This window comes from Bubalus bubalis, chromosome 9, assembly GCF_019923935.1.
Source record: "Bubalus bubalis isolate 160015118507 breed Murrah chromosome 9, NDDB_SH_1, whole genome shotgun sequence".
NCBI classification, from domain to species: Eukaryota; Metazoa; Chordata; class Mammalia; order Artiodactyla; family Bovidae; genus Bubalus; species Bubalus bubalis.
In genome coordinates, this window is record NC_059165.1 from 69,591,608 (window position 1) to 69,663,696 (window position 72,089).

Sequence of the window (72,089 nt, forward strand, 5' to 3'; positions counted from 1 at the left end):
GTCTCTCTTTCAATTCTGGTTTCCTCGGTGTGTATGCCCAGCAGTGGGAGTGCTGTGTCATAATTTATTCATTTTAATTGGAGGCTAATTACTTTATAATATTGTGGTGATTTTTGCCATACATCAACATGATTAAGCCATGGGTGTACATGTGCCCCCCCATCCTGAACACTCCTCCCACTTCCTTCCTCACCCCATCACTCTGGGTTGTCCCAGAGCACCAGCTTTGAGTGCCTTGCTTCATTCATTGAGCGTGCGTGGGTTATCTATTTTACATATGGTAATATACATGTTTCAATGCTATTCTCTCAAATCATCCCACCCTTCCCTTCTCCCACTGAGTCCAAAAATCTCTTCTTTACATATGTGTCTCTTTTGCTGCCTTGTACATGCAGTCATCATTACCATCTAAGTTCCATATATATGCAGTAATATACTGTATTGATGTTTCTCTGTCTGACTTCACTCTGTAAATAGGCTCCAGTTTCATCCACCTCAGTAGAATATAATTTTCTGTCTAGATGATCTGCTCATTGTTGAAAGTTGGGTGTTAAAGTGCCCCAATATTATTATGTTACTGTTGATTTCTCTCTTTATGGTTGTTAGTATTTGCCTTTTATATTGAGGTGATCCTATGTTTGGTCCATATAAATTTATAATTTTTATATACTCTAGTTGGATTGATTCCTTGATCACTATGTTGTGTATGTCTGTCTATTTTAACAGTTTTTACTTTAAAGTCTATTTTGTTTCATGTGAGTATTGCTACTCCAGCTTTCTTGTGATTTGGAATGGAATCTTGTGATTTGGAACTTGCATGGAATACCTTCTTTCATTGGATCACTTTCAATCTGTATGCATTCCTAGGTCTCAGCTGAGTTCCTTGTAGACAGCATATATATAGGTCTTGTATTTGTGTCCACTCAATCAGTGTATATCTTTTGTTTGGTGCATTCAATCCAGTTTCATTAAAGAAATTATATCAATATGTATGCTTCTATTGCCATTTTCTTAATTGCTTTGTTTGTTTTTATAGGTTTTTTCCTTTCATCTTTACTAACATTTTATCTTCAAGGATCTAACATGACATGTAAAATCAGAATTATTGAACCTATACAAACACATGTTTTTTCATTTAAAAAAATATATATATTCCCTGAAGATCTAAAAGGTAATATCTATATTAATTTATGTGATAATAATACCAAATATTAATCATTTTAATTAGTATTTTACTTAAGATGATATAAGATAGCTAAATGAAATATGGTAGTCAATTCAGATGATATTAAAATTCATATTTGATAATTTTTTCAGAAGAATATTTTAATTTGATTTTTTTCATTTCTAAACTGGCATTAATTTTCAAATCAAATTGTGTGCCATACATGTCTTTCTTTCATTCCTTTTTTCCTTCCCACTCATCCCTCTTCCCTCTCCCTTTATTTCTTCCTTCCTCTTTTGTAAATAAAATATCTTAAACTCATCAAGAGATCATGAGATAAAACTCATCCAATAATATTAACTCCATTCAGTTAATCCCAAAACGTAAAACCTCAGGCCTAAGACTTTCCTTGTGATCAAAGACAATATTTTCTTTATAGCATTTCATATTAATTAGATACTCCTATTAGCAAGTGAAAAAAATACTTCATCCTTTTTTAAAAATATTACTTTGTATAAATATATTATCTATACTTATTTGATATTTATCACATATTAATCATTTTAATTAGTGTTGCTTTTTTTAGACAAAGTTGTTGAATTTTTCCTTTCATGATTACTACCTATTTTAACCTACATATTTATAGTCATATCTGCTTATCTTTTACCAAATAATTTTTTCTAAATCACATATAATCACAATTAATTACAAGGTAAGTTCAGAAAAAATAATATGACAAGGTATGGAAAAAATGACAAATGTAATTTTTATTATCTAACATGTAGTAGTTTACCTAATATATTTTTAAAAAGCAGTGCAAGCTGGCAAAGGAGTGCCAAGTATATTGATGCACAAAAAATTTTGTAACCTGAATCTAATTTGAGTGATGCAATATTAGCAAATTATGTTCACTATGTAGATGACTTAAAATGTTTCTCCAGCCACTTTCTACAAGCCTCCTTGACTTCTATATTCCTTACACTGTATATAAGGGGGTTCAACATAGGTGTTAAAATTGTGTAAAAGGCAGAGACCACCTTGTCATGGCCCACTGAATGGTAAGATTTGGGCCGCATGTAGATAAACATGCTAGTGCCATAGAAGAGCCCCACGACAGCCAAGTGGGAAGAACAGGTTGCAAAGGCCTTCTTCCTGGCTTCAGTGGACTTCATATGAAACACAGCAGCCAGGATGAGACTATAGGAAGCCAAAATGAGAGACAGTGGGATTAAGAGCATCAGAATGCAGCATACATACATGAAGAATTCAAAAATCATGGTGTTTGCACAGGTAAGGCGAACAAGTGATGGCGCTTCACAAAAGAAGTGGTTGATTTCTCGAGAGTGGCAGTAAGGGAAGCTCAGGGTGGCACCAGCCTGCATCAGCCCATCCACTCCTCCCAAAAGCCAGGAGCCTGCTGTCATATGCAAGCAGAGCTTCTGCTTCATGAGGATCGGGTATCTCAAAGGGTGACATATGGCCACGTAGCGGTCATAGGCCATGGCGGCTAAGAGGAAGCACTCGCCCCCTCCCAGAGTAAGAAGCAGGACAATCTGGGCACCACAGCCAGTGGGAGAGATGGACCTGGTGTGCCTCAGGTAACTGGCTGCCATTTTGGGGACAATAGTGAGAACCAGCATCATGTCCATGAGGGAGAGCTGGCTAAGCAGAAAGTACATAGGTGTGTGAAGCCGAGGATCCACATAGATGAGCATGATCATGAAGGCATTGCCCATCAGAGAGGTGAGGAAAGTCATGAGCACCATGGAAAAGAGGAACAGATGGGTCTCTGTGTAGTTAAAGAGTCCTAGAAGAATGAAATTTATTCCTGTGGTGACATTTGTATTTTCCATGTCTCAGTTATTCCTGGAAGACAATGAATTATTAGGAAATTCCTGTTTAAAAGGAAGCTTGGACATTTCCTTACAAAAGCTTGATTAAATAACATAGAAAAAAAAATGATACTGGGAGGCATAATTATGACTCTAACATTTGCATTCACAACTGATTGCCTTAGCATCTTATCTTCCATCTCTTTGTAATTACACTTTATTTTGGATCCAAATAGATTTGATAACATGTATGTATAATAGCTGTTTTGTCGTTAAGGCACGTCTGACTCTTTTGCGACCCCATGGACTATAGCCTGCCAGACTCCTCTGTCTGTGGAATTTCCCAGATAAGAGTACTGGAGTTGGGTGCCATCTCCTTCTCCAGGGCATCTTCCCAACACAGGGATTGACCCCATATTTTCTGCATCAGCAGGTGAATTCTTTATTGCTGAGCCACTAGGGAAGCCCATATATAGTAGTACTCAATACATTTCTATAATTTTGTATATTTTGTCAATATATCACACATCATTTACTCCTATAGTTAGGAAACATTATTAGATAATCACAGCTTTCTATAATTTGGGGACTTTTATGTTGAGGGAGCTACAGACACATTCATTCATGCATTTTAGTCAATGTTGATGTGATATATCTGATGAATATTGTGTATTTCTCCTATATTTGTTTAAATTAGTTTCACAAGTTCAGTCAATGTCACAATGTACAAATTTTGATTGATAAATATGTGAAAAACAAATATAGAGGTACTAAAACTCAGTTTTCTGGGAGGAGAGGAAAAATTGTTAAATTTCTTTCTTCCACACCTGCAAGCAACCCATGAATCTCAGTATACCAGGCCTGAGTGCCGCTGTCCTCCCGATCACAGGGACTTTCTCTCAGTTTAGAGACCTTTCAACAGTTAACGTTTATATCTAATATGTCCTCACAAAATGAATGTGAATTTAGTTAAACATATACGTTACAAAAAGTTCATAATTTCATATATATGTATAACCTAAAGGAAAATACAAAATTGATTTTACTTGTAGATTGTTCACACTTCATTACCAGTAATCATACATCCTTAAATGTAGGAGATATATCAATCAACTAATCTAATTATTAATTAACAGATTTATTATCTTACTCGTTGAACTGATTAATTGATTGTTTAAGTACCTAATCAATACTTGCCTAAATTAATTTATCATGCAAAATTAATATAGTACCACCTACACATAAAATTTGCAGCATTATAGTTACTTCCAGGGATTAGTTATCTTTTCATTAAAGCATCTAGCTTCTGTTACCTGTAAGTGTCTATGGTAAATGAACTGGATTTTTATGCAAACAACTTGCTATCTTATGTGACATTTATCTTTTCCTTGCAAATCAAACTTTGGAAGAGAGTAATAGATTAGTATTTTAATCTTTGGGCTTTATTCATAATCTATTGTTTAGCAATACTATTTTACTTCTGCTGTAAGTTAATTTATAAGTTGTGGAAGTTTTGTAAATAAGCACCATATCTTTAATAAATTTTGGCATTGCTTTAGTATCTAGCATATACCACCAAAGTCCATTATGCTATTAAAAGCTTTAGATGTTCTGTTAATCAAAATAGTTGTAAATAAGATATAAGCATAACAATTTCTTGCTTCATAATTTTAATAATATGTATATTATATCTACCCTTCATGGTTCATTGCCTTGTCATGATGAAGGGGCTTGTGTAGCTCAGTGAAGCTATGACCCATGCCATGTAGGGCCACCAAGATGAACAGGTCATGTATAATATCATATATGAAACGAACCACCAGTCCAAGTTCTATGCATGATACTGGTTGCTTGGGGCTGGTGCACTGGGACGACCCAGAGGGATGGTATGGGCAAGGAAGGAGGGGGTTTGGGATTGGGAACATGTGTACACCCATGGTGGATTCATGTTGATGTATGGCAAAACCAATACAATATTGTAAAGTAATTAACCTCCAATTAAAATAAATAAATTTATGTTAAAAAAAATGAACAGGTCATAGTGGAGAGTTCTGAAAAAACATGATCCACTGGAGGAGGGAATGGCAAACCACCCACAGTATACTTGCCATGAGAACCTCATGGGCTCTATAAGAAGACAAAAAGGTATGACACTGAAAGAGGAGTCCCCCATATCAGAAGGTGTTAAATTTGCTGCTGGGAAAAAGCAGAGGACAACTATTAATACCCCAGAAAAAATGAAGTGCTGGGATATGATGCTCAGTTGTAGATGTGTCTGGTGATGGAAGTAAAATCCAATGCTACAAAGAACAGTATTGCATAGGAACCTGTAATGTTAGATCTGTGAATCAAGGTAAATTGGGCATGATTAACCAGGAGATGGTAAGAATAAACATAGACATCTTAGGAATCAGTGAACTAAAATGGACAGCAATGGAAAATTTTAGTTCAGATGACCATTATATTACTGTGAGCAAGAATCCCATAGAAGAAATGCAGTAGCCCTCATGATCAACAAAAGAGTCCAAAATGCAGTATTTGTGCACAACCTCAAAAATGACAGAATGATCTCTGTTTCCAAGGCAAACCATTCAACATCACAGTAATTCAAGTCTATGCCCCTACCACATATACTAAAGAAGCTGAAGTTGATCAGATCTATGAAGACCTAGAAGACATCTTAGAACTAACACCAAAAGAAGATGCTCTATTCATCATTGGGGATTGGAATGCAAAATTAGGAAGTCAAGATATACCTGGAGTAACAGGCAAATTTGGCATTGTAGAAAAAAAATGAAGCAGGGCAAAAGCTAACAGAATTCTGCCAAGAGAATGCATGGTTCACAGGAACCACCCTTTTTCAACAACAAAAGTGATGGCTTTACACATGGAAATCACCAAATGGTCAACACCAAAGTCAAGTTGATTACATTCTTTGTAGCCACAGAGAAAGAAGCTGTATACAGTCAGCAAAAGCAAAACCTGGAGTTAACTGTGACTCAGATTATCAGCTTCTCATAGCAAAATTTAGGCTTAAACTAAAGAAAATGGGGAGAGCCATTAGGCCAGCCAGGTGTGACTTAAATCAAATCTATGAATATGCTGTTAAAGTGATGAATAGATTCAAGGGATTAGATCTAGTAAACAGTGAGCCTGAAGAACCACAGATGAGATCAGTAATACTGCATAGGAGGCAGTGAATAAAACCATCCCAAAGAAAAAGAAAAGCAAGAAGGCAAAGTGGTTATCTGAAGAGGTTTTACAAATAGCCAAAGAAAGAAGACAAATGAAAAGCAAGGGAGAAAGGAAAGGTACATCAATCCAACTAAACACAGAGTTTTAAAGAATAGCAAGGAAAGACAAGAAGAACTTGTACAATGAACAGCACATAAAAATAGAGGAAAACAACATAAACCAAAAGACTAGAGATCTCTTCAGGAAAATTGGAAATATCAAGGAGATGTTTCACCCAAAGACGGGCACAACAAAGGACAGAAATGGTAGAGATCTAGTAGACACTGAAGAGATCAAGAAGAGATGGCAAGAATACACAGAAGAACTGTATAAAAAAGATCTTAATGAACCAGTTAACTATGATGGTGTGATCAGTCACCCAGAGCCAGACATTCTGGAGTGTGAAGTCACGTGGGCTTTAGAAAGCACTGCTGTTAATAAATCTAGTATACAATGGAATTCCAGTAAAGCTATGCAAACCCCTAAAGGATGATGTTATCAAAGTGCTGCACTCAATATGTCAACAAATCTGGAAGACCCAGTGGCCACAGTACTGGAAAAGTTCAATCCTCATCCCAGTTTCCAAGAAGGGTAGTACTAAAGAATGTTCTAACCACTGGAAAATTGCACTCATCTCCCATGCTAGTAAGGTCATGCTTAAAATCTTGAATGCTAGGCTTCAGCATTACATGAACCAAGAACTTCCAGATATCCAAGCTGGGTTTAGAAAAGGCAGAGGAGGCAGAGATAAAATTGCCAACATTTGCTGGAACACAGATAAAAAAAGGGAATTCCAGAAAAACATTTACATCTGTCTCATCAACTAAGCTAAAGTCTTTGACTGTGTGGAAATAATAATAACAAAGTGTGGAAAGCTCTTAAAGAGATGGAAATACAAGGCCATCTTACCTGTCTCCTGAGAAACCTGTATGCGGGTCAAGAAGCAATATTAAGAAACTTGTGTGGAGCAACTGATTGGTTCAAGTTTAAGAAAGGTATACAACAAGACTATACTGATGTCACTCCGCTTAATTAACATATATTTTGAGCACATCATGAGAAATGCTGGGCTGGGTGAGTTGCAAGCTGGAATCAAGACAGGTGGCAGAAATATTGACAACTTCTAATATGTGGATAATGCCACTCTAACGGCATAAAGCAAAGAGGAACTAGAGCCTCTTGATGAGGGTGAAGCAGAGTGAAAGAGCTGACTTAACATTAAATATTAAAACAACTAAGATCATGGCCTCCAACCTCATTATTTCATGGCAAAAAGAAGGGGAAAAGGTGGAAGTAGTGATAAATTTCCTCTTCTTGGACTTTAAAATAACTACAGATGGTGACTGCAGCCAAGAAATCAGAAGATGTTTGCCTCTTGGCAAGAAAGCTATGACAAATCTAGACAAGGGTGTTGAAAAGCAGAGACATTACTTTTCCAACAAAGGTCTGTACAGTCAAGGCTATGGTGTTCTGAGTGTTCACATAGGGTTGTGAGAACTGGACCCTAAAGAAGGCAGAGCACCAAGGAACTGATGCCTTTGATATGTGGTGCTAGAGAAGACTGTGCAGAGTCCCATGGACAGCAAGGAGATCAAACAATTCAATCTTAAGGGAAATCAATCCTGATTACTCTTTGGAAGGATTGATGCTGAAGCTGAAGATCCAGTATTTTGGTCACCTGATGCAAACAGCCAACTCATTGGAAAAGTCCCTGATGCTGGGAAAGATAGAGGGCAGAAGGAGAAGAGGGCATCAGAGGATAAGATGGCTGGATGGCATCATGGATTCAGTGGACATGAACTTGGGCAAACTCTGGGAAATGGTGAAGGACAGGGAGGCCTGGTGTGCTGCAGTCTATGGGGTCTAAAAGAGTCAGACATGACTAGGTGAATGAGCAATAACAATATTATATCTATCTAGGTTTGGAAATTAATTATGCCTCTGTTTTGTTATAATGTAGCATACAGCATATTGGTGAAGACTTCAGTTCAGTTTAGTCGCTCAGTCGTGTCCAACTCTTTCCGACCCCATGGACTGCAGCATGCCAGGCTTCCCTGTCCATCACCAACTTCCTGGAGCTGGCTCAAACTCATGTCCATCAAGTCCGTGATGCCATCCAACATCTCATCCTCTGTCATCCCCTTCTCCTCCTGCCTTCAATCTTTCCCAGCATCAGGGTCTTTCCCAATGAGTCAGTTCTTCGCATCAGGTGACCAAAGTATTGGAGTTTCAGCTTTAGCATCAATCCTTACATAGTTCTTTGTAATTTTCTCTCACCATATTCTATGCCCTTGTTCATGGGACAAGAGTTTTCTTCTATTAAATAATTTAAAACTTGCATTTTGAAGCCTTTGGGTAACTTAATTCCTAAACTTTTTCACTCTCATCAACTTCTGATTTTTTCTTTTTTTTTTCTTTTTTTAATTTTATTTTATTTTTAAACTTTACAAAATTGTATTAGTTTTGCCAAATTCAATTACTCCATGTGTGGTACTGCTAGATATTGTTAGGTATAGTAATTATGGCCATAATTTAAAAAAATAATAATTAATTTTGTTTTTATTTAAAAGTTCATCAATGATATGGAGCAAAAGTATTCATTAACCTCTTGGATTACTCTTCCAAGTTTACTGTGAACATCTCATGTCCATATTTTCTACTGAATTGTTTGAATCTTCCTTGTAGATTTATTTTTTTATTTGTATACAATGTTCTGACTTGTCATTATGCATGTTAAGTATCTTCCTCAGCCCATTTAAACTATTAAACATTTTTTAATTGTTACATCATTTTGAGCCAAAGTTTACATTGAATATTATATATATTTGAGATACTTTTAGGTTATTATTTATTTAATACTAGTGGGCTAGATTACATTGGTAGATTTTCTCATGTTAGACCATGTGAATATTATTGGGATAAAAATACTTGTTATTGATATGCGAATTGTTTGAATCTATGATCATGATCAGGTTGGTATTATTTTTTAGCTATCTTTTACATCTATGCTTATCAACTATATTAGTGTTATTAAATGTATTGTCTAAAATTCATTTTTATTACATGATATGGAGAGATGGAATTTTGTTCCTATGAATTTGCTATAATGCAATATAAATTCCTCCCGTTAATCCAGCCCAGAGTCAGGGCCAACAGAGGATAGAAATCTGAATAAACAGAATACATAAATAAAATGAGAAAATTCCAAAGCTGGGTCAAAATTGACTTTGATAATATTTGTGAGATTTCAGCAGGTTACCACCACCTTTCTTGAGTTAGTCTACTTATTTCTGATTCAGGAAGTTTATAGTTGCTAAACTGTTTCCAACATTGGCTTCATTTGCTTCATTGGGTTTCACTTTGTGCTCTCTATTTAAATCAAAACCAAAAGATAATATTCATGCTTAAGTTCATGTTCTCAATATACATTTCAGTGATGAGTTATTTAATTATGATTTTGAGAGTCTAATGTGGGTTTACAATTGAAGAAGTTATTTTAAACTAACAGCACTTTTAAAAGATCACTGTGGTAACAACAGACATTTCATGCATTCAAACTTGTATTTCCAAATAAAAAGTTATGTGATGTTTTTCTTTCTGGCTTACTTCACTCTGTATAATAGGCGACCCAGAGGGATGGTACAGGGAGGGAGGAGGGAGGGGGGTTCAGGATGGGGAACACGTGTATACCTGTGGCGGATTGATGTTGATATATGGCAAAACCAATACAATATTGTAAAGTTAAAAAATAAAATACAATTTGGGAACACATGTATACCTGTGGCAGATTCATTTTGATATTTGGCAAAACTAATACAGTTATGTAAAGTTTAAAAATAAAATAAAATTAAAAAAAAACATATAAAACCAAAAAAAAAAAATATTTTTTTAAATAATAAGAAAAAAAAAGTTATGTGAAATACTGATGTATTTCAAATTTAGTCAGTAGGAAATATAAAGTCTAAAAAGTTATGTAACTCACTAGCAATGTACATTAAAAATTAGAGAACTGATAGCATTTTTCTTTTTTTTTTTAATTTTTGGGTTCTTTATGTTTGTGATTTTTTTAATTTAAATTTATTTTAATTTGAGGCTAATTACTTTACAATATTGCTTTCTCTTTGATTTTATGAAATAAAAACACAGAATTAAAGAGTAGGCTTCTTAGCCTACTCTTAGCCTAGGCTAAATACCTATGTCCCTGACAAATATTTGGATATATTTAGGTGATGTAAATTTAAATATGCTTAAATATCAGCTTCATTATGTACAAAGTGGAACGAAATATATTATTGATCTTATTTAAGATTATTTGCTGATTTAGAGATAAAATATGTAAAAGTGCACAGCTGAGTGTGGCATAATGCAATACTTCTACACAGATTAGCCTTATTTTTTTTACTATTAAAAATATTATTTGTTTCTCATCAAACATTTTGAAAGTAAAATCAATATTTATTTGAAAATTAACATGTAATAAAATTCTACTTATTTTAACTTAGTAATAGTTTAGGTGACAAGATATTGGCAATATCTCTGGGTTGGACTCTACAATCCATCCACCATTTATGAATTCTTTGAACACAGATCAAGCACACATGATCATGATAAGTTTAATCATTCTAAGGCTATATATAGTTTCTTGGTAATTTTTGAAATATTTTCTTATATATTTAATACAAAATTGATGATAAGAATTTTAATATGACATGGAATTTGTCATGTATACAATGATTTTTTTTTCCTTTTAGAAGTTTTAAAGCACTAATATAAAAAGATGATCTTACATGTTTTATTTCATAACAACTGCTTTACCCAAGTGGATTAAATTTTGTATAATTCAACAGGTTCAATTTTCAGGATAGATTTGCAAGTCAAGAATATATTTGGTCACCTGTGATGTTGTTATACCATTGAAAACAGTATAACATCACTTGCTATTTATTTTCTAGCTGTATAAAATCTTTGATTACACAGAACTAAAATTCCTCTTAGATTCATTGTTTCATTTCTATCCATACCTCTCACTGTTGTAGGCTGGAATAAATGAATATCTTTCATGCAATTAGTAAATTAGTTCAAATTATGGAAAATATTTTTTCAGTGTCACATTGGGCAAATGCAGTATACTCGGTTGTACTAGCAACAAATCTCATTGCAAAGATAAAATATGGAATGAATATTTTTAAAATATATTTATGAATACATGAAGAAACATAAGTATAGGAATGTTAATTTAGCCAAAAGAACATAGGAACTCCTGCCCTTTCATAGTTAAAGTCAAATGTGTAGAGCTCCATCAGAAGATTCTACATCATCCACAAATCAAGCAGAGGGAATTAAAGAGGTAAATGAGCTCTTTCTATTTCACATTCAAGTAACTGCTGAAGCTGAAACCCCAATAGTTTGGCCATCTGATATGAGGAGCTGACTCATTGTAAAAGACCCTGATGCTGGGAAAGATTGAGGGTAGAAAGAGAAGGAGGTGACAGAGGATGAGATGGTTGGATGGCATCATCAACTTAATGGACATGAGTTTGAGCAAACTGTGGGAGATAGTGATGGACAGGGAAGCCTGGCATGCTACAGTCCAAGGGGTCACAAAGAGTCAGACACGACTGAGTGACTAAACAACAACAGTAATTGCAAGTCCGATGAACTTAGAGTCAAGTTCTATGAACTATGGGCTTCAAGTTTTTATTTTAAAATGAGTACAAAACTATTAATACATCACATGACTGTTGTAAGAATAAAGCAAGATGGTAAAAAAAAAAAAACAGTGCTTTACTGATTATTGGGAATTAGTTTTCAATAAGTAGTAGGCAGTATCATTTTAATGTGCTAAAACACTGTCACTTTTCCTAACAAATCATGATAAATAGATGTAGATGATTAATAAATTGCATCCATTAACCTAGGACTTAGATATGAACAGAATCCCAAGTCTCTTGAAAAGTTCATCCATATATTGTGCAATTTGACAGATAAATGTATGTAACATACCCAAACCAAAATTATAATCTCTTTGGAAATTAAACAAAACCACACATTAAACAGAATAATTATTTTATACAGTCAGAATTTGGATTTAATTTTTCTTGATGATAGGCATTACCAATTGGAATAAAGTAAAAATTAATATGGGATAAAAGTTATATATATAAATATACATTTAAATATATATATGGGCCTCCCTCATAGCTCAGTTTTGTAAAGAATCCACCTGCAATGCAGGAATCTGCCTGTGAAGCAAGAGACCTGGGTTTGATTCCAGGGTCTGGAAGATCCCCTGGAGAAGGAAATGGTAACCTATTCTAGTATTCTTGGCTAGAAAATCCCATGGACAGAGGAGTCTGGTGGGCTAAGTCCATGGGGTCATAAGAGTTGGACATGACTTAGAGACTAAGCCACCATATCTAAAATCAGTTTGGAAATATTGAGAACTATAGAACTACTTTTGTCCCTTGGAACTGTTGATGTATGCTTTTCTAGATTTCAATTTAAAAAATACCCACAACAAAGAGGAAAACACCCTATATACACAGAAATGTTCAAGGTCTTTTAAAATGTGTAATAATAATATAGTTGTATTAGATTTCCATATGCAATACAATAGGCAGAATGATCTTAGATATCATGGTAAGTGAAAGAGGTGAACCCATGCTTTGCAAATTATGAAAGGTATATGTCAGAAAGTTAAAAGGACTAATTATGACTTCATTATGTGATGTAATTTCCCTTCAAATGTGATGGATTATGATACAGTTCTTAAGATTATTGAAGCAAAATAGAATATAACCCTAAGTTTGATGCACTCAGTTCTGACACTCACCTGCCTCAGGAGCAGCCACTGTGTGGAAGATCTAATCCTGCATTTCTCTGACTTCTGGATCACTGTCCAGAATTCACCAAATATAAAATGCAAGGAACCTTGGTAAAACCTTAGAAAGTTCTGAATTCCAGGCTCTGAAAATGACCAAGAGGACACATTTAGGAGAACACAGATAACTAATTACTTTCTCCATTTATTACCTCCATGCAGATAATTTTCAGTCTTAAGATATTTGATTTTTACAGAAAATATATTTTGACTCAGGTAATGTTGAAATCAGGATATGAATATTTTGAAAGCAAGATTTGCTTAACAATATTATAATTAAGATAGCATGCATAAAAGTCTTGTCATACCCAGGGATGCCTCCAATCCTGTTAGTCTTCAGTTTTCTACTAACCAATGTGCCAAGAAAAGCAAGCCATTACATAGGGGACAGAGTGTTATAGAAACATCTCACCCCCAAAGGCATTCTTCTAAATAGATTGGCTTAATTGAGCTCTTCCATTCTTGAATCTTTCTAGATTTATAATTTGTAGTAAGTTACATAATTTTTCTGAGATTCAATTTAATCATCTATAGAAGGACGATACTATCTGTCCCACAGGGTTATTTGTAGAGGTTAATGTATAAACACGAATAAGAAGCACCAGATATATCATATCATACAAGTGTAATTAAATACACTCTGTGTTCTCTCTACTCAAGCAGACAATTTTGCTATCTGATCTAATAAAGGGTGCTGAGAGAAGTTATTTTAAAAGTATTTAGCTGTCAACACATGTTTTATTAAATCTGAAAGAATATTGCAATAGTGTATTTAATCAGAACATAGCCATTCAGTAACTGATTGAATAGCTCTATATAAGAAGTGATTGAAATGATACCTCATTGTGGCTTTGATTTGCACTTCTCTAATAATGAGCAATATTGAGCATCTTATCATGTATTTGCTAGCCATCTGTATGTCTTCTTTGGAGTTGTGTCTGTTTAAGTCTTCTGCTCACTTTTTGATCAGGTTATTTGTTTTTCTGGTAATGAGCTACATGAGCTGCTTGCGTATTTTGGAGATTAATTCTTTGTCCGTTGTTTCATTTGCTATTATTTTCCCCCATTCTTTTTTTTTTTTTTTTAAACCTGAAACACTGTATTAGTTTTGCCAAACATCAAAACGAATCCGCCACAGGTATACATGTGCTCCCCATCTTGAACCCTCCTCCCTCCTCCCTCCCCACACCATCCCTCTGGGTCATCCCAGTGCACCAGCCCCAAGCATCCAGTATCGTGCATTGAACCTGGACTGGCAACTCGTTTCATATATGATATTACACATGTTTCAATGCCATTCTCCCAAATCTTCCCACCCTCTCCCTCTCCAACAGAGTCCATAGGACTGTTCTATACATCAGTGTCTCTTTTGCTGTCTCGTACACAAGGTTATTGTTACCATCTTTCTAAATTCCATATATATGCGTTAGTATACTGTATCGGTGTTTTTCTTTCTGGCTTACTTCACTCTGTATAATGGGCTCCAGTTTCATCCACCTCATTAGAACTTCTTCAAATGTGTTCTTCTTAATGGCTGAGTAATACTCCATTGTGTATATGTAACACAGCTTTCTTATCCATTCATCTGCTGATGCACATCTAGGTTGCTTCCATGTCCTGGCTATTATAAACAGTGCTGCGATGAACATTGGGGTACACGTGTCTCTTTCCCTTCTGGTTTCCTCAGTGTGTATGCCCAGAAGTGGGATTGCTGGATCATAAGGCAGTTCTAGTTTCAGTTTTTTAAGGAATCTCCACACTGTTCTCCATAGTGACTGTACTAGTTTGCATTCCCACCAACAGTGTAAGAGGGTTCCTTTTTCTCCGCACCCTCTCCAGCATTTATTGCTTGTAGACTTTTGGATCACAGCCATTCTGACTGGTGTGAAATGGTACCTCACAGTGGTTTTGATCTGCATTTCTCTGATAATGAGTGATGTTGAGCATCTTTTCATGTGTTTGTTAGCCATCTGTATGTCTTCTTTGGAGAAATGTCTATTTAGTTCTTTGGCCCATTTTTTGATTGGGTCATTTATTTTTCTGGAGTTGAGCTGTAGGACTTGCTTGTATATTTTTGAGATAAGTTGTTTGTCAGTTGATTCATTTGCTATTATTTTCTCCCATTCTGAAGGCTGCCTTTTCACCTTGCTAATAGTTTCCTTTGATGTGCAGAAGCTTTTAAGTTTAATTAGGTCCCATTTGTTTATTTTTGCTTTTATTTCCAGTATTCTGGGAGGTGGGTCATAGAGGATCCTGCTGTGATGTATGTCAGAGAGTGTTTTGCCTATGTTCTCCTCTAGGAGTTTTATAGTTTCTGGTCTTACGTTTAGATCTTTAATTCATTTTGAGTTTATTTTTGTGTATGGTGTTAGAAAGTGTTCTAGTTTCATTCTTTTACACGTGGTTGACCAAATTTCCCAGCACCACTTGTTAAAGAGATTGTCTTTAATCCATTGTAGATTCTTGCCTCCTTTGTCAAAGATAAGGTGTCCATATGTGCGTGGATTTATCTGTGGGCTTTCTATTTTGTTCCATTGATCTATATTTCTGTCTTTGTGCCAGTACCATACTGTCTTGATAACTGTGGCTTTGTAGTAGAGCCTGAAGTCAGGTAGGTTGATTCCTCCAGTTCCATTCTTCTTTCTCAAGATCGCTTTGGCTATTCGAGGTTTTTTGTGTTTCCATACAAATTGTGAAATTATTTGTTCTAGCTCTCTGAAGAATACCGTTGGTAGCTTGATACGGATTGCATTGAATCTATAAATTGCTTTGGGTAGTATGCTCATTTTCACTATATTGATTCTTCCAATCCATAACATGGTATATTTCTTCATCTATTAGTGTCCTCTTTGATTTCTTTCACCAGTGTTTTATAGTTTTCTATATATAGGTCTTTAGTTTCTTTAGGTAGATATATTCGTAAGTATTTTATTCTTTCCGTTGCAATGGTGAATGGAATTGTTTCCTTAATTTCTCTTTCTGTTTTCCCATTATTAGTGTATAGGAATGCAAGGGATTTCTGGGTGTTGATTTTATATCCTGCAACTTTACTATAGTCATTGATTAGTTCTAGTAATTTTCTGGTGGAGTCTTTAGGGTTTTCTATGTAGAGGATCATGTCATCTGCAAATAGTGAGAGTTTTACTTCTTCTTTTCCAATTTGGATTCCTTTTATTTCTTTTTCTGCTCTGATTACTGTGGCTAAAACTTCCAAAACTATGTTGAATAGTAACGGTGAAAGTGGGCACCCTTGTCTTGTTCCTGACTTTAGAGGAAATGCTTTCAACTTTTCACCATTGAGGATAATGTTTGCTGTGGGTTTGTCATATATAGCTTTTATTATGTTGAGGTATGTTCCTTCTATTCCTGCTTTCTGGAGAGTTTTTATCCTAAATGGATGTTGAATTTTGTCAAAGGCTTTCTCTGCATCTATTGAGATAATCATATGGTTTTTATTTTTCAATTTGTTAATGTGGTGTATTACATTGATTGATTTGCGGATATTGAAGAATCCTTGCATCCCTGGGATAAAGCCCACTTGGTCATGGTGTATGATCTTTTTAATGTGTTTTTGGATTCTGATTGCTAGAATTTCGTTACGGATTTTTGCATCTGTGTTCATCAGTGATATTGGCCTGTAGTTTTCTTTTTTTGTGGCATCTTTGTCAGGTTTTGGTATTAGGGTGATGGTGGCCTCATAGAATGAGTTTGGAAGTTTACCTTCCTCTGCAATTTTCTGGAAGAGTTTGAGCAGGATAGGTGTTAGCTCCTCTCTAAATTTTTGGTAGAATTCAGCTGTGAAGCCGTCTGGACCTGGGCTTTTGTTTGCTGGAAGATTTTTGATTACAGTTTCAATTTCCATGCTTATGATGGGTCTGTTAAGATTTTCTATTTCTTCCTGGTCCAGTTTTGGAAAGTTGTACTTTTCTAAGAATTTGTCCATTTCTTCCACGTTGTCCATCTTATTGGCATATAATTGTTGATAGTAGTCTCTTATGATCCTTTGTATTTCTGTGTTGTCTGTTGTGATCTCTCCATTTTTATTTCTAATTTTATTGATTTGATTTTTCTCCCTTTGTTTCTTGATGAGTCTGGCTAATGGTTTGTCAATTTTATTTATCCTTTCAAAGAACCAGCTTTTGGCTTTGTTGATTTTTGCTATGGTCTCTTTTGTTTCTTTTGCATTTATTTCTGCTCTAATTTTTAAGATTTCTTTCCTTCTACTAACCCTGGGGTTCTTCATTTCTTCCTTTTCTAGTTGCTTTAGGTGTAGAGTTAGGTTATTTATTTGACTTTTTTCTTGTAAGCAGGAGTAGCAATACTCATATCAGATAAAATAGACTTTAAAAACAAAGGCTGTGAAAAGAGACAAAGATGGTCACTACATAATGATCAAAGCATCAATCCAAGAAGAAGATATAACAATTATAAATATATATGCACCCAACACGGGAGCACCACAATATGTAAGACAAATGATAACAACTATGAAAGGAGAAATTAACAATAACACAATAATAGTGGGAGACTTTAATACCCCACTCACACCTATGGATAGATCAACTAAACAGAAAATTAACAAGGAAACACAAACTTTAAATGATGCAATAGACCAGTTAGACCTAATTGATATCTATAGGACATTTCATCCCAAAACAATGAATTTCACCTTTTTCTCAAGCGCACATGGAACCTTCTCCAGGATAGATCACATCCTGGGCCATAAATCTAGCCTTGGTAAATTCAAAAAAGTAGAAATCATTCCAAGCATCTTTTCTGACCACAATGCAGTAAGATTAGATCTCAATTACAAGAGAAAAACTATTAAAAATTCCAACATATGGAGGCTGAACAACACGCTGCTGAATAACCAACAAATCACAGAAGAAATCAAAAAAGAAATCAAAATTTGCATAGAAATGAATGAAAATGAAAACACAACAACCCAAAACCTGTGGGACACGGTAAAAGCGGTCCTAAGGGGAAAGTTCATAGCAATACAGGCATACCTCAAGAAACAAGAAAAAAGTCAAATAAATAACCTAACTATTTTCCCACATTTTGAGGGTTGTGTTTTCATCTTGCTTACAGTTTGCTTTGTTGTGCAAAAGCATTTATGTTTAATTAGGCCCTCTTTTGCTTATTTTTTATTTTACTTCCATTATTCTATGAGGTGGATCATAGAGGGTCTTTATGTGATTTATTCTGCCTGTGTTTTTTCTAGGAGTTTTATAGATTTTGGTCTTACATTTAATCCATTTTGAGTTTATTTTTGTGTATGGTGTTAAAGTATTCTAATTTCATTCTTTACACATAGTTGACCAGTTTTCCCAGCAAAACTTGTTGAAGAGACTGTTCTTTTTCCAATGTACATTTTTGCTTCCTTTGTCAAAGATTAAAGAAATGCAAATCAAAATTACAATGAGGTATCATCTCACACTAGTCAGAATAGCCATCATCAAAAAAAGCCTACTAATAATAAATGCTAGAGAGGATATGGGAAAAGAGAATCCTCTTACTCTGCTGGTGAGAATGCAAATTGATACAATCACTACAGAGAATAGTATGGAGCTTCCTTAACAAAACAAAAAACTAGGAATAAAACTACCATACAATCTAGCAATCCCACTTCTGGGCATATACCCTGAGGAAGCCAGAATTGAAAAAGACACATGTACCCCTATGTTCATTGAAGCATTATTTGCAATAGATAGGACATGAAAGCAACATAGATGTCCATCAACAGATGAATGGATAAGAATGTTGTGTTCATATATACAATGGAATGTTACTCAGCTATGAAAAGGGATGCATTTGAGTCAGTTCTAATGAGATGGATGAACCTAGACTCTATTATAAAGAGTGAAGTAAGTCAGCAAGGAAAGAATAATATCATATATTAATACATATATTTGGAATCTAGAAATATAGTACCAACAATTCTATATTCAGGGAAGCAACGGAGACACATATAAAGAATAGACTTTTAGATATGGTAGGGGGAGATCAGGGTGGGATGATCTGAGAGAACATCATTGAAACATATACCCAGTTGGAGTTTGATGTATGACACAAGGAACCCAAAGCTGGTGCTCTGTGACAACCTCAATGGATAGGTTGGGGAGGGAGAAGGGAGGGGGATCAAGAGGGAAAGGACACAGGTACACCTATGGCTGATTAATGCTGATGTTATGGCAAAAACCATCACATTATTATAAATTAATTATCTTTCAATTAAAAATAAATAAATGAATGATATGATTAGGAATATGGAGAGGTCATCTAATTATAGTAAATAATTTTGCTAGAAGTCACCAAACCAATATATAAAGGTCTGTATGCATTTTGTATTCTAAGATCTATGGTCAATGTTATGAGAGAAGAGAAATTAAAAAAAGCAAAAATACAAATCAAATGCTGATAATTCTAGAAAAGTTAAATAAGAAAAAGAATGATAGCAATATTGGTTACTTATAATAGCATCAATAGCTGTGATCAATATTGTGTTTTTACTGAGAAATTGCAAAGTGATCTGCATTGTACCTTAGCTTATTTGCATGAGTTTACTTAAACAGTTATGATTAAGGGGCAACTTTTTTACATGTCCCAACAGTACTCTATACTTCACTGAAATCATAGCAAGCTTGCACTTCTGTAAGTATTTAATTGAAATGTGTTTTAAATTTTTATTGAATGAGCAACATTTTTAATTATACTAAAGTATACAAGTGGTATAATAAAGTGAAAAAAATTACAGTAGTATGGTAAGATAAATTAATCCTCCAAAATCTACCCACCAAATGCAACGCAAGTGATCTAAGTAAAGAGATACAATATTCTTCATCTGAGAAATGTATCTGCTGAAGTTCAGAGCTGGCCAGATATTATCAGTTAGGTTTTAATGTTGCTAGGAGCAAGCCTTGATTTTCTTTCATTAAAATACACAGCTTCACTGACATTGATGTGGTCAGCATAAGCAAGACAGCCTATTGCTATCCATGTTCTAGTATCTGGATGCTGTGGAAATGTTAAGTTCCTTACAAAGGAAAATTAAGATTACAGGTAAAATTAAAATTGCTAATCAGCGGTCTTTAAAATAGAAAGGTTAGCCTAAGTTATCCAGATCAGATCAGATCAGATCAGTCACTCAGTCATGTCCGACTCTTTGCGACTCCATGAACTGCAGCACGCCAGGCCTCCCTGTCCACCACCAACTCCCGGAGTTCACCCAGACTCATGTCCATCGAGTCAGTGATGCCATCCAGCCATCTCATCCTCTGGCGTCCCCTTCTCCTCCTGCCCCTAATCCCTCCCAGCATTAGAGTCTTTTCCAGTGAGTCAACTCTTTGCATGAGGTGGCCAAAGTACTGGAGTTTCAGCTTTAGCATCATTCCCTCCAGAGAAATCTCAGGGCCGATCTCCTTCAGAATGGACTGGTTGGAACTCCTTGCAGTCCAAGGGTCTCTCAAGAGTCTTCTCCAACACCACAGTTCAAAAGCATCAATTCTTCGGCGCTCACCCTTTTTCACAGTCCAACTCTCACATCCATACATGACCACAGGAAAAACTATAGCCTTGACTAGACGAACCTTTGTTGGCAAAGAAATGTCTCTGCTTTTGAATATGCTATCTAGGCTGGTCATAACTTTCCTCCCAAGGTGTAAGCGTCTTTTAATTTCATGGCTGCAGTCACCATCTGCAGTGATTTTGGAGCCCAGAAAAATAAAGTCTGACACTGTTTCCACTGTTTCCCCATCTATTTCCCATGAAGTGGTGGGACTGGATGCCATGATCTTCGTTTTCTGAATGTTGAGCTTTAAGCCAACTTTTTCACTCTCCACTTTCACTTTCATCGAGAGGCTTTTGAGTTCCTCTTCACTTTCTGCCATAAGGGTGGTGTCATCTGCATATCTGAGGTTATTGATATTTCTCCCGGCAATCTTGATTCCAGTTTGTGTTTCTTCCAGTCCAGCATTTCTCATGATGTACTCTGCATATAAGTTAAATAAACAGGGCAACAATATACAGCCTTGACGAACTCCTTTTCCTATTTGGAACCAGTCTGTTGTTCCATGTCCAGTTCTAACTGTTGCTTCCTGACCTGCATACAAATTTCTCAAGAAGCAGATCAGGTGGTCGGGTATTCCCATCTCTTTCATAATTTTCCACAATTTATTGTGATCCACACTCAAAGGCTTTGGCATAGTCAATAAAGCTAAGTTATCCAGGTAGGCACAAAGTAATCACAAGAATCTTTATAAATAGAAAGAGAGGCAAACAAATGGATCACAGAAATGGCAGTTGGAGAAGGACTCAACCCCATTGCTGCCTTTCTAGACTGGGAAAGAGGGTTATCAACTAGGGAGTGTTGGAAGGATCTAGAAGGTGGAAAGACAAGGAAACATTTCTCTCCTAGAGCTCCCACGAAGAATGGTGCCTGTTCCTTCCTTGAATTTAGTACTGTGTGATCAATTTTAGACCTCTGACCCTTTGAAGTGTAAGATAATATTTCCTGGTGGCTCAGATGGTAATGAATATGCCTGCAATGTAGGAAACCCAGGTTCAGTCCTTGGAGTGGGAATCTCCTCTAGAGAAGGAAATGGTAACCCACTCCAGAATTCTTGCCTGGGAAATCCCATGGACAGAAGAGCCTGGCAGGCTACAGTCCATGGGGTCACAGGCTACAGTACATGGGATCACAAAGTGTCGCACATGACTGAGTGACTAACACACATACACACAATGTTCTATAACAGCAATAGTAAGCTAAGACCTTCATCAGGAAAAACAACTCTGACCATGGTAGACCAAGGCAAAAGCAAGACCACTCCACAATCCCAATTGAACACAGGCATAATATGAACATTGTTTAAGACCTGAAGTTTACTAAACATGCCCATTTTCTACATAGTATGAATGACAGAGTATTACCAATTATTCTTTTAGCTTTGATACAGCATGTTCTCACTATAGATAAATTTATTAGCCACCCAATCATAAAATTTTGCTTCCTGATAGCAGACAGTCTAAAGTAAAACATCAGTTTTAAATCCTTCAACATCACCTCAGTTCAGTTCAGTCAGTTCAGTGGCTCAGTCATGTCCAATTAATTGCAACCCCATGAACCACAGCACGCCAGGCCTCCCTGTCCATCACCAACTCCCAGAGCCAACCCAAACCCATGTCTATCGAGTCTGGTGATGCCATCCAACCATCTCATCCTCTGTCATCCCCCTCTCCTCCTGCCCTCAAACTTTCCCAGCATCAGAGTCTTTTTCAGTGAGTCAACTCTTCACATGAGGTGGCCAAAGTATTGGAGTTTCAGCTTCAACATCAGTCCTTCCAAAGAACACCCTGGACTGATATCGTTTAGGATGGACTGGTTGGATCTCCTTGCAGTCCAAGGGACTCTCAAGAGTCTTCTCCAACACCACAGTTCAAAAGCATCAATTCTTCAGCATTCAGCTTTCTTTACAGTCCAACTCTCACATACATACATGACCACAGGAAAAAACATAGCCTTGACTAGACAGACCTTTGTTGGCAAAGTACTGTCTCTGCTTTTGAATATGCTATCTAGGTTGGTCATAACTTTCCTTCCAAGGAGTAAGTGTCTTTTAATTTCATGGCTGCAGTCACCATCTGCAGTGATTTTGGAGCCCAGAAAAATAAAGTCTGACACTGTTTCCACTGTTCCCCCATCTATTTCCCATGAAGTGATGGGACCAGATGCCATGATCTTTGTTTTCTGAATGTTGAGCTTTAAGCCACCTTTTTCACTCTCCACTTTCACTTTCATCAAGAGGCTCTTTAGTTCCTCTTCACTTTCTGCCATAAGGGTGGTGTCATCTGAATAACTGAGGTTATTGTTATTTCTCCCGGCAATCTTGATTTCAGTTTGTGTTTCTTCCAGTCCAGCGTTTCTCATGATGTACTCTGCATATAATTTAAATAAGCAGGGTGACAATATACAGCCTTGACGTACTCCTTTTCCTATTTGGAACCAGTCTTTTGTTCTATGTCCAGTTCTAACTGTTGGGTTTTTTTATGAATTCTTTCCAATTTTATTTTTATATTTTTAAAATTTTATTGTATATATGGATATAGTTGATTAATGGCTTTCCTCGTGACTCTGATGGTAAAGAATCTGCCTTCAAACTAATACAGTTATGTAAAGTTTAAAAATAAAAAAAATAAAAAAAAAGAATCTGCCTTCAATGCAGGAGATTCAAGTTCAATCCCTGGGTCAGGAAGATCCCCTGGAGAAGGGAACAGCTACCCACTTCAATATTCTTGCCTGTAGAATTCCATGGACAGAGGAGCCTGTGGGTTACAATCCATAGATTGCAAAGAGTCAGACACGACTGAGTAACTAATTTTTCAGTTTTCATAGTTGGTTTACAATGTTGTGTTAGTTTCAAATATATAGCAAAGTGATTCAGATTCGTTTCCCATATATGTACAACAAAGTATTCAGATTTTTCCCATATATTTGATTATCTATTTTAATAGATAATAGTGTGCAGTAGTGTGTAGATGTTAATCTCAAGCTATTAATTTATCCCTCCCCCTGACCTTTCCCCTTTTGTAACCATATATTTGTTTTAGTTTTGTTTTGTTTTACTTTTTTGCCATATTTTTCTTTATAGAAGTATTGTTGATTTGCAATGTACAATCTCTGCTAAACAAAGTGACTCAATTATACACATATATATGTTCTTTTTGAAAATATTCTTTTTATAATTTCTTACTATTAATTAGTTAAATTTTTTATTGAAGGATAATTACTTTACAGAATTTTGCTGTTTTCTGTCAAATCTCAACATGAATCAGCTATAGGTACAACATATATCCCCCATACTGCCTTATCCCAGGAGACTGGATATAATTCCTTGTGCTGTACAGTAGGACATTGCTGTTTATCTCTTCTAAATGTAATAGTTTATTTCAACCAACTCCAAACTCCGACTCCATCTCTCCCCCTGCTGCTGCTGCTGCTAAGTCGCCTCAGTCGTGTCCGACTCTGTGCGACCCCAGAGACGGCAGCCCACCAGGCTACCCCATCCCTGGGATTCTCCAGGCACGAACACTAGAGTGGGTTGCCATTTCCTCCTCCAATGCATGAAAGTGAAAAGTGAAAGTGAGGTCGCTCAGTCGCGTCCAAGTCCAAGCAACCCCTTGGACTGCAGCACACCAGGCTCCTCCGTCCATGGGACTCTTCAGGCAAGAGCACCAGAGTGGGGTGCCATTACTCCCTTGGAAATCACAAGTCTGATTTCTATGTCTGAGAGCCTATTTCTCTGTTATAGATAGGCTCATTTATGTCATATTTTAGGTTTCACATGCAAATGATGTTATATGGTATTTGCCTGTCTTTCTGACATACTTCACTTAGCTTGGTAATCATTAGTTGCAACCATGTTCCTGCAAATGGCATTATTCCCTTCTTTTTAATGGATGAATGGTATTCCATTGTATTACATACCCCATCTTAATCTATTGATCTGTCAATGGACTTTTAGGTTGTTTCTGTGTCTTGGCTATTGTCAGTAGTGCTGCTATGAATATAGGGGTGCATGCATCTTTTTGAATTATAGTTTTATCTGGATATATGTCCCAGAGTGGAAATGTTGGGTCATATGGTAATTTTATTTTTAGTTTTCTGAGGAACCTCCATAGAGTTCTTCATAGTGGCTGTCTCAATTCGCATTCCCATCAACAGTGTAGGAGGGTTCCTTTTTACCCACACCCTCTCCAGCATTTATTGTTTGTACACTTTTTGATGATGGACATTCTGACTGCTGTGAAGTGATATCTCACTGTAGTTTTGATTTGCATTTATCTAATAATTAGTGATATAGAACATCTTTTCATGTGCCTCATGGTCTTCTGTATGTCTTCTTTGGAGAAATATCTGTTTAGATCCTCTGCTTATTTTTTTCATGAGTTTACTTATTTATTTATTCATTTTATATTGAGTCACATGAGCTGTTTGTATATTTTGGAAATTAAGCCCTTGCCATATGTCTGCAAATATTTTCTCCCTTTTCATACATTGTATTTTCACATTTTAAGGGTTTTCTTTGCTATGCAAAAGCTTGTACATTTGATCAGGTCCCATTTGTTTAGTTTTGGTTTTATTTCTTTTGCTTTGGGAGATGGATATAAGAAAGCATTGGTGTGATTTCTGTTAGAGAATGTTTTGGTTATGCTCTCTTCCAGGACTTTTATGGTGTCATGTCTTATGTTTAAGTATTTAAGCCATTTTGAGTTTATTTTTGTGTATGGTATGAGGGTGTGTTCTAAATTTCATTGATTTACATGCAGCTGTCCAACTTTCCCAGCAACATTTGCTGAAGAGACTTTTTGTCATTTTATATTCTTTTTTCCTTTGTAAAAGATTAATTGACCATAGGTGTGTAGGTTTATTTCTAGGTTGTCTATTTGTCCCATTGATCCATATGTTTATTTTTGTACCAATATCACAGTTTTGATTACTGTAACTTTGTAGTATTGTCTGAAGCCTGGAAGAGTTATGCCTTCTGTTTCCCCCTTCCCCACAGAATTGCTTTGGCAATTTTATATCTTTTATGAATCCATACAATTTTTTGGATTGTTTTTGCTAGTTTTGTGAATGTCGTGGGTCATTTGATAGGGATGTCATTAAATATGTAAATTGCTTTATATAGAATAGCCATTTTAACAGCATGGATACTTCCAATTCAAGAGCCTGGGATATCTTTCTATTTTTTGAATCCTCTTTAATTTTCTTTATGTTTCATCTTCCTCAGCATATAAGTCTTTCAATTCCTTGTTGTTGTTGTTGTTATTGTTGTTTGTCAGGGAATGTTTAACAGGAGGATTCCTACGTGCTGTTTCTCATAAATCCTCTGTTCCTTATCGGCTTCTGCCAGAGGCGAGTAGAACTGTGCAGCTCTCAGGACTGAGGTCATTGTGTGAGACAGGCTTGGGTCTCCTTTAGTAAACGTTCTCTTTACAACAAAACTGCTTAGTCTCGCCCCCCTTTTTCTTGAGATATGGATTGTCTCTTGACCTTGTGACCATTATTATCCCTTGTTCTCTTGGTAACAGTTACCTTACGTTTGGTTTTCTTTATCATTGTAAAAAAAAAAAGTCTTATACTACAGCCTATATATACTCACAGAAAAATCATTAAAGCACCTTTGCTCCATCAGAGCTTGGGTCCCGTGTCTTTCTTTCTCTCTCTCTCTCTCTCTCTGGCTCTCTCTTTCACGTTCTTATAATCTACTCCAGACCGCCAGGTCCTGTTCCATTAAAGGACCCCAACAGTTGTTAACTGGCCGAGTCATGTCTGTCTCTTTGTGACTCCATGGACTGCAGCAGGATAAGCTTCCCTGTCCTTCACTATCTCCCTGAGTTTTTTCAGTCCTATGTCCATTAAGTCAATAATGCCATACAACCAACTCATCCTCTGCTACCCCCTTCTCCTCCTGACCTCAATCTTTCCCAGCATCAAGATCTTTTCCAATGAATCGTCTCTTTGTATCAGGTGGCCAAAATTTTGGCATGTCAACTTCAGCATCAGTCCTTCCAATGAATATTCAGAGTTGATTTCCTTTAGGATTGACTGGTTTGATTTCCTTGCTGTCCAAGTGACTCTCAAGATTCTTCTCCAGCACCACATTTCAAAAGCATAAATTTTTCAGTGCTCAGTCTTCTTTATGGTCCAATTCTCAAATCCATATATGACTTTTGTAAAAATCATATTGTTAGACTCATAAACTGAAAATCACATAAGCAATTCACCAAATAAGCAATTAAATTTGTACTTATTTAGCTGTATAGTATTTTCTAATTGTTGTAATTGATGCATATTTTTGCACTGTTGCTCACCAAGTTTTCCTGGAATTTTCAATTCTACTTTTCTTAGGAATAGGTGTTGCATAAATTATTTAAAATATTTGGTAACTCATCTCAGGAGATAAGAAAGAGAGAAATCTGTAGAACTTGAAGGTACAAATAAAATTTATATCCTTAATATTATTAAATAAAATAAAGTTTGGAAAACGGGAATGTTAATGATAATTAGCACTGCATTTGGAACCATACAATTTTGAAAATGTTTTATTTTAATACAAGTGAATAAAATTCTCAATATATGTTTGTATTTCTAAAATAATTATCCTATAAGTCATCACTATGAAATATTATTGAATATGATTTACTATCATATAAATAAAAATAATATGAACTCTTGAGAAGAAAAGGATGAAATGGACAAATTTCCTACCTCATTCATGAATACAATGCTCCTCCAGCTTCATGCTCTCCCAAGTGAAGAATTCAGAGGACTGCTGAGTGCTGAACTATCTCTCTGGACCAGTTCAGTTCAGTTCAGTTTAGTTCATTCGCTCAGTTGTGTCTGACTCTTTGCAATCCCATGGACTGCAGCACGCCAGGCTTCACTGTCCATCACCAACACCTGGAGTTGACTCAAACTCATGTCCATTGTGTTGGTGATGCCACCCAACCATCCCATCCTCTGTCATCCACTTTCCTCCCTCCTTCAATCTTTCCCAGCATCAGGGTCTTTTCAAATGAGTCAATTCTTCACATCAAGTGACCAAAGTAATGGAGCTTCAGCTTCAGCATCAGTCTTTCCAATGAATATTCAGGACTGATTTCCTTTAGGATGGACTGGTTGGATCTCCTTGCAGTCCAAGGAACTCTCAAGAGTCTTCCCCAACAACACAGTTCAAAAGCATCAATACTTCAGCTTTCTTCACAGTCCAACTCTCACATCCATACATGAACACTGGAAAAACCATAGCCATGACTAGACGGACCTTTGTTGGCAAAGTAATATCTCTGCTTTTGAATATGCCATCTAGGTTGGTCATAACTTTCCTTCCAAGGAGTAAGGGTCTTTTAATTTCATGGCTGCAGTCACCATCTGCAGTGATTTTGGAGCCCAGAAAAATAAAGTCTTCCTCTGTTTCCCCATCTATTTCCCATGAAGAGATGGGACCAGATGCCATGATCTTAGTTTTCTGAATGTTGAGCTTTAAGCCAACTTTTTCATTCTCCTCTTTCACTTTCATCAAGAGGCTTTTTAGTTCCTCTTCACTTTCTGCCATAAGGGTGGTGTCATCTGCATACCTGAGTTTATTGATATTTCTCCCAGCAATCTTGATTCCAGCTTGTGATTCTTACAGCCCAGCATTTCTCATTGTGCACTCTGCATATAATTTAAATAAGCAGGGTGACAGTATACAGCCTTGACGTACTCCTTTTCTAGGATAAAGTATATTCCATATGCTTTGAATGCGTGCTGGGTCTGTCAGTCATATCTGTCTTTGGCGACGCTATTGACTGTAGCCTGCGATGCTCCTCTGTATATGGGATTCTCCAGCCAAGAATACTGAATACTGAAGTGGTTAGTCATTTCCTCCTCCAAGGGATCTTACCAAACTTGGGATGGAACCCACATCTCCTGCATATCGGCAGGCAGATTGTTTTGCCACTGAATCACCTGGGAACCCCATGCTTTGGATCCCAGGTATTAAATGTCCCATTCAAAATATTCATAATATGAAAACATTGGATTAAAAGGGTTGAATTTTATTGTGTTCAAAGTTAAATAAGTTGGACAATACAGTGTTTCTCAAGCCTCTATATTGAAAATTCATCTAGTTACAATTACAATGCTCAAGGAAATTCTGATATCAGGAGTAATAAAGATTTTTATCACTTTTTTCCTTCATAAACATTTCTTAGGTTTCATATATTACTATGCAGTTTTTATTATCATTTACATATTCCAAGACAGTATTTTAAGCACAGCTTTTTTATGTTATTCAGTCTCAGTCAATAAGGAATTCCTACAGTCATATTTTCTGCACACATACTTTCCTCAAGGCCCTTATAACTTCTTTATTCCTCAGGCTGTAGATAAATGGGTTCAGAAGAGGTGTAACAATGGTATAAAATACAGCTACAATCTTGTCCTCTTCCGGGGAATGCAAGGAGTGTGGCCTTGTATAGGTGGAGAGAGTGGTTACATAGAACAGACTTGCCACAGTCAGGTGAGAGGAACAAGTGGAGACAGCTTTTGTCTGCCCTTTTCCTGAACTCATCTGGAATACCACAGTAAGTACACAGGCATAGGAAGCTAAAATGGCCATGAAAGGTAACAACAGAATAATAAGTCCACTCAGGAGTATTGTATGTTCATACTGAGAAGTGTCCTGACACACTAACGGCAACATGGATGGAACTTCACAGAAAAAGTGATTAATAAGTCGAGCTCCACAGAAGGGGAGTTGAAATGCATACAGTGTATGTATTAAAGAGTTGATGGAACAACCGGTCCATGCACATGTGATCATGAACCAACAGATCTTCTTGCTCATGAGTACAGGGTAACGTAAAGGGTGACAGATGGCTACATAGCGATCATAAGACATGACACCAAGAAGAAGAGCTTCAGTTCCACCAAGGACCAAGAACACAAATGCTTGAATCTCGCAACCAAAAAATGTAATGGTCTTACTATTGGACAGAAAGTTAGTTGCCATTTTGGGCACAGTGGTAGAGATGTACATCATGTCAATGAAAGAGAGTTGACTGAGTAGGAAGTACATTGGAGTGTGGAGTCTGGTGTCCAATTGAATGAGAAGAATCAGTATGATATTCCCCATCAGAGCCACTGAAAACTGGATTGCAATGACAGCAAAGAGAACGGTGTCCATTGGGCCATATTGGAAAAAACCAAGAAGTATAAAATCTGTTTTGACACTTTGATTTCCTGTTTTCATGACTTAAATAAAAATATTAAAGCAGACCATATCTGAGAATTCCATGTATGATACTGACTTTCCTTAAGAGAAAAAAGTGATGATTATAACATAGGAGAAAATGTTCTTGAATCACCTTAGGGAATATATCTTCCTTTAGTCAATACACTGAATCTGTTTATTAAACTATAGAGACTTAACAAATTACAAAATACAAATAAAGGTTTTACATCATGTAAAGTTCAACATATTTTGATAATAGAAATGAGATAAAAATTTAGGTGATTTTCCAACATAAATTATTTTCTTCCTTTTAAAATATCATCAAGGGGATACACTGAAGTTTTGTTTTCTTGTTATAAACCTAGTCTTCTACTCAACTCACTCTATAAAGTAATAAAAATTTGGTTAAATACACTATAATGTTAAATGTTTTCTGTGTTTCTCTATTTTGAATTTATATTGGCTGTGAACTGGCATGAAGAGAATGATAACATGTATTGCCTTTCTAATCAATTTGTCATCATTTAGTCACTAAGTCACATGCAACTCTTGCAACACCATGGACTGTGGCCTCCCAGGCTCCTCTGTCCAAGGGATTCTCCAGGCAAGAAGACTGGAGTGGGTTGCCATTTCCTTCTGCAGGGGATATTCCTGACCCAGGAATCAAACCGGGTCTCCTGCATTGCAGGCAGATTCTTTACCAACTGAGCTACTAGGGAAGCCCCATAATTCTAATCAATTAGTGTTTATTATTCCTATGAATGTAGAAGATATTTAATGAATTAAGGAGAAAATAACCAGACATAAGGAAAAGTTTGAGAATGAATTAAACATAAACTTAACACTGACATTAACTTTGAATCAAATAGCGTGATAAAATGATTAATTCAAAGCTAATAAATTTAAATTTTGCCTCTTATTTTCTGAAACAAACCTGACCTTTAAGTATTTCCAGAGCAAATAATATCTTATTAGCTCCTTGCTTTTAAAATGGATAAGAAAGCTGTGGTCCATATACACAATGGAGTATTATTCAGCCATTAAAAAGAATACATTTGAATCAGTTCTAATGAAGTGGATGAAACTGGAGCCTATTATACAGAGTGAAGTAAGCCAGAAAGAAAAACACCAATACAGTATACTAGCACATATATATGGAATTTAGAAAGATGTAACAACAACCCTGTATGTGAGACAGCAAAAGAGACACAGATGTATAGAACAGTCTTTTGGACTCTGTGGGAGAGGGAGTGGGGATGATTTGGGAGAATGGCATTAAAACATGTATAGTATCATATAAGAAACGAGTCACCAGTCCAGGTTCAATGCAGGATACAGAAAGCTTGGGGCTGGTGCACTGGGATGACCCAGAGGGATGGTATGAGGAGGGAGGTGGGAGGGGAGTTCAAGATGGGAAACACATGTACACCCATGGCGGATGCATGTTGATGTATGGCAAAACCAATACAATATTGCAAAGTAAAAAAAAAATAATAATAATAATAAATAAAATAAAACTGATCAAAAATAAAATAAAATATTTAATAAAATTACAAAAAAGTATAGTAAATGTTCCTAACATTTGTTGTGTATCTTTACTATGGACACAGCACACTGATATTTTCTGAAACTCTAAATGTAAGCCAAACTGATTTTCTCCACCTAAAGTTTACAGCTATTCTCTATCATGGCTGTGCATGACTGCCAGGAAGTCCACCTGAGGAACTGGGAGAGATGTACCAAAAGTAGACTGAAACAAACATGTGTTAATAACAGGCTGTTATGCTAAGAAATAATAAGGATATTAGGTTAGCAATGAGAAAAGGTGAGTAAGTGAGAAACATTAAGAAGTTTGAGAAAAGCTTGTAATAATTTATAAATACGTCATTAAGAATACAAGAATTCATGTATGGCTACTTTTCTATTTCTTACTTAAATTACCATGAAATATGTCTGATCACAAAAAGAAATGCATATATAATAATTGTATCAGCTTAGAAAAAGAAATAATAAATATCTCAGATATATCTAAAATTATCTGCATATATAAAATAATATTTATACATACAATGTCTCCTATGGTTAATTGCAAAATCCTGACAAGAGGGAAGTATATGTTAAGGAGGCACCTGAAATAGCATATAGAAAGTTAATAATCAGACTTTCTCTCACCTCAGATTCCAAAGACAGTATGCACTGTGATAATTATTAAAAATATTGAATGGTATAAAATATTCTCTATAAATTAAATAAATTGATTTGAGGCCATCTATTATTGATTTTTTTTAAATACACTTGATAGACGAAGGAAAAATGCCAAAACAAACATGTTCAGAAACACCTAAAAGAAATCTAGTAACTACTTTCCCCCAAAAGAAAGAAATCTCCCACATTCCAGCCTCCTCTTCCAAAACCAAAATCATTACCTTGATTTTGACAAAATATCAAGCTAGACATTTAACTGACATTAATATAAAAAAATATATTGAGGCCTGGAAGAATTTATGATACTGCATTTACCAATAAATTTAAGTAAATTATAAATCAAATTAAAAATAAGTTTAACTATAATTTACCTACAGTGCATTAGGTAATGTCTTGGATCTTCAATGTGAGCTAAGCAAATTAAAATAACACCTACTTAAAGTATACTTTAAACCAAAGCCAGAACCTGGAGAAGGCAATGGCAACCCACACCAGTATTCTTGCCTGGAAAATCCCATGGACAGAGGAGCTTGGCGGGCTACAATCCATAGGGTTGCAAAGAATCACACATGACTGAAGTGACTTAGCACACACACCACAAAAACTTTGGCAGGGAAAGAGAAAGCAACATGAACATTTTTGTTCACCAGGTCAGATTCGAGAGCTAGTTTACTATTTCCATAAACTGAAAATTATAAATTTCAACCTAAACAATTTTGCCAAAGAAGCAATTAAATGTGTACTTATTTTTTATCAAAATATAGCCCTTCCAAGTTATTATTCTAATTCATATATATATTTGCATGGGATCTCAAATTTTCATTTGAAGTTTGAAATCTGCCATAAATGATAAAAATATTATAGAATTAATTTAAGACATTAGTAACTCATTTCTGGAGATGAAAACTAGAGAAATACATAGAACTGGAAGCCATGGAGGTAGACAATATAGTACATTTTTAATATTAACAAGTTATAATAAAATAGTTTATAAAAATGGAAGTGTTAATAGCTAGCATGCCTATGGAGCCATACAAATTGCAAAATATTACTTTTAATGGAACTGCATAAATTTTTATTATGTATATCTATGTTTTGAAATAGCTGACGTATTTTATAGCCTTTCATCATCCCCAAGATATTGGTGACTATGATTACATGATAAACTTAATGCAGGAACTTGAAGATAAAATAAGAATGAAACAGATATATTCCTTAGGAAGACAAGCATGTTCCTGGGGTCATGTCCTCTCAGATTGAGGATAGATAGGACTACTGAATACTGGGGCTTCCCTCATAGCTCAGTTGGTAAAGAATCCACCTGCAAACCAGGAGATCCCAGTTTGATTCCTGGGTCAGGAAGATCCCCTGAAGGAGGGAAAAGCTGCCCACTCCAATATTCTGGCCTGGAGAATCCCATGGAAAGAGTTAGATATGACTTTCACTCTCATTTTTCACTTTCACTGAATACTGGTCCTAGTTCACTGCACCAAGATTCTCCCCAGCCCCTTGTAAACCTTGTAAACCTGAGAGGATTCAAATTCAGTAAAGATCAAATAAATCTCAAATGCATACCTTTATATTATCTTTGCAGAAAGCATACAAGTAATAAATGTATAACAGCCAACCCTGATGTAACCCAATTAAAATACACCTGCATGCAAAAAATAAAATTTAACTTGCATACATAAACATTAAAGTAAAATTTAACCTTTTAAATATGTCTCAAAGTAGACATATATTTTTGTTTTGAGTTATAGTAAACTCATCAAGGAACTATAGTTTCTTCAGACTTACTTCAGAGGAAGCTGCATCTGAAGAGCTGATACTGAATGATTTTACTGTGACTTTGCCTTCATCCATCCATGTACTTGATGCCTGCCTTGAAAGCATAAGTTACCCACTAGATAAATAGACATATCAACTGTCTTTCATTTCATAAAACATGTAAAGTCCCTTTCCACTGAGGCACATTCCCTCTTATACTGATATAAAACTTATTATTCTAGGATATTTAAATATTAAACAAGGAACAGGAGATGGAGCTGCAAAATTACAGTTAAAAAAAATGATTCCATACTACCCTATTAGAGGTAATAATTAGAGACTCACAACGATTCATTTTCTGATAATTCTTTTTTAAATAAAATCCTATTGCTTGAGGTCATAGAAAGATCACATATATTCTTAATTATTAAACTATTTAATGCAGCGCTGCTGCAGAGAGGCATAAAATATATTTTAAAAATCTATAATTTAAAATACATTTTAGGAACTATTACCACACAATTAATTTGTAAGATTTTTTCCTTTTTTTTTCCTAATATATTTTAAGCCTTCAATCATTTAGCATGAAAACTTTGGTGAAGAATAGTATTTAAACCAAAGTGTAATTTTCTCAACCTTATGCAAGACTTTAAAGACTCAACTGGGCTGACTGCCTAATCATTAGAGAATCTTCTTCTTCTTCTTCTTATTATTTTTTTTTTGGAAAGACCTTTAGGGAAAACTTATTCTCTAGTCCACAGTTAAACACATTGGCTGATTATGTCTACAAGTCTGACACGACTGAGCGACTTCACTTTCACTTTTCACTTTCATGCATTGGAGAAGGAAATGGCAACCCACTCCAGTGTTCTTGCCTGGAGAATCCCAGGGATGGCGGAGCCTCGTGGGCTGCCGTCTATGGGGTCGCACAGAGTCGGACACGACTGAAGCAACTTAGCAGCAGCAATAATAACCAACCAATATACACTTTGAAGTATTTTGAAAACATTTAGGATATTTCAAGAAATTACATGACCCAGGAACTGTTCCATAGTAAATAATTTTTTTTTTCTAAAAACAAATTTTTTTTTCTAAAGTATCTTAAGGAGATTTCCATATTCAGGGTATTAGGAGACTCATATATCTGAAAGTCCAGAGGTCCAGGAAGATGTTGTAACCATTCACGGTTTATTGTCCTCAAGTTCATAGACAGAAGTTAGATAATGGTATGGCATTCATTTAATGCTGTTCTAACAAAACAAAAATTATTTAATCTGTAAAAATTAAAGAAATGTTGAACATTTATGTCAATCTCTCTGAAAAAATCCTATGAAATCAGATGACACAAGGTACCCCTTTTGTTCAGGTAAATACAAGCAACAGCAACAACAACAACATATATATTCACATATTTACCACATGTACAAACATACTTACAGCATATATATGTATGTTTGTGCATGCAAAGTCACTTCAGTTGTGTCTGACTCTATGCGACACTATGAGCTGTAGTTAGCCAGGTTCCTTTTTTCCTGCGATTCTCCAGACAAGATATATATACATATATACATGATTATAAACATGTAAAACTCAATAACTTAAGAGGCGAGATAGCGTAGGTTACAGTTTGATGGAAACATACACAGTCTGAATACAAACTTTCTTAACTAGACTATAACTTTCTGCTAAATAACCACATATCTCTATCTTCATTTTCCCAACAATAATATGTAATATATTGTATTTGGTATATGTTCTATAACTTTTATCAAAAATACCTTGCAACAATTTACTCAGAAGATAAATTCAATGAGCAAGCAGATAAGCATTGATTAACAGTTTTAGATAGAAACATGGTTATTTAAGAATCCAAATACCAGATTTTAAATTAAAAAATTAAGTACCTTGATAGTTAAAACTTTCCTTAAATCCAATTACTGATGGAAATTTTCCTAGAATGTGTATGGGTGCATGTGCTCAGTCAATCAGTTGTGTCCAACTCTTTGCAAAATCATGGACTGCAACATGCCAGGCTTCCCTGTCTTTCGTTGTCTCCTGGAGTTTGCTCAAACCCATGTCCACTGAGTCAGTGATGCCATCCAGCCATCTCATCCTCTGTCACCCCATTCTCCTCCTTCCCTCAATCTTTCCCAGCATCAGGATCTTTTCCAATGAGTTGGCACTTTGCATCAGGTGGCCAAAGTATTGGAGCTTCAGCTTCAGTATCAGGCCTGTCAATGAACATTTAGGGTTGATTTTCTTTAACATTGACTGTTTTTATCTCCTTACTATCCAAGAGACTCTCAAGAGTCTTCTCCAAAACCACAGTTGCAATGCATCGATTCTTCGTCGCTCGACCTTCTTTATGGTCCAGTTCTCACATTCAAACATGACTGCGGGAAAAACCATAGCTTTGACTATGTGGACCTTTGTTCATAAAGTGATATCCCCGCTTTTTTGTATGCTGTCAAGGTTGTCACAGCTTTTCTTTCAAGGAACAAGTGTCTTTTAATTTCATGGTTGCAGTCATCGACTGTAGTGATTTTAGATCCCAAGAAAATAAAATCTGTCACTGTTTCCACTTTTTTCCCAGTCTATTTGCCATGAAGTGATGGGACAAGATGCCATGATCTTAGATTTTTTAATGTTAAGTTTTGAGCCAGCTTTTTTACTCTCCTCTTTCACCCTCATGTAAAGGTTCTTTATTCCTTTTAGCTTTCTGCCATTAGAGTGGTATCGTCTGAATATATGAGTTTGTTTTTTTTTTATTTCTCCCAGCAATCTTGATTCCAGCATGTAAATCATCCAGTCTGGCATTTCACAAGATGCACTACACATGTAAGTTAAGTAATCAGGGTGACAATATACAGCCATGACACACTCCTTTCCCAATTTTGAACCAGTCCATTATTCCATATCTGATTCTAACTGTTGCATCTTGACCTGCACACAGGTTTCTCTAGAGACAGGTACGGAGGTCTGGCATTACCATCTCTTTAAGAATTTTCCATAGTTTGCTGTGATCCACACAGTTAAAGATCTTAGTGTAGTCAATGAAGCAAAAGTAGATTTTTTTTTTTAAATTCCCTCGCTTTTTCTATGATCCAACTGATGTTGGAAATTTGATCTCTAGTTCCTCTGTCTTTTCTAAATCCAGCTTGTACATTTGGAAATTCTCAGCTCATGAACTAGAAGAATGACTATGACATGACTAGATAAAAGAATTTTGAGCATTACCTTGCTAGCCTGTGAAATGAGAGGAATTGTATAGTAGTTTGAACATTCTTTGGTATTGCCTTTCTTTGGAATTGGAATGAATGCAGCACTTTCACAGCATCATCTATAAGGATTTTTAATACCTCAGCTGGAATTCCATCATCTCCACTAGCTTTGTTCATAGTAATGTTTCCTAAGTCCCACTTGAGTTCATCTCCTGGATATCTGGTTCTAGGTGAGTGACCACACCATCATGGTTATCCGGGTCTTTAAGATCTTTTTTGTACAGTTCTTCTGTGTATTCTTGTCACTTCTTAATCTCTTTTGCTTGTTAGGTCCTCACCATATCTGTCCTTTATTGTGCCCATCTTTGCATGAATTATTCCCTGGTATCTCCAATTTTCCTGACAAGATCTCAAGTCTTTCCCACTCTCTTGTTTTCCTCTGTTTCTTTGCATTGTTTATTTAAAAAGGCTTTCTTACCTCTCTTTGCTATTCTTGAAACTATGCATTTAGTTAGGTATATCTTTCCCTGTCTTCTTTGTCTTTCATTTCTCTTATTTTCTTAGCTATTTTTAATGCCTCCTCAGACAACCACTTTGCCTTTTTGCATTTCTTTTTTGGGGTGATGTGTTTGATCACCACCTCCTGGACAATGTTGTAAACCTCTGTCCATAATTTTTCAGGCACTCTGTATAGCAGATCTTCTCCTTGAATCTCTTCATCACCTCTACTGTATAATCATAAGGGATTCGATGTAGGTCATACCTGAATGGTCTAGTAGTTTTCCTTACTTTCTTTAATTTTAGCCTAAGTCTTTTTAATAAAGAGTTGATGATATGAGTCACAGTCAGCTCCAGGTCAATTTGATTTCAGTATTGACCATCTGGTGATGTCCATTTGTAGAGTCACCTTTTGTGTTGTTGGAAGAGGATATTTGCTGTGGTCAGCATGTTCTCTTGACAAAACCCTGTTAGCCTTTGCCTGGCTTCATTTTGTATTCCAAGGCCAACGTTATCTGTTATTCCAGGGTCTCTTGACTACCTGCTTTTGCATTCCAATCCCCTGTGATGGAAAGGACATCTCTTTTTGGTGTTAGTTCCAGAAGGTCTTGTAGGTTTTCATAGAATGGTTCAATTTCACCTTCTGTAGCATTAGTGTTTGGGGCATAGACTTGAATTGCTGTGATGCTGAATGGTTTTCCTTGGAAACAAACTTAGATCATTCTGTCATATTTGTGAGATTGCATCCAAGTACTGCATTTTGCACTCTTTTGTTTAATATGAGGGTTACTCCATTTCTTCTAAGGGATTCTTGCCCACGGTAGTAGATGTAATTGTCATTTTAATGAAATATCACCATTCCCTTTCATTTTAGTTCATTGATTCTTAAAATGTCAATGTTCACTCTTGCTATCTCTTACTTGACCACATCCAGTTTGCCTTGATTCATGGACCTAACATTCTAGATTCCTATGCAATATTGTTGTTTATAGCATTGGACTTTACTTTCATCTATAGGCACATTTACAACTGAGAATTGTTTCCTCTTTGACCCAGCCTCTTCATTTTTTTCTGGAGTGGTTTTTCCACTCTTCCCTAGGAGCATATTGAACACCTACCAACCTGGGTGGCTCGTCTTCCAGTGTCATTTATTTTTGCCTTTTCATACTGTTCATGGAGTTCTTGAGGGAAGAATACTGAAGTGGATTGCCAGTCCTTTCTCCAGTGGGCCAAGTTTTGTCAGAACTCTCCACCATGTCCTGCCATTCTTGGGTGGCCCTGCATAGTATGGCTCATAGCTTCATTGAGTTACACAAGGCTGTGATCCATGTGATCATTTTGGTTATTGTGATTGTGCTTTTCATTTTGGAGGCCTTGGAATTGCAATTCTTACTTCTTCTGTCTGCCCTTTGATGGCTGTGGATAGAGGGTTATGCAAGCTTCCTGACGGGAGGGACTGACTGTGGAGAAAACAGGGTCTTGCTTTGGTGGACAGGGCCATGCCCAGTAAATCTTTAATCAAAGATTGTTTTCTGATAGCTTGTTTCCCCTCCATGTTAGCTGTTTGGCCTGAGGTGATCCAGTCTGGAGTCTATAGGCTCTGTGGTAGGGCTATTGGTGACCTCCAAAAAGAACTTATGCCAACACATGCCTCCCAGGACGGCTGCTGCCAGTGCCTCTGTCCCCAAGACAGGCCACTTCCAACCCATGGCTACTCAGCAGGAGACCCTCAAATGCTTACAGGCAGGTATGATTCAGTCTCTTGTGGGGTCACTGCTCCTTTCCATTGGTCCTGGTATGCACAAGATATTGTTTGTACCCTCCAAGAGTGTGTTTCTCCCAATCCTTTGGGAGTTCTGTAATCAAATTCCACTGTCCTCAAAGTCAGATCCCTGGGGATTCCCAGTCTCTTTGCTGGACCCCCAGATTGGGAAGTCTGATGTGCTTCCTAGAACCTTCCAACATTGTAAAAACTTCTTTTGTTTTATTATGTTCCAGTCTGTGGGCCACAAACCTAGCAGGTATGGAATTTGATTTTCCTGTGATTGTGCCCCTCCTACAGTCTCATTGTAGCTTCTCCTTTGTCCTTGGACTTGAGATATCTTTTTTGGTGGGTTCCAGTGTTCTCCTGTGGAGAAGGCAATGGCACCCCACTCCAGTACTTTTGCCTGGAAAATCCCATGGACGGAGGAGCCTAGTAGGCTGCAGTCCATGGGGTCACTAAGAGTCGAACATGACTGAGCGACTTCACTTTCACTTTTCACTCACATGCATTGGAGAAGGAAGTGGCAACCCACTCCAGTGTTCTTGCCTGGAGAATCCCAGGGATGGGGGAGCCTAGTGGGCTGCCATCTGTGGGGTTGCACAGAGTCGGACACGACTGAAGTGACTTAGCAGCAGCAGCAGTGTTCTCCTGTTGATTGTTCAACAGCTAGTTTTGATTTTGGTGTTCTCACAGAAGAAAATGATCACACATCCTTCTAATCTGCCATCTTTTCTTAATCTCATTCAAAAGTTTTCATGACAATTTTATATTTATTAGAATATAATCATCAATATACAGTACATGACAATTATACTTACATTATTATGGCTAGATAGTTTATCATCCTGTATGACTCCCAGCTCTTATATATTTTTATTCCACAATACAGGGAATTAAACTGTAACTTTGAGGATAAGGGCAAATGTTACTTCATATCTTAGAATGTTTAAGCTAAGGGAAAGGGAAACATATGTGGAATCTAAGAATTATTTTACCATAAAATTCCAGGCAGAGATGTGCCCATAAATGGATGAAGAAGCTAGATGTGTGTATTTATTCAACAGCCTATAGTTGTATAATAGAAGATTTTACTGATTATATTTCTATGAGCTACTTGATGATATGATATGAATTTGCCACTAACATATCTCCACTTTTATGTAAATAAAAACAAACATTTAGATTCTTCCTCAAAACTGACATCATTTTAGAAACAAATCAGCATTGCATTGAATTTATAATTCTGTTTGTATTTATAATTCATTTTACAGTGTTGGTCTTCTAATCTATGATCATGGGGTATGTTATTCCTTTTAGACAAGTCTTTCACTTTTCAGCAATATTTGCAGCTTTTGGTGTAAAAGTTTTGTACATCTTTCATTAGAATTTCTCTTAGAAATTTTATCATATCCTAAGTTTCATTGTATTATTAAATTTTATTTTACAATTTTTGGCAATTGATTTTGGTATGTTGACATTGTATATAATATGCATGCTAAATATTTAGCACTGTTCTCAATTCTAGGAATACAGCATCTGGCTTCCTTGTTGTCTTGTCGATTTCAGTTGATGATAGAAATTGAAAAGGCATTTTAGAGAAGTTCATCTGAAGCATACAAAATAGAGTTTGCAGATTGAAGCTGAATATAAGAAAGTTTGAAGAACTAAGAAAATCTCAAGTCTTTGGAAAAGGAAACCATCAACTATCAATACTAAAGTGATCACAACAGATGTTACAATTATCTGACAACACTTTAAACTGGCTATTGAATGACAAAATTTTAAGTGAATAGAAAAATAGAGAATCTAGCAATGAAAAAGTAGACAAAAGGGGAACCAAAACAACAGTAACCAAACTGCAATAATAATAAATAACACTCTCACTATAGGTTGGTTTAGTGAAAAAATGGAGATGACAGATGGAAGAATCAGAGAAAAAAGTCTCAAGAGACTCCAGGTCAGTAACTTGATAAACATTTTTGTCACTGGATTCCAAATGCAGAGGAGAAAAAATTATTGCTACAAACATATCAGAAGAAATTTTGACTCAAAACTTTACAAATAACTTATTTTTGTTCAGAGAATTTGACTGAAATCGTGAATGAGAGCTCTCTCTGAAGTTGAGGTAAATTTTAGGAGGCTAAGTAATGGTCCCTCAGGATAACAGATACTAATCCATTGTGAGTGTTGCTTTGTATTATAAAATTATTGCATATGTAAAAGATTTTGAGATTGCCTTAGATTGTTGTTGATCAGTTGCTTGGTCATATCTGATTGTTTTCAACCCCATGCCAGGTTTCCCTGTCCTTCATTATCTCCCAGAATTTGCTCAAACTCATGTCCTCTGATGGGTTTTCCTGGTGGTTCAGATGGTAAAGCATCTGCCTGCAATGCAGGAGACTTGGGTTCGATCCCTGGGTTGGGAAGATCCCCTTGAGAAGGAAATAGCAACCCACTCTTTCCTGGTAAATTCCATGGATGGAGGAGCCTGGTAGGCTACAGTCCATGGAGTTGCAAAGAGTCAGACATGACTGAGCAACTTCACTTTCTCTTTTTCTTTCTATGTCCTCTGAGCCAATGATATCACCCAACCAACTTATCCTCTGTTGCCCCCTTCTTATCCTGGCCTCAATCTTTTCCAACATCAGTCTTTTCTAATGAGTCAGATTTTCACATCAGGTGGCCGAAGTATTGGAGCTTCAGCTTCAGCATCAGTTCTTTCAATGAATATTCAGGGTTGATTTCCTTTTGGATTGACTAATTTGATCTCTTTGCTGTCCAAGGAACTCTCAAAAGTCTTCTCTAGAACCACAGTTTGCAAGCATCAACTCTTTGGTGCACAGCCTTCTTTATGGTCCAACTTTCACATCTGTACTTGACTACTGGAAAAATCATAGCTTTGACTATAAAGAACTTTGTCTGCAAGTGATGTCTCTGCTTTTTAATATGCTGTCTAGATTTGTCATAGTTTTTCTTCCAAGGAGCAAGTATCTTTTAATTTTATTAACCTCTGAGGCAGAGATTGAAGTGATGGACTCACAAGACAAGAAATGTTGGCAGCTATGCAAAGGTAGAATAGGCAAGGAACAGATTGTTCTCTGTGGCTTCTAGAGGTATGAGACATGCTGACACCTTGATTTTAGCCTAAAGCTATTATTTTGGAATTCTGGCCCTCAGAGATGTGAGAAAATTTAAATCCTTTTTTAAACCACCATTTTGTGGGAATTTATTTCTATAACAACTAGAATAAAAATAACTGAATATCTCCAGCGATTTGAGTTTATTATAATTTTACTCTTACTCTATAAATTTAAACTATCTTCTGCATAAGCCAAATAAGTGAGTAGGGCAGGGAATCAGAATCATAATCACTTAATATCATTCTCTTTTTAAGAACTAATTTTTCCTGTTTCCTTGTTCTCTTGAGATTCAGTAATACATTTGGCAGACTATTTTAGGAGAAAGGTTTCCACTTGATCCTTCTGCCATGATAATACTCACTTAAATAATTGAGCTTTATTGAGAAAAATGTCTACTCTAATTCTACACTCACTAACTTTGGTAATAACTGCTGTATAGTGTCATGAACCACTATTCCCATAGAAATAAGCCTAGGTCAAGACTCCATTTTTCTATTGATCAACATTTTCTTCTGTAAAACTGATTGACTTCATAAGTGTTATGGAATCCCAGGACTTTTTATTGTTGCTGTTCAGTCACTCAGTCGTGTCCAACTCTTTGCAACCCCATGGACTGCAGCACATCTGTTTTCCCTATTCTTCACCATCTCCCGGAGCTTGCTCAAACTCAAGTCCATTGAGTCAGCAATGCCATCCAACCAGCTCATCCTCTGTCATCCCCTTCTCCTGCATTCAATCTTTCCCAACATCAGGATTGTTTCTCATGAGTCAGCTCTTCACATCAGGTGGCCAAAATATTGGAGCTTCAGCTTCAGCATCAGTCCTTCCAATAAATATTCAAGATTGATTTCCTTTAGAATTGACTGGTTTGATCTCCTTGCTAACCAAGGGACTCTCAACAGTGTTCTTCAGCACCACAGTAAAAAAGCATCAGTTCTTTGGCACTCAGCCTTCTTTATGGGCGAACTCTCTCATCTATACATGACTACTTAAAAAACAAAAAAACATAGCTTTGTCTATTCGGACCTTTGTCCACAAAGTCTCTGCATTTTAAATATGCTGTCTAGGTTTGTCATAGCTTTTCTTCCAAGGAGCAAGTGCCTTTTAATCTCATGACTGCAGTCACCATCTGCAGTGATTTTGGAGCCCAAGAAAATAAAGTTTGTCACTGTTTCCATTATTTCCAAATCTATTTGCCATGAAAGGATGGGACTGGATGCCATGATCTTAGATTTTTGAATGTTGATTTTTAAGCCAGCCTTTTCATTCTCCTCTTTCCCCTTCATCATGAGGCTCTTTAGTTCTTCTTTGCTTTCTGCCATAAGAGTGGTTATATCTGCATATCTGAGGTTGTTGATATTTCTTCCAGTAATCTTGATTCCAGTTTGTGCTTCACCCAGTCCAGCATTTTGCATCATGTACTCTGCATATAAGTGAAATAAGCAGGGTGACAATATACAGCCTTAATGTACTCTTTTCCTAATTTGGAACCAGTCCATTGTTCCATGTCCTGTTCTAACTGTTTTTCTTCACTTGCATACAGATTCCTCAAGAGGCAGGTAAGGTGGTCTGATATTCCTATCTCCTGATGAATTTTCCACAGTTTGTTATAATAAAAAGTCAAAGTCTTTGGTGTAATCAATAAAGCAGAGTAGATGTTTCTCTGGAACTCACTTGCTTTTTCAATGATCCACAGGATGTTGACAATTTGATCTCTGGTTCCTCTAAAACCAGCTTGAACATCTGAAGGCTCTTGCTTCACCAACTGTTGAAGCCTGGCTTGGAGAATTTTTGAGTATTACTTTGCTAGCATGTGAGATGAGTACAGTTGTATGGTACTTTGAACATTCTTTGCCTTTCTTTGAGATTGGAATGAAAACAACCTTTTCCAGTCTGTGGCCACTGCTGAGTTTTCCAAATGTGCTGGCATATTGAGTGCAGCACTTTCACAGCATCATCTTTCAGGATTTGAAATCGCCTTTTTAATCCATATTCAATAATCATCATTATAGACACCATGATGAATACAGCACTCTCTCCATTAAAAGTAAAAATTATCATATTATGACTAGTTCCAATAACATCCTAGGTAGCTATCCAACTCTTCCATCCCTTAAGTATAATTGTACTAATTTCTATAAAAATGTAACATTCTATGAAACACATTTCTTACACAATTTGTTTAAATGTTAATTGCATTATAAAATGTAATTCTTACAAATTCTTACAATTTGCATGGGAGAGATTTGAAGGCCTTGAGTCACCTTTGGCTTTTAAACATGTTTTGAGTGAATATAATGGGTATGTCAGAGGGAATGATACATTTTTTGAGGCACATATTTACAAAACCCAAACATACTTTAACTTTGCATACTGTGGTTTTGGAAATATGAACTTCCACCTTTTAGAGATACAAAACTTGGTATTCTTCTCAGAAGAATCTACTGTTGAATCTCTTCTAGGTAGTAAATATAGAATTATAAAAAACTAAAGTTCTGAGTAATTTTTTTTTACTATTTTAATGAAGAAAGTTACTTTTATGCACTACTGTAATAGCTTTATCCCTAACACTCTAGGCAATAGGGTTGAGTGTGCGAGTGAGGATAGTGCAGAAATATTGCCAAGTACATCCTTGCTTGGAATATTGGTGGTATGACTTTGGTTTGTCTATGTGTGTATGTATGTGTGAGTATAATTGAATCTTTTTGTTGTACACCTGAAACTAACACAATATTGTAATCAACTGTGTTCCAATTAAACAAGAGTGAGGCCACTGCTGAAAGCCTGATTCTTATGTCCCATTATGAAATCTCTAATTTACCTAAAAATAACAGTATAAAGAAACAATAGGTAAATGGAAAAGAAGAAAAACAGTGCAAAAATCAAACTTATTTCCATATAGTGAAAGTGAAGTTGCTCAGTCTTGATCAACTCTTTGCAACCCCATGGACTGTAGCCTACCAGGCTCCTCTCTCCATGGGATTTTCCAGGGAAGAATATTGGAGTGGGTTGCCATTCCCTTCTCCAGGAGATCTTCCCAGCCCAGGGATTGAACCCTGGTCTCCTCCATTGTAGGCAGATGCTTTACTGTCTGAGCCACCATGAAAGTCCATGTATCAATATATTTCCATATATCTGGATGCTAAAAATGATTTAATGAAGTATATTTTGCAATGAAGATCAAAGTCTCTCAATCAGCTTTCTATTGGGCATATTTCATAAGATGAGAACGCATTTATTTAAATTTATTGATGATATTCAGTGTATGAAGTGTGTCCTTAGCTTCATGTAGAGTCTCTAAGGTCTACTGTCACATATTTTGTCAAATGTAGTGTTTTATCATATGTAATTACGTCATGGAAGATTATTCAAGGATAGGCCTCCTTGAATACACAGCCTTTGAGAGTACCCTACTTGCAGATTGCTTCGTTGGTCCAATGAATACCCTCAAAACCCCAAAAATAAACCCACATGTCCCACCACTCTGCTGCTCACCCCTTGTGTGCATTCCAGAGCGCTACCTGGAGAGTGGGCCTCAGAAGAATGGAAACATTCTCAGATAACAGACCATGCTTAATAGGCAAGAAAGAAACTACCAATTCACAATATTGCCACCTTCTGACATACTTAAGAGGGGTTTCTGAGAGCCAGCTTGGTGAATTCTAAGAATCAAAGATATAAAAGTTTATTTAAGACTCTCTGCTACTTCAAAGTTGAAAGTGGAACACATACCTACAGAAAACATAAAAAATAATGAGATATTAGAGTCACAAAAATCAAATAATAATTATTCTCAGCTAAAATATTTAAGATGAATTGCAGTTCAAAGTAGCTATCATGGCTTTACAACAAACACTAAGGAAATTCTCTAGGCAAGAGAAGGAAAAGGCCTACAGAAAAGAAACCCAAAACAATTAAGAAAACAGTAATTGGATCATACATATCAATAATTTCCTTAAATATAAATGGATTAAATGCACTAACTAAAAGACATAGATGGGGGAGGGGTGTGGAGGAAAACATGTACATGTATGCAGCTCCACTTACCACATCACTCTGCTTGACTCCCCAAATTGTATATAATTATTTTATATTGTTAAGTTAATCATGATCACGTTGTGGCTTGCAATTATAATTTTCTCTTATTTTTGTCTAACTATTGATTGTGAAAAATGATTAAAATCTTTTACTACTGTGACTATGTAACTATTGCTCACTTATTACCTTTGTATAATGATTGGTCAACAGAAAAATAATAGAACTCTATATCACCAACACTACCATTTAATAGAAAAACCTGTAATCATTTTTGTAAAATTCAGATGCATATCAGAATTACCTTGAAGGTTTTTGAAAAATACAAATGCCGAAGTATTGCTTTTTTTTCTCCAGAGCTCCAAGTAAGCTTCTAATGAGCAGTTAAGTTCAAAAACATCTGGACTATATGATGATCTTTTGTCTAGTTTGTTATAAATATATATTTATTTTAGAAAACTCATGAATTTTTGCCTAATTAAAAATGTTATGACACTTTGATTCTCCCAATTGTTTGACTTAGTATGAAGAGAATGTCAGATTTCCAACTAAATACTGTATGTGTAAAAAGCACCAAAGTTCTAAATTTTAAAGATTAAAGATTAAAATTTCTAGCCATGAATACCTTATCCAGAAAAATTCTCTTTCATATATAAAGGAGAAATAAAAGTTTTCCCAAGACAAAAAAAAAAAAAAAAGCCATGGGACTTATTTAATCATCAGTAGACTTGTCTTGCAAGATATGTTCAAACTAAAAAGCTTCTGCAAGACAGAGTAAAGGATCAACAAAGTAAAAGATAACTTACAGACTGGAAAAAATTTTATTTGTAAATCATATAACTGATAAGGAGTTAAAATACATAAAGAATTCATACAACCTAATACCAAAAATTACTCCAATTAAATTTGAACAGAAGACCGGAATCTAATTTTCCCAGAGAATATATGCGAAGGGCATCTGGTACATAAAAATGATGCTCAATATTCCTAATTATCAGGGTAATACAAATCAAAACTAAAATGGCATACCATCTCATTCATGTTAGAATGCTATCAAGAAGGCAAAATGTAATCAGTGTTGAGAATATGGATAAGAAGGAACCATTGTGTCCTGTCATTGGGAGTATACTTTGGTAACAATCACTAAAAAAAAAAAAAATATGAAAGTTCTTGAGAATATTAAAAATAGAACTTCTATACAATATAGCAATCCCATTTTTGGCAATAATTCAAAATAAATTAAGATAGGATACTGAAGAGATATCTGCACTACATGCTTTTTGCATCATTATTCACAATTATTAAGGTATGGGAATAATTTAAGTGTTTCTGGAGAGAAGAATAGATAAGGAAATTGTGGTATAAATATGCAAGGAAATATTTTATGCCATGAATAAAAAGGAAATCCTGCTGTTGGGATGATATTAAAGTAGCCTGAAGGGATCATGCTAAGTGAGAAAAGTCACACAGGGGAAGACAAATGCTATATAATTAATTGTATGTGGTATATCAAAAATCCATATTTATAGAAAGAGAAGTTACAATAGTGGGAATCATGGATTGGGAGGTTCTTAAAATGGAGAGATGTTTCTCAAAGAGTACAAACCTCCAGTTAGAAGATGAATAAGTTCTGACATCTAATATGCATAATGCTTATTATAGTTAATAATATTGTATTGTGTAACTAAATTTTGTTCAGAGAGTAGATCTTAACTTTTCTCATCTCAAAGATAAAATGATAACTATGTGACATTGTGGAGGTGTTATGAAGGAGCCAATGCTATAGTAGTACTTATATGCACAATTCAGTGTCTTGTACAGGAAAATTTTACCAATTTTACTCACAATAGCAAACATCTATATCAGATAAAAGCAATCATGGTATATTCAGACAGTAGAATGCTACTTGGAAATAAAAATAATTACATTATTTAGATATATTAAAAAATGAATCTTATAAACACATTGAGCAAATGTACCAAACACAAAGGAGAAGTTATTATTTGATTCTGTTAATAAAAGCTTTCACTCAGAGGGAATGGAAGTCATAATAATGTTACCATTACTGGGATGAAAGAAAGAAAAAGAGTGCTAAGTCATGTCTGACTCTTGCGATCCCATGAACTGTAGCCTGCCAAGCTGTTCATGGGATTCTCCAGCCAAGAATACTGGAGCGGGTTGACATTTCCTTCTTCAGGGAGCTTTCCTACCCAAGAATTGAACCCAGGTCTCCTGCATTGCAGGCAGATGCTTTACCAACTGAGCTACATAGGAAGCCCAAAGAGCTAACATCAAAGGTGAACAAGGAATCCAATGTTTCTGCTTGGGTTTTCTTGAACTATGTTTTTGGTAATTCCAGTGTTCAGTTGTGCAGTCCATGACCTTGGCTTAGTTCTGAAACCTTATAATTTCCTCAAATTTCACAAGGTTTTGTCAATGTAGTCTGGCTAATTCATGCTCTTGCACAAATACTACTTCAGTCCAAGATATTATTTTATCACAATGAGATGGCTGCAGTGGATTAATGGCCGATTTCAATCTTCTCTGCAAAACCCAACAATCTTTTTTTTATCTTCTTTAATGCTAGTTTTATACCAATCTACATTTTATTACAAATTATGTGTCCATTATAACCACTCATTTTCTACAGCTCAGTAATTTACACCTTGATCTACTGTGACTTTGTCAACCATTTTCTCTGCTCCTTTGCTTCTTGCTCTAGCTAGGAACGGAGAAGGCAATGGCAACCCACTCCAGTACTCTTGCCTGGAAAATCCCATGGATAGAGGAGCCTGGTAGGCTGCTGTCTATGGGGTCGCATAGAGTCGAACACGACTGAGCGACTTCACTTTCACTTTTCACTTTTCATGCATTGGAGAAGGAAATGGCAACCCACTCCAGTGTTCTTCCCTGGAGAATCCCATGGAGGGCGGAGCCTAGTGGGCTGCCGTCTGTGTGGCCGCACAGAGTCGGACACGACTGAAGCACCTTAGCAGCAGCAGCTACATAGGAAACACATCACAAGGTATCCAATTGGCTTATTTTCTCATCTCCCTTCAATATTTGATCAAATACCATCCTTTCAGTTTCTGTTTTCAAGACAATTTTATAGAAGATGGCAAATTTTCCCTACCAAAATTTCCTACTTATTTTATTTTTATAACAGCTATAACTTTTGATATAATGCAATATTTATTGCATTCATTGAATGCTCAGTCGTACTGAAATTTGAAAGTAGATGATTTCAGAGATATGTCAGTATTCATTTTTGATTAAGCAGTTATCACCAGTGACACACATATTGTTAAACCACTAAAAATATGTTGAATGATTGGATTATATAACTTGCCTTGTATAAAATTTTTCACTTATAGAGTCTCTTAAAAGTATATTAGGATAAAGTATATTCCATATGCTTTGAATATGTGCTGGGTCTGTCAGTCATGTCTGTCTTTGGCAACCCTATTCACTGTAGCTTGCCATGCTCCTCTGTATATGGGATTCTCCAGCCAAGAATACTGAATACTGAAGTGGGTTGTCATTTCCTCCTCCAAGGGATCTTCCCAACCTTGGGATGGAACCCACATTTCCTGCATATCCTTGCATCGGCAGGCAGATTGTTTTGTCACTGAATCACCTGGGAACCCCATGCTTTGGATTGCAGGTTTTAAATGTCCCATTCAAAATATTCATAATATGAAAACATTGGATTAAAAGGGTTGAATTTTATTGTGCTCATAATTAAATTCTGATATAAAGAGTAATAAAAATTTTTATCACTTTTTTCCTTCATAAACTTTTCTTAGGATTCATATATTATTAGGCAGTTTTTATTGTCATTTATATATTCCAAGACAGTATTTTAAGCACAGCTTTTTATATTATTCAGTCTAAGTCAATAAGGAATTCCTACAGTCATATTTTCCGTACACATAATCTCCTCAAGGCCTTTATAACTTCTTTATTCCTCAGGCTGTAGATAAATGGGTTCAGAAGAGGTGTAATAATGGTATAAAACACAGCTATGATCTTGTCCTCTTCCGGGGAATGCAAGGAGTGTGGCCTTGTATAGGTGGAGAGAGTGGTTACATAGAACAGACTTGCCACAGTCAGGTGAGAGGAACAAGTGGAGACAGCTTTTGTCTGCCCTTTTCCTGAACTCATCTGGAATACCACAGTAAGTACACAGGCATAGGAAGCTAAAATGGCCATGAAAGGTAACAACAGAATAATAAGTCCACTCAGGAGTATTGTATGTTCATACTGAGAAGTGTCCTGACACACTAACGGCAACATGGATGGAACTTCACAGAAAAAGTGATTAATAAGTCGAGCTCCACAGAAGGGGAGTTGAAATGCATACAGTGTATGTATTAAAGAGTTGATGGAACAACCGGTCCATGCACATGTGATCATGAACCAACAGATCTTCTTGCTCATGAGTACAGGGTAACGTAAAGGGTGACAGATGGCTACATAGCGATCATAAGACATGACACCAAGAAGAAGAGCTTCAGTTCCACCAAGGACCAAGAACACAAATACTTGAATCTCACAACCAAAAAGTCTTACTACTGGACAGAAAGTTAGTTGCCATTTTGGGCACAGTGGTAGAGATGTACCTCATGTCAATGAAAGAGAGTTGACTGAGTAGGAAGTACATTGGAGTGTGGAGTCTGGTGTCCAATTGAATGAGAAGAATCAGTATGATATTCCCCATCACAGTGACAGAAAACAGGATTGCAATGACAATAAAGAGAACAGTGTCCATTGGGCCATATTGGAAAAGACCAAGAAGTATAAAATCTGTTTTGACATTTTGATTTCCTGTTTTCATGACTTAAATAAAAATATAAAAGCAGACCATATCTGAGAATTCCATGTACAATATTGACTTTCCTTAAGAGAAAAAAGTGATGATTATAACATAGGAGAAAATGTTCTTGAATCACCTTAGGGAATATATCTTCCTTTAGTCAATACACTGAATCTGTGTTTATTAAACAATAGAGACTTAACAAATTACAAAATACAAATAAAGGTTTTACATCATGTAAAGTTCAACATATTTTGATAATAGAAATGAGATAAAAATTTAGGTGATTTTCCAACATAAATTATTTTCTTCCTTTTAAAATATCTTCAAGGGGATACACTGAAGCTTTGTTTTCTTGTTATAAACCTAGTCTTCTACTCAATTCACTCTATATAAGTAATAAAAATTTTAACCAACATAAAATTTGGTTAAATATTCTATAATGCTAAATATTTATTGTGTTTCTCTATTTTGAATTAATTTATATTGGCTGTGAACTGGCATGGAGAGAATGATAACATGTATTGCCTTTCTAATCAATTTGTCATCATTTAGTCACTAAGTCACATGCAACTCTTGCAACACCATGGACTGTGGCCTGCCAGGCTCCTCTGTCCAAGGGATTCTCCAGGCAAGAAGACTGGAGTGGGTTGCCATTTCCTTCTGCAGGGGATATTCCTGACCCAGGAATCGAACTGGGTCTCCTGCATTGCAGGCAGATTCTTTACCAACTGAGGTACTAGGGAAGCCTCTTAATTCTAATCAATTAGTGTTTATTATTACTGTGAATGTAGAAGATATTTAATGAATTAAGGAAAAAATAATCAGACATAAGGAAAAGTTTGAAAGTGAATTAAATATAAACTTAACACTGACATTAACTTTGAATCAAATACCATGATAAGATGATTAATTCAAAGCTAATGAATTTAAATTTTGCCTATTATTTTCTGACACAAACCTAACCTTTGTGTATTTCCAGAGCAAATAATATCTTATTGGCTCATTGCTTTTTTTTTATTTTTTAAATATAAATTTATTTATTTTAATTGGAGGTTAATTACTTTACAATATTAAAATATTTAATAAAATTACAAAAAAGTATAGTAAATGTTCCTAACATTTGTTGTGTATCTTTACTATGGACACAGCACACTGATATTTTCTGAAACTCTAAATGTAAGCCAAACTGATTTTCTCCACCTAAAGTTTACAGCTATTCTCTATCATGGCTGTGCATGACTGCCAGGAAGTCCACCTGAGGAACTGGGAGAGATGTACCAAAAGTAGACTGAAACAAACATGTGTTAATAACAGGCTGTTATGCTAAGAAATAATAAGGATATTAGGTTAGCAATGAGAAAAGGTGAGTAAGTGAGAAACATTAGGCAGTTTGAGAAAAGCTTGTAATAATTTATAAATATGTCATTAAGAATACAAGAATTCATGTATGGCTACTTTTCTATTTCTTACTTAAATTACCATGAAATATGTCTGATCACAAAAAGAAATGCATATATAATAATTGTATCAGCTTAGAAAAAGAAATAATAAATATCTCAGATATATCTAAAATTATCTGCATACATAAAATAATATTTATACATAAAATGTCTCCCATGGTTGCAAAATCCTGACAAGAGGGAAGTATATATTAAGGAGGCACCTGAAATAGCAAATAGAAAGTTAATAATCAGACTTTCTCTCACCTCAGATTCCAAAGACAGTATGCACTGTGATAATTATTAAAAATATTGAATGGTATAAAATCTTCTCTATAAATTAAATAAATTGATTTGGGGCCATCTATTATTGATTTTTAAAAATCCACTTGATAGACGAAGGAAAAATGCCACAACAAACACTAGTTCAGAAACACCTAAAAGAAATCTAGTAACTACTTTCCCCAAAAAGAAAGAAATCTCCCAAATCCCAACCTCCTCTTCCAAAACCAAAGTCATTACCTTGATTTTGACAAAATATCAACCTAGACATTTAATTGACATTAATATAGAATAATATATTGAGGCCTGGAAGAATTTATGATACCACATTTACCAATAAATTTAAATAAATTATAAATAAGTTTAATTATAATTTACCTACAGTGCATTAGGTTATGGCTTGGATCTTCAGTGTGAGCTAAGCAAATTAAAATAACACCTACTTAAAGTATATTTTAAACCAAAGCCTGGAGAAGGCAATGGCAACCCACCCCAGTATTCTCCAGAACCTGGAGAAGGCAATGGCAACCCACCCCAGTATTCTTGCCTGGAAAATCCCATGGACAGAGGAGCTTGGCGGGCTACAATCCATAGGGTTGCAAAGAATCACACATGACTGAAGTGACTTAGCACACACACCACAGAAACTTTGGCAGGGAAAGAGAAAGCAACATGAACATTTTTGTTCACCAGGTGAGATTCGAGAGCTAGTTTACTATTGTTAGGTTCATAAACTGAAAATTATAAATTTCAACCTAAACAATTTTGCCAAAGAAGCAATTAAATGTGTACTTATTTTTTATCAAAATATAGCCCCTCCAAGTTATTATTCTAATTCATATATATTTTTGCATGGTATCTCCAATTTTCATTTGAAGTTTGAAATCTACAATAAATGATAAAAATATTATAGAATTAATTTAAGATATTAGTAACTCATTTCTGGAGATGAAGACTAGAGAAATATGTAGAACTGAAAGCCATGGATGTACACAATGTAGTACATTTTTAATATTAACAGGCTATAATAAAATAGTTTATAAAAATGGAAGTGTTAATAGCTAACATGCCTATGGAGCCATACATATTGTGAAATATTTCTTTTAATGGAACTGCATAAACTTTTACTATGTATATCTATTTTTTGAAATAGCTGACCTATTTTACAGCCTTTCATCATCCCCAAGATATTGGTGACTATGATTACATGATAAGCTTAATGCAGAAACTTGAAGATAAAATAAGAATGAAACAGATATATTCCTTAGGAAGTCAAGCATGTCCCTGGGGTCATGTCCTCTCAGATTGAGGATAGATAGGACTACTGAATACTGGGGCTTCCCTCATAGCTCAGCTGGTAAAGAATCCACCTGCAAACCAGGAGATCCCAGTTTGATTCCTGGGTCAGGAAGATCCCCTGAAGGAGGGAAAAGCTGCCCACTCCAATATTCTGGCCTGGAGAATCCCATGGAAAGAGTTAGATATGACTTTCACTCTCATTTTTCACTTTCACTGAATACTGGTCCTAGTTCACTGCACCAAGATTCTCCCCAGCCCCTTGTAAACCTTGTAAACCTGAGAGGATTCAAATTCAGTAAAGATCAAATAAATCTCAAATGCATACCTTTATATTATCTTTGCAGAAAGCATACAAGTAATAAATGTATAACAGCCAACCCTGACGTAACCCAATTAAAATACACCTGCATGCAAAAAATAAAATTTAACTTACATACATAAGCATTAAAGTAAAATTTAACATTTTAAATATAATGTCTCAGAGTAGACATGTTTTTGTTTTGAGTTATAGTAAACTCATCAAGGAACTACAGTTTCTTCAGACTTACTTTAGAGGAAGCTGCATCTGAAGAGCTGATACTGAATGATTTTACTGTGACTTTGTCTTCTTTGCCTTCATCCATCCATGTACTTGATGCCTGCCTTGAAAGCATAAGTTACCAACTAGATAAATAGACATATCAACTGTCTTTCATTTCATAAAACATGTAAAGTCCCTTTCCACTGAGGCATATTCCCTCTTATGCTGATATAAAGCTTCTTATTCTAGGATATTTTGTCTGGAATAAAATATTAAACAAGGAACAGGAGATGTAGCTGCAAAATTACAGTTAAAAAAAGATGATTCCATACTACCCCATTAGAGGTAATAATTAGAGAGTCACAATGATTCATTTTCTGATAATTCTTTTTTTAAATAAAATCCTATTGCTTGAGGTCATAGAAAGATCACATATATTCTTAATTATTAAACTATTTAATGCAGCACTGCTGCAGAGAGGCATAAAATATATTTTAAAAATCTATAACTTAAAATACATTTTAGGAACTATTACCACACAATTAATTTGTAAGATTTTTCCTTTTTTTTTTTCCTAATATATTTTAAGCCTTCAATCATTTAGCATGAAAACTTTGGTGAAGAATAGTATTTAAACCAAAGTGTAATTTTCTCAACCTTATGCAAGACTTTAAAGACTCAACTGGGCTGACTAATCATTACAGAAACTTCTTATTTTTTTTTTGCAAAGACCTTTAGGGAAAACTTATTCTCTAGTCCACAGTTAAACACATTGGCTGATTATGTTTTATTATAAACACTCTCTGCACTAAAAAACAATTAAGTATCAGTATACAAAATTGATTTTTTCAAATGAAAACAACCATATCAAAGTTTGATAGGCTTTAAAATGTATCACTTAACTTTATATCACTTTATACATATATATTTCATCATATATGTTAGAATGTACCTAATAATAACCAACCAATATACACTTTGATGTATTTTGAAAACATTTAGGATATTTCAAGGAATTATATGACCCAGGAACTGTTCCATAGTAAATAATTTTTTTTTTCTAAAACAAATTTTTTTTCTAAAGTATCTTAAGGAGATTTCCATATTCAGGGTATTAGGAGACTCATATATCTGAAAGTCCAGAGGTCCAATAAGATGTTGTAACCATTCACAGTTTATTGTCCTCAAGTTCATAGACAGCAGTTAGATAATGGCATGGCATTCATTTAATGCTATTCTATCAAAACAAAAATTATTTAATCTGTAAAAATTAAAGAAATGTTGAACATTTATGCCAATCTCTTTTAAAAAATCCTATGAAATCAGATGATACAAGGTACCCCCTTTGTTCAGGTTAAATACAAGCAACAGCAACAACAACATACATATTTACATATTTACCACATGTACAAACATACTTACAGCATATATATGTATGTTTGTGCATGCTAAGTCACTTCAGTTGTGTCTGACTCTATGTGACACTATGAGCTGTAGTTCACCAGGTTCCTTTTTCCCTGCGATTCTCCAGGCAAGATATATATACATGAATATAAACATGTAAAACTCAATAACTTAAGGTGAGATAATGTAGGTTACAGTTTGATGGAAACATACACAGTCTGAATACAAACTTTCTTAACTAGACTATAACTTTCTGCTAAATAAACACATATCTCTATCTTCATTTTCCCAACAATAATATGTAATATACTGTATTTGGTATATGTTCTATCACTTTTATGAAAAATACCTTGCAACAATTTACTCAGAAGATAAATTCAATGAGAAGATAAGCATTGATTAACAGTTTTAGATAGAAACATGGTTATTTAAGAATCCAAATACCAGATTTTAAATTAAAAAATTAAGTACCTGATGGTTAACACTTTCCTTAAATCCAATTACTGATGGAAATTTTCCTAGAATGTGTGTGGATGCGTGTGCTCAATCAGTTGTGTCCAACTCTTTGCAAAATCATGGACTGCAACATGCCAGGCTTCCCTGTCTTTCGTTGTCTCCTGGAGTTTGCTCAAACCCATGTCCATTGAGTCAGTGATGCCATCCAGCCATCTCATCCTCTGTCACCCCATTCTCCTCCTTCCCTCAATCTTTCCCAGCATCAGGATCTTTTCCAATGAGTTGGCACTTTGCATCAGGTGGCCAAAGTATTGGAGCTTCAGCTTCAGTATCAGGCCTGTTAATAAACATTTAGGATTGATTTTCTTTAAGATTGACTGTTTTTATCTCCTTACTATCCAAGAGACTTTCAAGAGTCATCTCCAAAACCACAGTTGCAAAGCATCGATTCTTCATTGCTCAACCTTCTTTATGGTCCAATTCTCACATTCATACATGACTACGGGAAAAACCATAGCTTTGACTATAGGGACCTTTGTCCACAAAGTGATGTCTCTGTTTTTTTTGTATGCCCAAGGTTGTCACAGCTTTTATTTCAAGGAGCAAGTGTCTTTCAATTTCATGGCTGCAGTCATCGACTGTAGTGATTTTAGATCCCAAGAAAATAAAATCTGTCACTGTTTCCACTTTTTCCCCATCTATTTGCCATGAAGTTATGGGACAAGATGCCATGATCTTAGATTTTTTAATGTTAAGTTTTGAGCCAGCTTTTTTACTCTTCTCTTTCACCCTCATGTAAAGGTTCTTTATTCCTTTTTACTTTCTGCCATTAGAGTGGTATCATCTGAATATCTGAGTTTTTTGATATTTCTCCCAGCAATCTTGATTCCAGCATGTAAATCATCCAGTCTGGCATTTCACAAGATGTACTACACATGTAAGTTAAGTAATCAGGGTGGCAATATACAGCTATGATATACTCCTTTCCCAATTTTGAACCAGTCCATTATTCCATATCTGATTCTAACTGTTGCATCTTGACCTGCACACAGGATTCTCTAGAGACAGATAAGGAGTTCTGGCATTACCATCTCTTTAAGAATTTTCCATAGTTTGCTGTGATCCATACAGTTAAAGATCTTAGTGTAGTCAATGAAAGCAAAAGTAATTTTTTTTTTAATTCCCTCACTTTTTCTATGATCCAACTGATGATGGAAATTTGATCTCTAGTTCCTCTGTCTTTTCTAAATCCAGCTTGTACATTTGGAAATTCTCAGCTCATGTACTAGAAGAATGACTATGACATGACTAGATATAAAATTTTGAGCATTACCTTGCTAGCCTGTGAAATGAGAGGAATTGTATAGTAGTTTGAACATTCTTTGGTATTGCCTTTCTTTGGAATTGGAATGAAAACTGACTTTTCCAGTCCTGTGGCCACTGATGAATTTTCCAAACTTGCTGGCATATTGAGTGCAGCACTTTCACAGCATCATCTATAAAGATTTTTAATAGCTCAGCTGGAATTCCATCAACTCCACTAGCTTTGTTCATAGTAATGCTTCCTAAGTCCGACTTGACTTCATTTCCTGGATATCTGGTTCTAGGTGAGTAACCACACCATCATGGTTATCCGGGTCTTTAAGATCTTTTTTTTGTACAGTTCTGTGTATTCTTGTCACTTCTTCTTAATCTCTTTTGCTTGTTAGGTCCTCACCATATCTGTCCTTTATTGTGCCCATCTTTTCATGAATTGTTCCCTGATATCTCCAATTTTCCTGAGAAGATCTCAAGTCTTTCCCATTCTCTTGTTTTCCTCTATTTCTTTGCATTGTTTATTTAAGAAGGCTTTCTTACCTCTCCTTGCTATTCTTGAAACTATGCATTTAGTTAGGTATATCTTTCCCTGTCTTCTTTGTCTTTCATTTCTCTTATTTTCTTAGCTATTTTTAATGCCTCCTCAGACAAATACTTGCCTTCTTGCATTTCTTTTTTGGGGTGATGGGTTTGATCACCACCTCCTGGACAATGTTGTAAACCTCTGTCCATAATTTTTCAGGTACTTTATATACCAGATCTTCTCCTTGAATCTCTTCATCACCTCTACTGTATAATCATAAGGGATTCGACATAGGTCATACCTGAATGGTCTAGTGGTTTTCCCTACTTTCTTTAATTTTAGCCTAAATCTTTTTAATAAAGAGTTGATGATATGAGTGACAGTCAGCTCCAGGTCTTGTTTTTGCTGACTGTACAGAACTTCTCCATTTTTGGCTGCAAAGAATATAATCTATTTGATTTCAGTATTGACCATCTGGTGATGTCCATTTGTAGAGTCACCTTTCGTGTTGTTGGAAGAGGATATTTTCTATGGTCAGTATGTTCTCTTGACAAAACCCTGTTAGCCTTTGCCTGGCTTCATTTTGTATTCCAAGGCCAACGTTATCTGTTATTCCAGGGTCTCTTGACTACCTGCTTTTGCATTCCAATCCCCTGTGATGGAAAGGACATCTCTTTTTGGTGTTAGTTTTAGAAGGTCTTGTAGGTTTTCATAGAATGGTTCAATTTCACCTTCTGTAGCATTAGTGTTTGGGGCATAGACCTGAACTGCTCTGATGCTGAATGGTTTTTCTTGGAAACAAACTTAGATCATTCTGTCATTTTTGTGAGATTGTACCCTAGTACTGCATTTTCAGCTCTTTTGTTTAGTATGATGGCTACTCCCTTTCTTCTAAGGAATTCTTGCCTACAGTAGTAGATGTAATGGCCATCTGAATTAAATATACCCATTCCCATTCATTTTAGTTCACTGATTCTTAAAATGTCAATGTTCACTCTTGCTATCTCTTACTTGACCACATCCAGTTTGCCTTGATTCATGGACCTAACATTCTAGATTCCTATGCAATATTGTTGTTTATAGCATTGGACTTTACTTTCATCTATAGGCACATTTACAACTGAGAGTTGTTTCCTCTTTGATCCAGCCTCTTCATTTTTTCTGGAGTGGTTTTTCCACTCTTCCCTAGTAGTATATTGAACACCTACCAACCTGGGTGGCTCATCTTCCTGTGTCATTTATTTTTGCCTTTTCATACTGTTCATGGAGTTCTTGAGGGAAGAATACTGAAGTGGATTGCCAGTCCTTTCTCCAGTGGGCCAAGTTTTGTCAGAACTCTCTACCATGTCCTGCCATTCTTGGGTGGCCCTGCATAGTATGGCTTATAGCTTCATTGAGTTACACAAGGCTGTGATCCATGTGATCATTTTGGTTATTGTGATTGTGCTTTTCATTTTGGAGGCCTTGGAATTGCAATTCTTACTTCTTCTGTCTGCCCTTTGATGGCTGTGGATAGAGGGTTATGCAAGCTTCCTGACGGGAGGGACTGACTGTGGAGAAAACAGGGTCTTGCTTTGGTGGACAGGGCCATGCCCAGTAAATCTTTAATCAAAGATTGTTTTCTGATAGCTTGTTTTCCCTCCTTGTTAGCTGTTTGGCCTAGGTGATCCAGCCTGGAGTCTATAGGCTCTGTAGTAGGGCTACTGGGGACCTACAAAAAGAACTTATGCCAACACATGCCTCCCAGGACTGCTGCTGCCAGTGCCTCTGTCCCCAAGACAGGCCACTTCCAATCCATGGCTACTCAGCAGGAGACCCTCAAATGCTTATAGGCAGGTATGACTCAGTCTCTTGTGGGGTCACAGATCCTTTCCCTTGGGTCCTGGTATACACAAGATATTGTTTGTACCCTCCAAGAGTCTCTGTTTCTCCCAGTCCTTTGGGAGTTCTGTAATCAAATCCCACTGTCCTCAAAGTCAGATTCCCTGTCTCTTTGCTGCACCCCCAGGTTGGGAAGTCTGATGTGGTGCCTAGAAACTTCCAACAATGTAAGAACTTCTTTTGTTTTATTACGTTCCAGTCTGTGGGCCCCAAACCTAGCAGGTATGGAATTTGATTTTCCTGTGATTATGCCCCTCCTACAGTCTCACTGTAGCTTCTCCTTTGTCCTTGGACTTGGGATATCTTTTTTGGTGGCTTCCAGTGTTCTCCTATTGGTTGTTCAACAGCTAGTTTTGATTTTGGTGTTCTCACAGGAGAAAATGAGCACACATCTTTCTAATCTGCCACCTTTTCTTAATCTACATTCAAAAGTTTTCATGACAATTTTATATTTATCAGGATATAATCATCAATATACAGTACATGACAATATACTTACATTATTATAGCTAGATAGTTTATCATCCTGTATGACTCCCAGCTCTTATATATTTTTATTCCACAATACAGGGAATTAAACTGTAACTTTGAGGATAAGGGCAAATGTTACTTCATATCTTAGAATGTTGAAGCAAAGGGAAAGGGAAACATATGTGGAATCTAAGAATTATTTTACCATAAAATTCCAGGCAGAGATGTGCCCATAAATAGATGAATAAGCTAGATGTGTGTATTTATTCAACAGCCTATAGTTGTATAATAGAAGATTTTACTGATTATATTTCCATGAGCTACTTGATGATATTTGATGAATAGCTTTGATGAATTTGCCACTAACATATCTCCACTTTTATGTAAATAAAAACAAACATTTAGATTCTTCTTCAAAACTGACATCATTTTAGAAACAAATCAGCATTGCATTGTATTTATAATTCTGTTTGTATTTATAATTCATTTTACAGTGTTGGTCTTCTAATCTATGATCATGGGGTATGTTATTCCTTTTAGACAAGTCTTTCACTTTTCAGCAATATTTGCAGCTTTTGGTGTAAAAGTTTTGTACATCTTTCATTAGAATTTCTCTTAGAAATTTTATCATATCCTAAGTTTCATTGTATTATTAAATTTTACTTTCCAATCAATTTTTGGCAATTGATTTTGGTATGTTGACATTGTATAGAATATGCATGCTAAATATTCAGCACTGTTCTCAATTCTAGGAATACAGCACTTGGCTTCCTTGTTGTCTTGTAGATTTCAATTGATGATAGAAATTGAAAAGGTATTTTACAGAAGTTCATCTGCAGCATAAAAAAATAGTTTGCAGATTGAAGCTGAATATAAGAAAGTTTGAAGAACTAAGAAAATCTCAAATTTTTGGAAAAGGAAATCATCAACTATCAATACTAAAGTGATCATGACAGATGTTGCAATTATCTGACAACACTTTAAACTGGCTATTGAATGACAAAACTTTTAAGTGAATAGAAAATCTAGCAATGAAAAAGTAGACAAAAGGGGAAATAAATGATTATTATGGAACCAAAACAACAGTAACCAAATTGAAATAATAATAAATAAAACTCTCACTGTAGGTTGGTTTAGTGAAAAAATGGAGATGACAGATGGAAGAATCAGAGAAAAAAGTTTCAAGAGACTCCAGGTCAGTAACTTGATAAACATTTTTGTCACTGGATTCCAAATGCAGAGGAGAAAAAGTTATTACTACAAACATATCAGAAGAAATTTTGACCCAAAACTTTACAAATGACTGATTTTTATTCAGAGAATTCGACTGAAACCATGAATGAGAGCTCTCTCTGAAGCTGAGGTAAATTTTAGGAGGCTAAGTAATGGTCCCTCAGGATAACAGATACTAATCCATTGTGAGTGTTGCTTTGTATTATAAAATCATTGCATATGTTAAGGATTTTGAGATAAGTAGATTGCCTCAGATTGTTGTTGATCAGTAACTTGGTCATGTCTGATTGTTTTCAATCCCATGTCAGGTTTCCCTGTCCTTCATTATCTCCCAGAATTTGCTCAAACTCATGTCCTCTGATGGGTTTTCCTGGTGGTTCAGATGGTAAAGCATCTGCCTGCAATGTGGGAGACTTGGGTTCGATCCCTGGGTTGGGAAGATCCCCTTGAGAAGGAATTCCATCACCTCCAGTAGCTTTGTTCATAATGATGCTTCCTAAGGCCCACCTGACTTTGATTCCAGGATGTCTGACTCTAGGTGAGTGACCACACCATCGCGGTTATCTGGGTCACTAAAATCTTTTTTGTATAACTCTTCTGCATAATCTTACCACCTTTTCTTAATATCTTCTGCTTCTGTTAGGTCCATATCATTTCTGTCTTTTATCGAGCCCATCTTTGCATGAAATGTTCCCTTGGTATCTCTAATTTTCTTGAAGAGATCTCTAGTCTTTCCCATTCTATTATATTCTTCTATTTCTTTACACTGATCACTGAGGAACGCTTTCTTACCTCTCCTTGATATTCTTTGGAACTCTGCATTCAGGTGGGTGTATCTTTCCTTTTTTCCTTTGCTTTTAGCTTCTCTTTTCTCAGCTACTTGTAAGGCCTCCTCACACAACCATTTTGACTTTTTGCATTTCTTTGTCTCGGGGATGGTCTTGATCACTGCCTCCTGTACAACATCATGAACCTTTGTCCACAGTTCATCAGGCACTCTGTCTATCAAATCAAATCCTTTGAATCTATTTGTCACTTCTTCTGTATAATCATAAGGGATTTGACTTAGGTCATACCTGAGTGCTCACGTGGTTTTCTCTACTTTCTTCAATTAAGTCTGAATTTGGAAATAAGGAGTTCATGATCTGAGCCACAGTCAGCTCTTGGTCTTGTTTTTTCTGACTGTATAGAGCTTCTCCATCTTGGTCTGCAAAGAACATAATCAGTCTGATTTGGGTATCGACCATCTGGTGATGTCCATGTGTAGAGTCTTCTCTTGTGTTGTTGGAAGAGGGTGTTTGCTATAACCAGTGCATTCTGTTGGCAAATCTCTGTTACCCTTTGCCGTGCTTCATTTTGTATTCCAAGGCCTAATTTGCCTGTTACTTCAGATATGTCTTGACTTCCTACTTTTGCATTCCAATCCCCTATGATGAAAAGGATATCTTTTTTGGGTGTTAGTTATAGAACTTCTTGTAGGTCATCATAGAACCATTTGATTTCAGCTTTGTTGGCATTGGTACTTGTGGCATAGACTTGGATTATTATGATATTGAATGGTTTGCCTTGAAAACAAACAGAAATCATTCTGTCTTTTTTGAGATTATACACAAATACTGAATTTTGGGCTCTTTTTTTGACTATGAGAGCTAACTCCATTTCTTCTAAGGGATTCTTGCCCACAATAGTAGATACAATGGTCATCTGAATTAAATTCACCCTTTCCAGTTCATTTTAGTTCACTGATTCCTAAAATGTCAATGTTCACTCTTGCCATCTCGTGTTTGACCACTTCCAACTTACCTTGATTTAGGGACCTAACATTCCGGGTTCCTATGCAATATTGCTATTTATAGCATCAGACTTTACTTCCGTCACCAGTCACATCCATAACTGGGTGTTGTTTTTGCTTTGGCTCCATCTCTTCATTCTTTCTGACTTTATTTCTCCACTCTTCTCCAGTAGCATATTGGGCACCTAGCGACCTGGGGAATTCATCTTCCAGTGTCATATCATTTTGCCTTTTCATAGTGATCATGGGGTTCTTGAGGCAAGAGTACTGAAGTGGCTTGCCATTCCTTTCTCCAGTGGAACACATTTTGTCAGAACTCTCCACCATGACCCGTCCTTCTTGGGTTGCCCTACACAGCATGGCCCATTGTTGATTGAGTTAGACAAGGCTGTGGCCCATGCTCAGTTTGGTTAATTTTCTGTGATTGTGGTTTTCATTATGTTTGTCCTCTAATCAATAAGGATAAAAGGCTTATGGAAGTTTCTTGATGGGAGATACTGACAGTGGGTGAAACTGGGTCTTTTTTTGTTGGGTGGGGCCATGCTCAGTAAATCTTTAATCTAATTTTCTATTGATGGGTGTGGCTGTGTTCCCTCCCTATTTGTTGCCTGAGGCCAAACTGTCCACCCATGCTTCCACCAGAGACTCCTGGAAACTCACAGACAAGGCTGACTCAGTCTCTTGTGGGAACACTGATCCTTTCTCCTGGCTCCTAGTGTGCACAAAGTTTTGTTTGTGCCCTCCAATAATCTGTTTCACTAGTCCTGTGGAAGTTCTGTAATCAAATCCCACTGGCCTCCAAAGTCCAATTCCCTCAGTCCCTTTGTTGGGGAGCTCTGTATTTATGATTATATAACAAAAATGCCTTACAAATAGCTGTGAAAAGAAGAGAAGTGAAAAGCAAAGGAGAAAAGGAAAGATATAAGCATCTGAATGCAGAGTTCCAAAGAATAGCAAGAAGAGATAAGAAAGCCTTCTTCAGCAATCAATGCAAAGAAATAGAGGAAAAAAACAGAATGGGAAAGACTAGAGATCTCTTCAAGAAAATTAGAGAGACCAAGGAAACATTTCATGCAAAGATGGGCTCGATAAAGGACAGAAATGGTATGGACCTAACAGAAGCAGAAGATATCAAGAAGAGGTGGCAAGAATACACAGAAGAACTGTACAAAAAAGATATTCACGACCCAGATAATCACAATGGTGTGATCACTGACCTAGAGCCAGACATCCTGGAATGTGAAGTCCAGTGGGCCTTAGCAAACATCACTATGAACAAAGCTAGTGGAGGTGATGGAATTCCAGTTGAGCTAGTTCAAATCCTGAAAGATGATGCTGTGAAAGTGCTGCACTCAATGTGCCAGTAAATTTGGAAAACTCAGCAGTGGCCACAGGACTGGAAAAAATAAGTTTTCATTCCAGTCCCAAAGAAAGGCAATGCCAAAGAATGCTCAAACTACTGCACAATTGCACTCATCTCACATGCTAGTAAAGTAATGATCAAAATTCTCCAAGCCAGGCTTCAGCAATATGTGAACCATGAACTTCCTGATGTTCAAGCTGGTTTTAGAAAAGGCAGAGGAACCAGAGATCAAATTGCCAACATCCACTGGATCATGGAAAAAGCAAGAGAGTTCGAGAAATACATCTACTTCTGCTTTATTGACTATGCCAAAGCCTTTGACTGTGTGGATCACAATAAACTGTGGGAAATTCTGAAAGAGATGGGAATACCAGAACACGTGACCTGCCTCTTGAGAAACCTATATGCAGGTCAGGAAGCAACAGTTAGAACTGGACATGGAACAACAGACTGGTTCCAAATAGGAAAAGGAGTTCGTCAAGGCTGTATATTGTCACCCTGCTTATTTAACTTATATGCAGAGTACATCATGAGAAATGCTGGACTGGAAGAAACACAAGCGGGAATCAAGATTGCCGGGAGAAATATCAATCACCTCAGACATACAGATGACACCAACCTTATGGCAGAAAGTGAAGAGGAACTCAAAAGCCTCTTGATGAAAGTGAAAGTGGAGAATGAAAAAGTTGGCTTAAAGCTCAACATTCAGAAAACGAAGATCATGGCATCCAGTCCCATCACTTCATGGGAAATAGATGGGGAAACAGTGTCAGACTTTATTTTTTTGCGCTCCAAAATCACTGCAGATGGTGCAGCCATGAAATTAAAAGACTCTTACTCCTTGGAAAGAAAGTTATGTCCAACCTAGATAGCACATTCAAAAGCAGAGACATTACTTTGCCAACAAAGGTTCATCTAGTCAAGGCTATGGTTTTTCCAGTAGTCATGTATGGATGTGAGATTTGGACTGTGAAGAAGGCTGAGCACCGAAGAATTGATGCTTTTGAACTGTGGTGTTGGAGAAGACTCTTGAGAGTCCCTTGGACTGCAAGGAGATCCAACCAGTCCATTCTGAAGGAGATCAGCCCTGGGATTTCTTTGGAAGGAATGATGCTAAAGCTGAAACTCCAGTACTTTGGCCACCTCATGCGAAGAATTGACTCATTGGGAAAGACTCTGATGTTGGGAGGGATTGGGGGCAGGAGGAGAAGGGGATGACAGAAGATGAGATGGCTAGATGGCATCACTGACTCGATGGACGTGAGTCTGAGTGAACTCCGGGAGTTGGTGATGGACAGGGAGGCCTGGCATGCTGCGATTCATTGGGTCTCAAAGAGTCAGACACGACTGAGCGACTGAACTGAACTGAACAAAAATGCATCTTGCCTGAGGACATTTTTCTCCTTCTTAACAAAAACCTTAAGACTAATCCTGTTATCTTAATATGTATAACACACAATATCTACTGAGCCTGTATATTAATGCTTTAGGATACAATGCACAGTGCCATAGGATTTTTTTCCAGGCCTCCAATCACATCCTTATTTCTAAGACTATAAATCACAGTGTTGAGCATGGGTGTTAGAATGGTGTATAAGACAGATACTACTTTATCTTGATTGAAAGTATGAGAAGAGATTGATCTCATGTACATGAAAATGATGGCACTGTAGTGTAAACTGACCATTGTAAGGTGAGATGTGCAGATAGAGAATGCTTTCTTTTGGCTCTCAATGGAGGGCATTTTGATGATAGTAACCAGAACGACTGTGTAGGATGCAAGGAGGACTAAAAATAGAATAAGAAGCAAAACAGTGGTGCTAATGAAAACCCCACCTCATAAGTAAAGGTGTCCCCACAGGAGAGATGCAAGACTAGGAAGTTCACAGTAGAAATGATGGATTTCTCTGGATCCACGAAAGGGGAATTTCATGGTGTAGATAGTATGGATCAAGGAATTGAAAGCACCACTGGTCCATGAACAAAATGCCATCTTCCAACAGAGGGGCCAGTTCATGAGGAGCGGCTAGTATAGACGCTTGCAGATAGCAACATATCAATCATAGGACATGAAACCCAAGAGGATACACTCAGCTCCTCCCAGAGTCAGCCACAGGAAGATCTGAGTGCCACAACCAGGAGCAGAGCTGACCCTTTGATGCATAAGGTAGTCCATCATCACCTTGGGTACAATGGCAAGAGTAAAGAAGACATCAATGAGAGACAACTCCAAAGGAAAAAATCCACAAGAGTGTGAAGACAGGTGTCTACCAGGATCACAATAGCTAAGAGACCATTTCCAGTTAGCATAAAAAGGAATATTATTGCTACAAGTGCAAAGAGACACAAGTGAGTTGGGGTGTATTGCAGCAAACCCAGAAGAATGAATTCATTGATTGTGTGGTTTTCCCATGTCACCCTTGGAATCTCCATAATGCTAAAGGGAAAAGCACATAATAGAGAAGTTATTTCTCAATTAAAAATGGACTAGGTAGAAGTTAGCCCTTCAAAAATTCACTTTTCATCTTACCTAAAGAATTCAGGGGGAAAAAAAAAAAGATGAATCCAGTAGATCTAAGTTAGTCAAAAGATATTTGTCTGCTTGATTTAGGGATACATGAAGTTAAATAGGTAGCTATTTTTCTCCTATAATATATATTTGGATATAGACTCTATGAGTCCAAAGAGATTGAATAAAAGTTTGTTTTATTAGTGGTTTACCAACATTTTGATGAATCTCCAGTAGATTACAAGTAATCAGATTGACTACCTTTGTTCTACTTCTACAGAACTGATTCCTAGAGCAAATCAAAGTTCTGTAAACAAGTCTGTTGAAAATAATAAGCACTGTGCATGATGACATCAAACACTATAAACATAAAGGAATTTGAGTTTTGTGTTAGTTAATAGAATCTAGTCCTTTCAAAGTGATTTGGTATTTTTTAGATACTTTTTTTCATTTTATATATATATAATATTTTCTATATATAATGAGTATTTCACGTATAGTTTTTCCACAAATAATATTCAGTCTTTGGACAATTTACATAACTTTCAAGAACAAATCAGAATATGAAGAATATTCATTGTTTATATAATCCTAGTGATGAAGAGATTATGCATTGGATCCCAGTGGTAAATGTTCACTTTTGGAATTCTCTGCCTGATATAGTCTCAGGCAGTATAGCAATGTACATCTTCATCTCATCACTGGAAAAGCTTTGTACAAATATACAGCTGCTCCTCACCTTCTACTAAGTTCCAAATTATTTAAATGCAAGAGCATCCCTACAAGTAATGGTCTTAATCCTTCTCTGGAAAAGTATAGGAAAAATAAAAATCTTTTAAGAGCATTAAGCATTTTTATTATTAGGGCAAGTCACCATTTAGTTAGATTAGCCAAATTATTATCTCTTCACATACATTTTATTACTTATAGTTTAATGCAGTAATCATAATTTAAGCTATATGTATACTATAAATTTCATATTATACAATGGCTTTATGTATGTACATGTCAATCCCAAATTTCCTAACTATTCATTCCTCCCATCCTTCCCCCACCCCTGCAACCATAAATTCATTCTCTAAGTTCTGAGAGTCGGTTTCTGTTTTGTAAATAAGTTCACATTTATCACTCCTTTTTAGATTTCATGTATAAAGGATGGCATAAAATATTTCTCCTTCTCTACCTGACTTCCTTCACTCATGTACACACTGCTGTATTTAAAATGGTTACCAAGAGACTTCCCTTCACCAAGAGGCTCTTTAGTTTTTCTTTGATTTCTGCCACTAAAATAATGTCACCTGTATACCTGAGGTTATTGACATTTCTCCTGACAATCTTGATTCTAGCTTGTGCTTTATTCAGCCTGGCATTTCACCTTATGTACTCCGTATAAAAGTTAAATGAGTTGCCAGTCCAGGTTCAAAGCACGATACTGGATGCTTGGGGCTGGTGCACTGGGACGACTCAGAGGGATGGAATGGTGAGGGAGGAGGGAGGAGGGTTCAAGATGGGGAACACATGTATACCTGTGGTGGATTCATTTTGATATTTGGCAAAACTAATACAGTTATGTAAAGTTTAAAAATAAAATAAAATTAAAAAAAAAAAGTTAAATGAGCAAGGTGACAATGTACTTACTCTTTTCCCAACTTTGAACAAGTTCATTGTTCCATGTCCAGTTCTAACTGTTGCTTCTTGACCTGCATACAGGCTTCTCAGGAAGCAGGTAAGGTGGTCTGGTATTCCCATCTCTTTAAGAATTTTCCAGTTTGTTGTGACCCACACAGTCAAACGTTTCAGCATAGTCAGTGAAGCAAATTAATCAGTAGTTCATATGATAAAAATATGAACTATGTTAAAAATATTGTAAAGTTAAAAACTAAAAAATTTTTACAATATTATGCAAATAATTTGTCTCATGCTGTAAGACAAATGCCTGAATTTTTATATAAATATGTTCTTGGTCACACTTTTTCCCACATGGAACTGTGACTTTTCCCCACTTTGTGTTCTCCCTAAAAATCTATGGAAATTTTCACAAAGCTGTAAGCAAAAGTTCTATTCCCACTGCCACCATATGCCAGGCTGGTCACTCCAATCCCTATAAAGCCATCTTTCTTTATATTTTATAGTAATATAGTCTCTATTATCACTATGGCCCATAAAATATTTACTACCTTATTACTTTTTATTTCCATGAGTACTGTCTTAATTAGTATTTATTTTTATTAAATGTTGATCTGTTTCTATAGTTACTACAAAACACTTAAATTTTTACTATATTTCAATTTATTTACTCATGAAGAAGGAGGAGAAGGGGATAACAGAGAACGATATGATTGTATGGCCTTGCTGACTAAATGGACATGAGTTTGAACAAGCTCCGGGAGATGGTGAAGGACAGGGAAGCCTCACATGCTGCAGTCCATGGGGTTGCAAAGAGTCGGACATGACTGAGCAACTGAACAACAAGAAGAAAACATACATGATTTAAAAAGTGAAAGTGAAATTGTTTTTCACTCAGTCATGTCCGACTCTTTTGGACCCCATGGACTGTATGTAGCCCACCAGGCTCCTCTGTCCATGGAATCTCCAGGCAAGAATACCGGAGTGGGTTATCATTTCCTTAGCCCTTAAAATGTTTACTACCTTATTACATTTTATTCCTGTGAATACTGTACTTAATTGCTATTTATTTTTATTATATGGTGATCTGTTTCTATAACTACTACTAAAATTTTGCAAGTTTTTTACAATATTATAATTTATTTACTCACAGAAAGCATACATGATTAAACATACTGGTAATTGCAATTTTGTGCAAATAGAAGGGGATTTGTAGTCAAGATTTAGTTTCTAGGTTTTATTTCCCACATTTATTAGCTGAATATCCTGTGATGAAATAACTCACACTAAGCTTCAGTTTTATCATTTGCAAAAATGAATTTATAATTTATCTATCTCGTATATTTTTCACTCATGAAAAGAATTAAAGAGTAATATATACTTTTTCAAAATTATTAAATATAAATTAATCAAACTATGTTAAAAATATTGTAAAGTTAAAAAATAAAATAAAATAAAATATTTAAATTTTTATTGTTATAAGTCTGTGAAATAGATCAGTGCCATATATAACTGGGTAAATTAAATTACTTTGAAATTAACTGGGCCTTTAAGCTTTCCCTCATTTTGTGAATGCTATAGTTAAACTTCTTCCTCAGCTATTATGATGCTGCCAAGTGTAGGCAATTACTCTTGCCAAATTATTAGCTGACTAATACAATTAAATTATTTTTCCTTTATAATACATTATATTTTTAGGGAACAAAAGTCTGCTAATTTCATATTATTTACTCCGATGAACATAGTCTTTGTAGAGCTTGACAATATTTTTAGTTTCACATCACATTCAGCATCTTCTTTATATGGCCTTTAGAAAATGTAGAAGTAGTGTTCATATTCTGTACTCTTCAGAAATATTTGCATTAGAAGTATAAAATGTTAGCCACTATAAATATAAAGAAAAAATAGTGACAGACCACTGGATTTTTGGTTAGACAAATTTGCATTTATAATTTCACACTGCCGCTTATGGGCTGATGATTTGGGGCAAAATTATGCTTGGAGCCTTAGGGCTTTACTCATTCACAAAAAAAGGGATTGTATTCCCCACCTATGTATGTGTGTGGGACACATACACACATAAATAAACAGAGTGTGTGTTTATTTAGGATAATGGATAGAATAAAGTTATACATTGATATTCTTTGTTTTTCTTATCTGCTTTTATACCCTTTCCCAATTTTTTTGTAGTGTTCTCAGTACCATTTAACTTATATGTTGAAATAATGAATTATGAATATACATGGTATTATTAATCTAAGAAGAAGATAACAGAGATATTTTATGAAGTCTAAGAAAACTTCCAGAAGTTCAAGCTGGATTTAGAAAAAGCAGAGGAACCAGAGATCAAATTGCCAACATCCATTGGATCATTGAAAAAGCAAAAGAATTCAAGAAAAAATATCTACTTCTGCTTTATTGACTACACCAAAGACTTCGACTTTGTGGACCACAACAAACTATGGGAAATTTTCAAAGAGAAAGGAATACTTGACCACCTGATCTGCCTCTTGAGAAATCTGTATGCAGGTCAGGAAGCAACACTTAGAATTGAACGCGGAAAAATGGACTGGCTCCAAATAGGAAAAGGAGTACATCAAGGCTGTATATTGTCACCATGCTTATTTAACTT

General features: G+C 35.9%; 3 protein-coding genes across 3 annotated transcripts; all 3 read right to left on the reverse strand.

Annotated features, from left to right (window-relative positions):
- Window positions 1-2,076: 2,076 nt before the first annotated feature.
- LOC102391035 (olfactory receptor 2T12-like) lies at window positions 2,077-3,018 on the reverse strand. The gene has a single exon (XM_006070009.3). The coding sequence runs from the start codon at window positions 3,016-3,018 to the stop codon at window positions 2,077-2,079; it is 942 nt and encodes a 313-aa protein (XP_006070071.3).
- A 25,962-nt stretch (window positions 3,019-28,980) lies between these two features.
- LOC112587124 (olfactory receptor 2AK2-like) lies at window positions 28,981-29,955 on the reverse strand. Its single transcript, XM_025294197.2, has one exon. The coding sequence runs from the start codon at window positions 29,908-29,910 to the stop codon at window positions 28,981-28,983; it is 930 nt and encodes a 309-aa protein (XP_025149982.2). The 5' UTR covers window positions 29,911-29,955.
- Window positions 29,956-50,438: 20,483 nt separating this feature from the next.
- Window positions 50,439-51,360, reverse strand: LOC123335274 (olfactory receptor 2AK2-like). Its single transcript, XM_044948715.1, is given in 2 exon segments — window positions 50,439-51,090; window positions 51,092-51,360. Coding segments are annotated over 2 exon segments (921 nt in total).
- Window positions 51,361-72,089: the final 20,729 nt, after the last annotated feature.

Bases quoted from the DNA above. Each gene is read 5' to 3' on its own strand.
- LOC102391035 (XM_006070009.3), bottom strand. From the start codon at position 3,018: ATGGAAAATACAAATGTCACCACAGGAATAAATTTCATTCTTCTAGGA.
- LOC112587124 (XM_025294197.2), bottom strand. From the start codon at position 29,910: ATGAAAACAGGAAATCAAAGTGTCAAAACAGATTTTATACTTCTTGGT.